Raw genomic sequence first — 60,948 nt, 5'->3', positions numbered from 1 at the left:
GCTGTGGTAAGAGCTAACATTGGCCAAAATAGACTGCGACGTACTCTCCAAGCATTCCCCCTGAAAGTTGCAAGCCTTCAACAGACCCCAGGGTTCAAAACATTTCCACCAGACAGATCCTGCCTATGCAGCTGTTGTCCGGGTGGGGAGACAGGTCTCTCCTCACAGGTCCTTCCTACTTGGCCACCTTCCCAGAATCTTCCTGCCTTTACATTTTGAGCCCACCCGGAACTGACGTTTGGAAGTGGCATCAAGCAGGGGCCTTATTTCGTGCCTGGCTAACTGTCTCCCACTGCGCCACTGTCACCCAGCACTCCGGTCTCTGTTTGGTTCACTGGACTCTCCGTCTGTCATTTAATGCAGACAATAGTTCTCACAGTCTTGGTTTCTACCTGAGCAAGGCTTCCCACTTTGTGTTTCTTTTACAAGAATGCCTTGACTCTTCTTAGCCTTTTGGACTTAGAATCAACTTCCCAAGTCTCACAAACCACAAAAAGCAGGACTTGTGGGGAAAGAGATCATGTCGAGGCAAACTGCCATGACAGAAACCAACATCTGCACATCCTGCTTCAATCCACGAATATTGTCCACCCCTCCACTTATTGTGGCCCCCACCCTCCACTCCACGGTGCTGCCTGAAATGCTCAGACTTGCTGGAAGCATCTCTCAGAGTTCCCCCTTTTCTTTCTCATATTTTCAAACATTTCAGAAAGAATTTTTAAACATATGTTATTAGCATTTGGGGGCTGTTTTCAATGGGGATATTCCCACTAGACCTAACTTGCTGTATTCCTGTAAGGAGCTGTTCCATCTCAAGAAGGGTCAGTCTGTCCTCTTCCCAAAGGGGCCACCGTGCTATGGCCTCATCTAAGAGCCAGTCTGTGAGCCACCGAGGGGCACGCCCCTGGAGGTCTGGGTCTGCTCAGGGAGGATGACCGTGCCAGACAGGACATCCCTGGCTCACAGCTGACTCCCTGATGGGCTCTCCTGGGAGCCAGCACCAGCACTGTGCCCCTGTGGAAAGGAATGACTGCTCTGCCAGGCAAAAGGAGGACACTTTCTCCTCGTGGCCACTCCGGAGCCGAGCGTCTGGATGTGCTCCACGTGGCCTTCCTCTCTGCCTGGGCAAGCAGCACTCCACCTTGCCCCAGTTCTCCCTGAGGTCAAGGAGAAGAATGTCTCCATAATCAGAGTTTCTGAGGGCTGAGAGATGGAGCATCTGCTGCTGGGTCCTGCCCACTGTGCCCACTGGGACCCATGGGTGCTGCCTCAGCCCCTGGACACTCTGTGCTCTCATCTTGCTCCGAGTCCCACTGCCAGTCCCCCAGTCCAGCCCTGAATGCAGGGACTACGTGCTTCCGTCCTGGGCCTGGGGAGCCCCTGACTCATCAGACATCCCCTGCTACCGTCACCACTTTGCCTGGCATCGCAGTCCCACCTGGATCCCTGGTAGGGTTCTACGGTGTGGCTGAGGCCCGCATCTGACTCCTGAGTGAACCTAGCTCTACTGCCAGGCTCACTGGAGGCCAGGGCCCAAGGCCAAGAGAAACCCCGAGGGCTTTCCATGGGACTCACAAAGGGCACTGGGGGAGGGGCGGTGGCTGGTCGCAGCCGTTTCTAGAACTCTGCTGGTGTGTGCATCACCCGACAACTTGTCCCAAGCCTCATTCTACAAGGCGTGCACCCATGAGAACTGAGTGACCCCCTTATCACAGTGACCTTCCTCAGAGTCTGAGTAACCTGGGGGCAACGTCCTCATTCTCCCCTGCAAGCTGCTTCTTCCGTGGATGGAAGCCACGTAGGTTCCACGACAGTCCAGCCTGTGCGGGGCCTGAGGTGGGGGACTATGGAAGCACAGGGCATGGAGCTTCGTGGTGGGTCAGCTTTGAGGGCAGAGCTCCCACCCCACAATCTCAGGGTGCCGCCCAGCTGCCAAGGGGTGGTCCATCCTCCAAGGGCAGGGCCCAAGCCTGACCTTCCTCCTCAACACCCCTCAGTCTGTGCTACACACATTCCGCCAGCCTGGGCGTGAATGCCACACACTCTGCTCATTCCTCGTCCTGGCGTTCACTCCCCAGTTAACGCGAATGTCTACAGGATAACTGCAAACCAGTGTCCCACGTCAAGGGGAAGACAAACAGAGGCATGCTGAGTGAGTCCTGCATCGTAACACCCCTTAGTTTTCACTTTTACACCTTCCTAAGTGAGGTTCGTTGCTTTAATTTTGGCGATCCCCTACAGTGACTAGCCATTGAAGGTAATTTTCTTAGCGACATTACAAGCGAGTAAACAGGATATTTTGCGTTCCGTCAGGGTTACTGTTTTCACAAGCATGCCGCCAGCCACGAGCTGATGTTCTGAGGACCCAGCTGTGCTCGGGGCACCACAGACGCACACACCCAGCTCCGCTGCACGCACTTCCTCGTCTCACAGTCTGTTCCACGTCTGCCAACCGCCGGCACACGTCCTCCCAGAGATGGCAGGGTGGGGCCAGCATTTTCTCCTGGGGGCTTTGCCCAGTGGGAGCAGCACAGCCCTCGAGGTGGTCCTTATATGTCTCCCGACCTGAGACCTTCAAGCCTCACATAAAAGCTGGCTGCGGCTTTTCTTCCACAAAAATTGCTCTTCAGAAACAAAGAGTTCAGAAGGTGTTTGGGGATTATTTTTGAAAGTGAAGATCGAAGTGGTCAGCGTAACAACTCAGCTCTCAGCACCAGGGAAGAGGCCCAGAAGGCCTGGGGTTTGTGCACCCACATGCTGGGTGCCCCATGTACTCGTGCACTGGAGGTGACCGGAGGGGCTTCCCGGTTACTCCAGGGCCGCAGCGGGCATGAGGCTGGGACCCGAGCCCTGCCTCCCTTTGTCCGCGTGCACACCAGGCACCTGCTGCAGGGGCATAGGGGAAATGAGCAGCAAAACCCGTTCTCCCGACTTCCCAAACAAGATAGCATCGGCGCAAGGATGGTGAGAAGGTAAAGGACAATGGGTATCAGTCCAGAGGATCTAGGAGGTGTAGGAAGCAGGGAGTTGCCAGGGTGGCCAGGGAAGCTGCCCAAGGAGGGGATATTTAGGAGAGGCTAGAGGGAGGCCAGCTAGCATCTGTGCAAAGGCCCTGGGGTCGGGCTCACCACCAGTGGCTGGAGCTGGGTGGGGAAGTGGGTGGAGGAGAGTGTGGGGGCCCTTGCAAGGGCTCCAGCCTTGACCCAAGCAGGACGGGACCGCTGGGCATTCTGAGCACCTGAAGGATGTGACCCACCTGCCTGAGCAGATGTGAGGCAGATGCAGGAGAGCGTGCAGAGGTGAGAGCAGGACTCCCAAGCCCCTGCGTCCTCGGTCCTGCCTCAGCACACATATCCCCACTCCTGTCCCAAACATCCTCTCCTGGCTGTTCCTCCAGCTGCACCTTCTCTGCCTGGAACCCTGAGCCCTCCGGGCTATGCCCAACTGCAATGCTTCTGGGGGGCTGTAATCACGTGCTCCGTGTCCATGCCCCAGCTCATCACCTGTGGCTGCTGGCGTTGTGTCAGAGCTGTCGCAGCCCCTGGAATGCTAGCGGAAGAGTCCTCCCACCGGCCCTGTGTCACTCTCTCCCCCTGCATCTCTGCCCCGGTCCTGCACGCACCTGCAGGGCCCCAGGGCATGGAGCAAGCAGCTCTACTGGGGGCACGGCCTCGTTCCCGGCCCTCTAGGCAGGAGGGCCTGTTTGTTTTCAGACCTCTTCTCTTTCACTTGTGTGGAGGCACAAGGGGCGCGAGGGGCCATGGCACAGGGAAGGAAGATGAGAAGCCATCCGCTTGGACTGAACGAGTCCCCCAAATTCGTATGTGTGACGGTGTCTGTAAGTGCGGCCGTTGGCAAGTGCAGTCCCCACAATGGGACGGGTGCCTTGTAGAGAGGCCCCAGGGAGCTGCCTCGCCCCTTCTGCCCTGTGAGGACACGGAGAGGACGTCAGCCTCTAGAGCTGGGAGGAGTCTGTTGTCTACACCCCTGGCCCGGGTGTTGTCACAGCAGCTGGGACGGACTTTCTGAGGATATAATCACGTATACGGAAAACCAAGAAGAACGGATGGAAAAGCCAGAGCAGAGAACTGAGAGGCGGCAGACGGCGGCACACGAGCCAGGAGCCCTCACCCACCCTGACGACCAGCAGCTACAACAGCGGACACCACGGCTCCAGAGTGGCCGGGGCCAGGCCTAGAGCTTGACTGCCTGCCACTGGCTCGCTCTGGGAAGTTGGGGGCCCACCCGAACAACCCCAGTGGGTGCTAAGGGACCGGAAAGCTCAGCCTGTGTTCCCCGCGGCGGCACGTGTGAGGAGGGCACCTGCACCGGGAACCTCGGAGTCGTGGACACTGTGACAAAACCAGCTCCCCAGAGAGCAGAGCCAAGGGTGGCAGGAACCTGCAGGGACAGGCTTTAGGCAAGGGGCTCCCGGGGCAAGCTGCAGGGGCCGCAGGCTCTCATGGAACAGCACACGGAACAGCCTCCTGGACGGAAGGCCAGTAGCCTCCCCCAGCGTCCAGACCTGAGCTGCCAGCAACACGGGGCGGTGACCCCAGCCCTTCCCAGAGATGCCCCGGGATCAGATGGGCCTCCAGGGCCCCATTAAAACTGGGGCTTACGGGGGCGCCTGAGTGGCTCAGTCAGCTGAGTGTCTGACGCATTTCGGCTCCGGTCTTGATCTCAGGGTCCTGGGATCGAGCCCCACGTTGGGCTCTGTGCTCATCAGGGGAGCCTGCTTGGGGATTCTCTCTCCCCCTCTGCCCCTCCCTCGCTCACACAGATGTGTGTGCACTCTCTCAAATAAATAAGCTTTAAAAAATAAAAATAAATGAAAAATAAAATCGGGGGTCATGTGGCCATGGACCTACCTGCTGTCCTGTCCCCAAGCCTGGAATGCATGATTGGGGTGGACAGGCTCACTGCCAGCAGAACCCACTAGGGATCCCCTCACTGTAACCACTAGTTCAGTCAGGTGGGGAGCCCTGAACCCCAGGCCAAACCGCCTGTCTGAACCATGGCTTCGGGGATGGGCTGGCAGGGCACAGGGCCGCCTGCAAGGACAGCCCCGTCTAGACCCTGCCCCGAGCCCGGGCTGCGTCCTGCACATCCCACACCAGGACCATGGGGCCACTAGGTTCATGGTAACAGGCAGCACGACTCACATGGAGCGAGCCGGCGTCTCGCACCCTTCACGTGACCGCCGTCCCCAAAACAGAACCCATGCACCCCGTGTCACACACTTGTCTCCCAGTCGGTACAGATGCGTGGCGCACAGGTGACGGGCACTTGGCACCGCGCCCCGTGGGGCTCACTGTGACTCCTGAACCGAGTCAAGCGTCTCCCCACTCCCCGCCAGGTGCTTCGCTCCCTGGGGCCACGGTCTCCTGGGCAGTGCCCAGTCTGCCACCGACCTGTCCGTTCAGAGGCCCGCTCCGTGGCTGCGTCTCCACTGCCAGAAGCTGTCGGGCTCCGTCCCATCTCTGCTCGCACTCTGTGTTTTGTCGTTTTCACATTGTAAGTTCCCGCGTGGCGCTCGGTGGAGTCCGACACCGCGGCCCCTGAGGTCTGGTTCTGTGGATGCTCCTGCTGAGCCTTGCTCGTGGCTGCTCCCTGCTTGCGTGGACGCCTGCCCCAAGCACGCCCGAGGCCGCGTGCGCGCGAGTCTTCAGAGGCCGAGCCAACACCCTGTCCCTCTAGGAAGAACGTGCCTTGGCTTCCACCAACCCGGGGCGGCTTTCTCCCCGCGGGGCTTCCTGGGCCACTGTGGCTTCCGGCCGTCTCCTGTCACGTCCTCTGCGACGGGCGCTTTCCCTCGAGCTCGCCCTTACAGCAAGCTGGATGCCAGCCCCTCGTCAGAAGACTTCAGAACAGCCGTCAGGCTGTTGGAACGGACCCAGGTTGGCTCACACCCGCACACCCCGGACCTTAGTACCTCCAAACACGACTGGGTGCCTGCCGCGTGCACGTTTGGGAACGTGCTGTCTGCTAAGCAGACAGATGACCGCCACCCCACCGTGCTGACGCTCCATGCAGCCCACTCACCTGCCTGGGGAACTCCTTGGAGCTCAGTGTGCCCACAGAGCTCAGGCTCCCCGGCAGTCTGGGTATTTTGTCTGCAGTTTCAGAACAGGAGCGCTCCTTGCTTCCTCACATTGGGCACGAGCACACACTCCTTCTTCTGCTGCTTTGGGTAAAACACATTCATGGTGAGGGTGCCTGGTGGCTCAGTCAGTTAGTGTCTGCCTTTGGCTCAGGTCATGATCTCCAGGGTCCTGGGATCAAGCCCCACGTCAGGGTCCCTGCTGGGCGGGAAGCCTGCTTCTCCCTCCACCTTTCCCCCTGCTTGTCCCCCCTCTCTCTCTCGCAAAAATAAATAAAACCTTATTAAAAAAAACAGACATTCACAGCGAGAGACAGCAAGCCGCGCGGAGACACTCTGCAGAACCCCACGGTGGGGGCACACCGCCGCCTCCCCTGTGGGCTGACTCCCCTCCCCTGCTGGCTCCGAGCCACGACACCCGTCCCCGCAGCCCTTGGGCACGCGTGTACAGCGGGAGCCCGGTACATCATGCAGGATGCTGCACTCCCTCCGTCCCCTGGCCCCGCGCTCCGGCCCCGCTCCCAGGCAGCAACGGCCTGAGAAGCGCTGCGAACGCACGGACAACGGAATCACGCCAGCGGCCCTGAGCCTTCTGTCGCTTCTTAAATTATTTTACTTACCTGAAAGACAGAGCAAGCGAGCGCACAGAGGGAGGAGGAGAGAGAGGGAGAAGCAGGATCCCCGCCCAGCAGGGAGCCCGATGCAGGACTCGATCCGGGACCCCGGGATGGTCCTGACCTCAGCCGAAGGCAGAGGAGTAACCGACTGAGCCACCCAGGCGCCTCTCTCCCCGTCATTTTAATTGAAAAACAAAACTTCACGCTTGGTATAAGTATTTCAGGTTAATGTTCCAAACCCAGCCATTAGATTTCACCTTCACTCGGACGACCATGCACCTAGTTTGCTGGCGAGTAAACGCATCCTGAGCTAAATTAAAAACCACTCGGGAACAAAAATGGTAAAGTTTCATTGGAGAAGTTTAATTCTCTACTTTTATAGATATCATGTATTAAATTAGAAGGCTGAAAAGCAAAAATATACTTTACAATCAAAGATAAATCCGGACACTGGACCCCGACAGAAGCATCAGAAACACAGAGCTCTGAGAATCATTCCCGCCAGCGCGCAGAGCTGCCGCCAGAGCCGGTCGGTGAGGGGAGGGGTGCCTCCGGGACGCTGAAGGGGAGGCGGGAGGAATCCCCGGCACACACCAACGTTCCGTCCTCGCTGACAGCGTGGGGGGGGCTGTATCTGGAGGAAAGGCCAACGACCAGCTCACGGAGGCCCCAGGGTCTGCCACCTGGCTGTGCACGGGGCCCCAGACACCAGCAGCCGCCCCGGCTCGCGGAGTCCGTAGTGGCCACACTGCAGCCATGTCATCGGCCTGTCCCAGGCCTGCTTCAGAGGAACTGCAATGTGTCCCCCCCGCCCCAACCGGAGCAGCAGGCTGCCACAGGCCACAATCCCGTAAGCAGGACGGCAGGGCGTGAAGAAGAAGAGCCTAACACAACCAGGGAAGGCCCTGCAGAGTGTGGGCTCTCTCTGATGTCACGGCGTTCATGAGGAAGGGGAGCACAAGTGACAGGGTTAGAGTCCCTCTCCTGCCAACCGAGGCCCCGCGAGTGAGCTCACCGCGGCTGCTTGCAGGGTTCTGTGCCTGTCCCAAGGAGCATGTCCCCCATGCAACCAGACGTCCCAGCAATGGGGAGGTGGGAAGCGGCACTGGGGCCTCTGGGACCTGGGGTCCTGCGCTGCGTGCCCGAGCAGGTCGCCCCCACAGGAGAGAGCTGCCTGCCCGACACTTTCACCGGTTTGGGAAGAAATGTGCTGCATGGCCACAAACTGTCTGAACCAGGAACTCACGCTCCACGAGAAAGCAGGGCTCATGCGTCCAAGCAAGCGGTCGGCGCCCACCGACTGGCAGCGAGTCCTCCCGAAGAAGCCTGGCCGGTGTGGTCACCGCGCCGCTGGCACGGCTCCTTCAGCCTCTTGTGCACAGCTCCCTGGCCGACCTGTGCCTGCCGGCAGCAGCACCCTCCAGCCGACGGGAACCCCCCCACCGTGCAGGGGGAAGGCAGAATGGGAGTCCACCCTCAAGCTGACCCCTCGCGGGGTCACGTCGTCAGGGCCCATCACCCCACAGCGGAAAGACCCCCTCCGCAAAGGCAAGTGGATCACGTGCGGGCTGCAAGCAGCACTCAAGACCTCTCACGTGGCTGATTTTCACGAGGTTTCCCCCCACTTGTTCCAGTCCAGTGGCCACGGCCGCCACGCAGCCCACAGTGCAGCACACACACCTCCTGCGTCCCGGGAAGACTTGGACGTTCACCGGACTGCTGCTGCTTTCACCACGGGACTGCCACAGCGTTCACTTAAATTAACGTCAGTAGTAAGTCAGCGGTTCCTAAATACCCTTTAATAAACAAACACAAAGTACTGGACCTGCCACCTCTTACCCCCGTTCTAAGGTGCTGTCCAAGCTGGTCAGAGAGAGGAGTGGCAACCCCTCGGAGTCACACCCCACGAAGCTGGCATGAGACACTGCGGGCAAAGGCATCACGGGGTCCCCGGGGCCCAGGATGGCCCTGACCAGAGACCGCGGCTGGGGACAGGCGGGCTGCCGGGCTCAGTGCACGCCGGATCCGGTGTGTGCTGCGTCCGTGTGGACCCTGCCGCTGGGCAGCAACACGGAAGTCCGCCCGCCCGGGACACTGGCGAGCAGCCCAGAACCACACACGAGGACATGAATTTTAATTTGATAGTTGTAAAAATAACCCCACATGAGCTGTTAATGTTCTATGTGCCTGAAATAATAGGTCTATCCCGGTTAAGTAAAATAACTGCATGCCATTAATCAAACCAGGAGGACGGCGACACTGTCTAAAGCGCTGGCAGAGGCAGGTGCTCGTAGAGAGCATTCTTGGGACAGCGTGCGGAGGACAAGCACACGGCACTTGAAGACACGTCCCCAAGCGGCGGGAGGGTGAGTGTGCGTACACGGGACACGGCCCACGTGCCCGCTCTGCTCCCAGCGAGGCCAGGAGGAGAGCCACCCACACCCACGCCTGAGTATGGTGGCGCTCAGTGGCCAGGGACCAACAACCCACATGCATCCCACACGAGGGTGAGGACTGGACTACAGACGTCCGAGAAAAGGCTACACGGGGCTCCTTCACGGGAATGAGGGGAGGGGCCGGGCTGGCAGGTCAGGACGGCCGAGGCCACGGGGTGGCCGGGGCTCTAGGACTCCTCGCCCATCTGGAGCAGGGAGTTGATGGCTGCGTCCCTGTCCCCTCGCTGGGCTTCCAGCACGGAGCGGATCACCTCCCGGTCCATGTTGGGGAACATGTCCTGGATGGCTCTCAGGTCCTCCTCGCTGCAGCGGGGCGGGGCGCTCACGGCTGCTGGGGGCAGGGCCACGGGCACCACGCCGGGGCTGCACACCGCCGGCACACCTGCAAGCACAGGACACAGTCTGGGGAACACGTGGCAGCACCAGCGCCTACGCTGAGCGCTGGCCCTGCGAGCAAAGACGTGCACCCCCTGCCCGCAGCCCCACGCACAAGTCCACTGCCTGCAGCCCCCCTCCCCAGCGGGTGCACACTCCACGCTGCCAGCTTAGAGCCCACACGAGCTGCTCGTGCTGTGGTCCCGTCAAACTCCCGGATGACACCACAGAGGCCAATGTTCACTGACCGAAGGCCATAAAACGATTCTCCGTCAGAGAAGGAACAGCACACGGGACGGGAGGCCCTAACCGTCTCACATGAGCTGGCGACTGCGGGGCAGGCCGTGTCCCAGATGAGTCCCTCCAATGCCAACAAGCACGTGAAACCCGATGAGGCGCGCACCCGGAGCACTTCCTATCACGGGCCAAGGTGGTGAGACGCCAAGAGCCCAACTCTCCAGCTGACCGTCTGCAGGGTGGGTGGAATCACGGGGCAGAACAGCAGCACGAAGGCTCTCCCGCACCAGGCGGCGCCTTTCGCCATCCGGTGGGCACGGCCTCCACACCGCCCACGCACTACTCAGCACAGACAGATCCCTCCGCACACTTCGCAAAGGCTCTCACGCCCACCCCAGGGTTAACTCCCCTGTGGGACACCCACCTGTTGGAGGGCAGCACCTGCTTGGCAGGCCCCCTCCACGGAAGCAGGGTCCGCAGACACACCCCCCACATCACACGTGTGTATGCGCATGACACACACACACACACACTCAGGCACGCACACACAGCCCGATACTGCAGATCACGTGCATGCCCACAGGACAGCACACACTGCAGGTCACACGCGTGCACACGCGCACGCACACACACACACGTCCGCACACCCCTCGACAAGATTAGGGACCTAAGCTACTCTCAGCGGAGAAGACTGAAGCACAAGCCCCGTGCAGACACAGGCAGCGGGCGCAAGTCCCTGTTCGTAGGAGCCGGCATGCGGCTCGGCCTCGAGGTCCAGGCAGAAGCTCCTTCCTCTCCTTGGTCACTTCCTACGAGTAGGTGACTGTCCCAAAGCTTACAAATGTCCATCAAAAGAGAAGTTCAAAATCTCCATTTATGCAGAAGTCTAGCCTTTCCCAGAACACACATTTTAGGACAAACTTTAAAGGCATTTACAAAAGAGCTAAGGAACCAGAAAAACACGTCTCCTGGGAGAGTGGACCTTCTGTTACCCCAACACATTCTGGTGCCGTGACGCTGTGGCTGCGGTGTGCCCCCGAAAGATGTGTGAGTGAGACCTCGTCTGGAAACCGGGGGAGAGCCAGGCCATCCGGAGCACGGTCCTGATGAAAGGGGTGCCTGGGCCACAGGCACACACCCCCCAGGAGAGCCTGGCCCTGGGGGCTGTGGGGGCCAAGGCTGGGCCATGCAGCAGAAGGGGCAGCTCTGCCTCAGCCTCTAGGGAGCGTGGCCCCACACACACCGATTCTGGACTTCAGCCTCCAGAAGGGACAGCAGACCTTCCTGCTGCTTTAAGCTGCCCCAGGGCACTCGCCCCTTCAGTGAACCCCGTAAGGCGCCTGTCCCTCCTCAAACCTCCAAGGTGGGTGGTCAGACCAGGGTCTCACACAGACCGTGCAATGGCTGCAGGGAAGGGGCAGGCAGGGGCCCCACGGAGAGCCCAGGAGGAGAGCCCCCCTGAGGCCAGGGAGGTGCCCAGCTGCTGGCCGGCTCCAGCAAGAGGGAGTGTCCTCCCCATTCGCTGTGCTTCCCGGGCGAAGAACGTCCCCTCGGTTTTCCCAAGTTTCCAGGTCTCTCCTGAGGTTCCCTCTTCCCACTTAGGAAGACGTTCTGTAATTCCGTGGGCGCATCCTGGCTGCTCTGGAGCTCCTGGGTCACCGGGGCCACCTCCTACTACTCATTGTCTGACCAGGGCTCACCCTTTCCCCCTTGTCTGCTGGACGGCACCCTGTGGAAACTGGAGTCCACGGCTCTCCCCTCAAGTCCTGAACACGTGTGGGCACCCTGGAGGCGGGTGCAGCCTCCCAGCCCCACCCCCTTCCTTGTGGGGCTGTGTCTAGGCTCCGGGGTAAAGGTCAGCCCAAGACGACACCCTGGCCTGGCACCAGCCGCAACTGCGCCATGAGGCAGCCTCTCTTCGCTGGCTGGGTGCAAACCCCATGGCATCCCATGTCACCCCAGCCCCGAGGCAGCAAATGGCCCCCGCCCCCCAGGCAGAGACCACAAGGCCCGGGGGCTCCTCCGCATCCCTTCTCTCGGGGATCACAGTCCTGCAGGGCCTGTCTACTGATGCCCAAACACAGTTCCCGCCTCCTCCACTCTGCACGGTGTCATGGCCGTTTGCGGCAGGGGCCGGTTGAGTCCAGTTACCGTCGCAGCCAGGGCAGAAGTAAACCAATGGCTGACGTTAATGTCTGAAAATTCAAAGGCACGAAACCAACCCAAGTGCTGCCACAAACGGCTACTTGACAAAGACGAATAAACATGACAGAACAGGGACGTCAAGGCACACAGCTCACTTCACCCCACAGGGCAGGACCTTTCCCGACGATAACTCACATGCTAGCTCATTCAGAGATTATGTTTCTGCACCTCCATAAAAGTTCAACTCGCCAACAGTCTGGTAGAAAAAATTCTATATCCTACAGACGTATAAAAAATTCAATGCTAAGACTGGACCCTCGTGTTTGGCAAGGTCCCTGTGAGTCACACGCAGACCAGACTTAGCCTCCACGCTGCTCTGCGAGCCCCTGAGGACCGCGCCGGGGAGGGGAGCGGCACACACCTGTGATGGGCACGTAGCCGACGCCCTGCTGGTACACGGTGGGCATCAGGACCACGGGCTGAGGTGGCACCATCACGGTGGCTGGCAGCGACTGGAACACACAGAAGACGATCACGGGGTCACAGGAGAACACAGCACACACGGTAATGGGCACCCCAACACTGCCCTGGTGGAAGGCCCTGTCACAGAGCCAAGGCCGACTGACACGGGATCAGAAGGGAACGTGGTCCCGGGAAGCAGATGAGTACTTTCAGGACCCACACCTGTAACGCTTCCCAACTAGAACACTACCCGCTCGGTTAACAGTCGGGGTTACGTGTCCACGTGAAAACACTGGTTACATAATGAAACACTTAGGAGTAAAATCACGCTGATGTTGGCACCTGCTTTCAAACAGTCCAGGACTAAAGAGGGGGAACAAAACTCCGTCGGGGTGGGACACCTGCAGGAAACTTCCTCCAGGCAGTTAAAATAGCAGGGACACTGCCACCACCTTGGTGACACAAAAGTCCCAGACTCCCACCGGCCCCAACAGCAGCAGGCTGCAGACCATGGACCTGGCATGAGCCAGGGGACCTGAGGGCCAGAGGGCTAGCAGCTGCTCCCTTAAACTCCGTGTGGTCCTGAGACCCCTCCCTACCATGCAGCTGCCGCTCAGCCCGCCCCCCCCACCCCGCCCTCACCGTGTAGGACATGACCAGGTTGATCATGCCCTCCTTGTCGTCGCCCTGCCGGCCACTCAGGCTGTACCACTCGTCCTCCACCTTGCCCTGCCTCAGGGACTCGGGAATGGTGACGTGTGTCCAGGCGATGCGGTCGTCCATGGAGAAGGCCCGCTGAGGGAGACACGGGGGGGGGGGGGGCACAGGTGCCGCGGCCACTCAAGGCCCCACCTCCTGCCCTGAGGCCCCACCCACCACTCCCACCCTGAGGAACCCTCCCCACCTCCTCCAAGAGTCCTCCCCCAACTCCCACCCTACGGTCTGGCCCTGCTCCCTGGTCTCCATGAAGCCAGGAGGGCCTCCATCGGCATCTGTACAGGCGTGGTCTGGCCTCTGCCCACCCTCTCAAGATCCCTTCCAAGTCCACGGCCTACTGGGCAGCATGGATAGAGGGCAGGAGGCCCACTCCCTGCTAAGCAGGCCCTCCCTTCTACACCCCTGTGCTGAGCAAAGGGAGAGGAGGTGTAGGAGAGAGGAACCTGGAAGGAAAGAGAGTGCGGGGGCCGCCTCCAGGCCCTGCTGCCCAAGCGCCAGCCTTCTGGCCTCTCATCCTGCCAACCAAGACCCTGAAGCTCCCTGGCTGGGCCGCCCCACACAGGTGCTCAAAGGACCAGGCTCAGAGGACCAGGCTCAAAGGACCAGTGTCACCTAGCTGACACTCCCAGGGACACTTGGGGGGCTGGCAACTCCCCCAAGAACCCCATTCCATCCAGCGTGGGGTCGGACCCACTTTACTTCCAGCCTGGTTGTGAGAGCCGGCCTCTGTTGTGCCTTTCGTTTGGGGATATGTTTGGGGCCTGGGGAAGGGGGTACAGTCCACACTGTCTCCTGAGAGTGCACGTTGTCCCTGTTCCTGGTGATGCTGTTTCTGAATGTAACTAATGAGGGGATGTGCATGGGACTGTGTACTTTTCACTGCCGCTGGGGACACCAGCACAGGACACCTGTCATGAAGCAATGACATGCTCTGTGTCTGGGCACGCCTGCAGCTCCGAGACAGCCTCAGCGGCAGGGCAGCTGTCGTTGTGGTGCGGCCACGCGGCCTGCACCCACGGGGCCCGTGACGGGTGGGCGGCCCTCTCACCTCGTCGAAGATCTCCAGGTAGAAGGAGTCCACGCCCGGGGGCACCGTGCACTGGATGACTTTATTCCAGCGAGGATTCTTGGCGCCGTTGTGGGCGGTGGGCGTCTCGTACACCGCGTAGCCCAGGCGCAGTCGGCAGTATGGGTCCATGCGGGTCATGCCGTAGTTCTTCGCCAACTTGGCCTGAAATACAGCCAACGTTACCGAATGAGCAGCCGCTGTCAGAGGGAAAGACACAGGCTCACCTGAGCTGTCCTCCCCCTTCAACTCATCAATCCTGGCGTTTGCCAGGGAACAGGATGTGGCCACAACGGTGATCCTGGGCACCAGGTGCAGAAGGTCACTGTTCAGGTCGAGGGAGCCACTGCACCACACGGGGTGGGTCTTCTCCAGTGTCACCTCAGAAAAGGCTGCGGGGGGGGTCACAGGCAGGCTGTCCTGGGCCAGACCCAAGAGCTACACAGAACATGGGGCTCGAGAGCCAGCCTGGACCAACGGGCTCACGAGTTCAGGGCACCTAGTCCAGCCACCGCCTGGCTCCCCTTTCTGTTCTGTCTGCCGCCGTGGGTCACGAGTCCCAAGGAGCCTAACCTTCAGCCAGACAGGCTGCCTTCACAGGGGAAGAAAGCATGGGGACTGATGAAGAGGGAAGGCTCTGGCTGCCCAGGGTGTCCACTAGCAAACATCCTTCCAAGCGGATCACACACCGGAATATGAGACTGAAAACCACACAGACACCTGGGTATGACAGCGCCACCACAGCCCAGGACAGGAGGAGCGCAGCGCACTGCTGCCCACTGGCACCGGCAACGCCAGGCCTGCGCGCATCCACCAAGAGGGGCGCATGGGCAGGCGCGGGTGTGACGGAGCGCCACGCCCAACGGAGGAGCCTCTCAAAGCTCAGTGACGAGAACACAGCCCAGTGGAACGTGGGCGAAGACCCACAGGAGAAACATGATGGCTCCACGCCGTCAGCCGTCACGGAGACGCAAGGTAAAACCCCAATGAGGCCAAACCAAACCAACCCTGTTCGGACCACGTGAATCACTGGCACCCCACACACAAAGAAGCAGACGATACACCTACTGGAAACCCAGAAAGAGGCCCCATGGGCCGTGGCGTGGACGCTTCCATCTGCAGCTGAGCGGAGGGCTGGCCTGGGTGTGGAGGCAGGGAGGGGAGAGGCAAGCCAGGGGCACAACCATGGGGTGCTCCATGGGCGGGAACCACCAGGGACACACCCGGCGAGGGAGGCTAAGAAGCATGGTGGGGCCCCTGCAGACTGCGGTGGAAAGGCTTATCACAAAGGAAGTGGGAAGCCACGGGCCACTCCCAGGGGCCAGGCAGGCAAAATGGAGCTGGGAGGACGGTGTGGAGGGTGCAGACCAGCTGCTCGTGTGGGCACATGAAGGGCGGACTTTCGGAAACATGTGAGCATCTGAGGTGACCTCATAAGCCCCGAGAGTGTGGCCAGGTGTCTGGGATGCAGTCCCCTTAAAACCCACAGGATTTGAGAGGCCCGACTGTGACTCTGTCTGCCTCCCAGTGACTCCCCTTTCCTCTTGGTTTTACAGAAAGCTGTGGTGACCAAAACCACTTTAGATCCTAACCGTGCCTTTGGATTTCTTTGGGGTCCGTTCAGCTGCCGGGGCTTCCCTTCAGGCCCCCACCTTCCCCGCAGCCGTGGGGGCTGGGAGAGGCGTCCGCGTGAAGGAGCAGTGTCCGGCACCCACACAAACACAGGCATCGCTCACGAGTTATTTTTGCTATTTCTGGTAGAAGCCAGGGTAATCAGTATCTTTCACTTACATCGTTTTTCGTGTTTCAAGAAAAATTAATCAGAAAAAGTACCTGTCCACACAAAATGTGGAAGCAGCCGCAGCCCACACACCAGCTCGCACGCGGGGCCGCCCCCTTCCCCCAGCAGACCCCGGGGGGGCCGACACCCACCTGTACCACGGTGATGCTCAGGCGGCCCACTGTGCCCACCGCCCCTCCGTACTGCAGCTGCTGGGCCGCCTGTGCGTCCAGCTGCACCTGCTGCTGCGCGGCCGTGGGTGTGATGCGGAGGAAGTCCTGCGGGAGCTCGCCGACGTACACCTTCGGGGAGAGCACATGCGTTAGTGGGGCGGGAGCTCAACCACTCCATCTACAAAGCGAGGGGCCCACGGGATCGAGGGTCTCCAGCCCGAGTGCCTTGAACCACCAGGCTGCCCCCCGGCAAGGAGCCCTCTCTCTTAGCACACACGAAAACGCACCCCGGGCCCACGCTCCGGCCACTGACAGCAGGTTCTCATGCTCAAAGTGGCTCCTTGACAGTCTCTCGGGCCGTGTTCAGGTGTCACACGCCCTGTGCCTACGTGTCCGCGACTGGCTTTCCCTGCAGCTGCTGGGACAAGCTAGGCCTGTGAGCTGCAAGGCCCTGGTCAAACCGAGCAGTGAGATGACATCGGAAGCTTGGATTTCTGGCTGTACAGAAAACGCCCAACAGCCCAGAAGATACCATGAAGCCCCAAACACCTCCCCCTTCTGCCTCTTGCCGAACCCCTTGTCCGCATGGCTGCCTGGCCTCACAGAGATGGGGCTGGGGACACGTCGAGTGGTGGACTGCGCAGAGACCCCATGGGTTCCCAGAAGCCAGTCTTCCAGGAAGAGGCAGCGGCTAATGCAGGAGTTGGCCGCCACACGTGGCAGTGGCCCCGGCCGAGGCTTCGCCTGCAGAGATGAGCAGAGCAAGACCCCGCCGGGTGTTCGACATCCGGACAGCCTGCACTCTGCTCTCTCCCAGGCAGGGTGGTTCAAGGTGTAGAGGGTCACAGTGTAAGGACTGCCCAGATAAACAGACAGCTGGCGCAGCCCCAGGGCCACAGATCCCCAGGGGAGGGAGCAGCAGAGCTACAGTGCAGGGCCCGGTGCTGCCTGCAGGGGTCCCAGGTCCTCCTTGGCCACTCCAAGGAAGGAAAACCCCCAGGCCTCTCAGTGAGTTGTGGCAAACTGCATTTACCGACAGCGGCCACTAGGGACCACTTCAGATGTCCATGCGCCAAATATCCTAAGGCCTCTATTGCTGGGGTTCTGGACTTCCAGATGACACGGATCCCGCAGGATTCCAGAAGGTTCCGCACCCGCTGAGCTCACAGTCACCACTGGGAAAGCATTTCTCCCCAGGCGCCTTGTGCTGTTTCATTTCAAACAGCCCTCGTAAGGTCTAGGTTTCTGTCCTCTGTGTCCCCACCTCAGGCCTGGAGATCATCCAAACCAGGCGCCAAAACCGATGGAAACCCACTCAAGACCCTGGGCTCGGGAGCTCTCCCCGGCCACTCCCACTTCGGTCGGCACTTGTCAACCTGGCGCTCCAACTGCTTCTCTCTGCAAAGTAAGAGCACCCTCCTCCTGGCCGTACCCCACACCAGGCCCTCTCAGGCGCCTAGTGAGGATAGCATCTCACAGCTCACATCAGGAGCGAACAGGCCCGGTGGGCCCGCAGGGGCCCCGAGTACTCATTACAGATGGAGGGAAGCAGCAGCACCCGGGAGGCCCAGGGTTGCCAGGTGAGGAGGGCACTGCCTCCCAAGGGGTCTCGCAGGCACCCTTCCCCAGGAGTGCCACACAGCTCACCAGCAGGGCCCAGGGCTTGCCCTGGAAAGAAGGCTGTGCGCCCTCCTGGACAGCGGAGATGCTGCAGCTGGCCTGGTGGCTATCAGACCAAGGTCAATTGCCAGTTGCTGCGGGCAAACGGGAACCACACTCCCAGCCAGAGCTCTTCCCAGCAGACACGGGGCCGGATGCTGCCTTGCCAACCAGCCACGGGCCTCCCAGCGTCTGCCTGCAGGGGCCATGGCAAGCCCTGCCTGCTCCCGCGATTGCAATCTGGCAGACACAGACTCATGCTAACCACATTCAAAAGAAGAGTGCACACAGACCAAATTCTCATTTATTCTGAAAAATAACCGCACACCCCATACCACATACTACAGTTCTGAGAATCCAGCAGGGAACGGGCCATGCCCTTGGGGGGCACACCGGGGTGGGGATGGCCATGCACGTGTCTGCAGTGACAGTGGTGACATGGAGTGCTCAGGCAAGGGGACCATTATTTCTATTTCCCATCATCCCATCACCAGAATGGAACTTGCGGAACCACATTTCCTTTCTACTATACTCATCTGGGTTTCTTTAAGGAGAATACACTCCTTTTTAATGGAGGGGGAGGAATAAAACTGTATCAAAAGGTGAGAGATCAGGGCACCTGGGTGGTTCATTTGGTTGAAAGTATGACTCTTGATTTCGGCTCAGGTCATGATCTCAGGGTCCTGGGATTGAGCCCCGTGATGGGCTCCTTGCTCAGCGGGGAGTCTGCTTGAGATTGTCTCTCTCCCTCTGCCCTTCCCCCTGCTCTTGCGTGTGCAGTCTCCTATAAGTAAATCTTGAAAAAAAAAATAGGTCAAGCATCTAGTGTTCTTTTTCAAGTAGGTTTTAACTATAAACCCATAAACATGAAACGAGGATTTTTATGACATAAATTAACAGTGCAAACAGAGCACGGGAAGGGACAGAAGTCGAGTCCCCTGGCCAGCGCCAGCACTGACACGTCGGTGGATGCGAGGTTCCTGAAAAGCCGTGAGGAGGACACCATGCCCTGGGGGCTTCTTGCCACTTGAGGGACAGGCTACAGAATCCCTGACTGGCAGTCCTCAGATGGCCAAGGTCCTTGGTCCCAGACAGCAGGCCACTGAGGGTCTGTGGCAGCTCCATGCCACGTGGGGTCTGGGCAGGAACCTGAGGACAGAGGGACAGTGAGGCAAACAAGGGGAATCCAAATAAAGCCTGGACCGAGCAGTCACGCACCATAGATAGGTCTCTGATTGTGACAGACGCACCCTGAGGACCTCACACAAGGTGCAAATACGCTGGGGCTCTCTGTGCCGTTTACAGCCGTCCTGGAACGCTAACGTGAAGTCTGTCAGAAAAAATGTCAACTTAACTAAAAAATAAAGGAGGAAACAGCGCTTCGCTTCTTACGAAATACTAAGCTCTTGGTTATGCAAGCAGCACCCCGCTGGCCCAGGAGCCACCAGACAGGTCTGCCCGCTGCTCCAACCGTGGGAGAGCCCGTCCGCGTGAGCAGAGTCCCACACCTGAGGTCAGCACTGCTGACAAAACCAGTCCACGCGTCGGACGGTACAGACGGGTCCGGGCGCCGACACGAACCCAACCGCTTCACAGACCAGCCGGGGCAGGTGGTCGTGAGCACTTGCATTACTGACGCAGACAAGTTCAGGGCTAACCCTGAACTATGCTTTTCCCATATGATGACGAAGGAAACGTCTGAACGGTCACATCAAAATGCAAGCTTTATCCTGGCTCAAAGACCGGAGAGTAGAGAGAATGATTAATCTTGATCATAGATAAATAATGGACATCTTAAACTGTCATTTGGCTCATGCTTACAACATGGATATACTGAGTCCAGAACGGACTGTCAGCCGCGCACCAGCCGGGGCAGGTGGCCCTCTGGGCCTGTTGTCACTGTCCCTGCAAGCAGCGTCTTCCCCATCTCTCCTCGCTGCCCTGCACAGTCTGCAGACAGTGTCTGTCAGTCCGCGGCCTGTACCGACCCGTGCTCTGCATACAAACAGCACTTTTCAGCTAACGCAGGGCTACACTCAAGCTTTTAGGGGCGCCTGGGTGGCTCAGTCGGTGAAGCGCCTGCCTGTGGCTCAGGTCACAATCTCGGGGTCCTGGGGTCGAGCCCCACATCGGGCTCCCTGCGTCTCCCTCTGCCCTCCAAACTGTGCGGGTCTGCACGCACGCACTCTCTAATAAATAAAATCTTTAAAAGAAAAAGTAATAAAGTTTTTAAGTTAAAAGTTAGGTTAAAAACTGAAGACCAATTAACGCTTTGTATCTGTATTTCTTGAGCAACCTTCAATGTATTTACCTATAAATTACAATGTGTCAAATTATGCACACGAATCAGCAATTTATATAAATACAGTACCAACGTAATCAAGAATTTAAAAATTCATTCAGCTGTTATTTTTCCAGTAAAACACCTTGAAAATTTTCTTAGAAAATATTTTTAGCGAACTTTTAACTTTTGTTTGATACGTGAAAATACTTTTAACCTCCTGTTCTTTTCGGCGCCCTGACATAGTGATGGGGTGGAGCCCTCCTGTGGCACACAAACTAACAAGAGAACGGCGGCCACAAGGCAGAGCTCTCGTGTCCGTGTCCCCCACCAAATCAAAGGCCACGTGACGCCCAACGAAACGCTGCCGTGAGGAGCAGGAGCCCAGGGCAGACCGCTAGCTACCGTGATGCCTTCCGGTCGCTCTGCCTCGTCTGGGGACCTGCCCTGCCTTCTGGGGCCGGCGTCACCCGTGAGAGCGCAGGTGCTCAGGGCTCCGGAGCCCCCACCCCGGTCCCAACACAAGTGCCTCCTTGGTCCACAGCTAATCACTCGGCTCTCGGTCCACATCGCTCGCACTGGAACCACAGCCAAAAGGGACAAGAGACACACAGAAGCCCACGTGGCCACGAGCTGTAGAGGGCCTGAGGGCCAGGCGGTGAAGTCAGCAGCTCACAGCACAAGGAGCGTCAACCCTGGGGATGGTATCTGGTGGGCCACGAGCCCCGAAGCTCCCTGGCGTCACAGGGGCCCGCCCTGCTGAAGGCCCTGCAAGGGCACACCTGCCCCTAGAGTGACCGGGGCCACAGCTCAGCGGGCTCACCATCTGCCCAGGAGAAATGGCCTGTTCCCCAAGGGACTGCGTGAGGGGCGGCTCTGATCTCCAGCCTGGCTGCCGACAGAATCCTTGCTGTACAAGCCAAGGAGCCGGGCGCGCGGGGCCTCCCGTCTGGCTCCCCTGGCCCCTGACTGCAGGCTGTGACAGCCGGTGGGCCAGTCCGGCAAGAGAGGCGGTGTGGGGGCGGGGCACAGGCTGTGAACCAGACACGACTGCTGAGGGGAGCACCCTGGCACTCTGGCCGGAGCGCCCGCAGGGTGCGGCCACTTCAAATGGGATGGAGGCAAAGGCCGTGGAGGGGTCTGAGGGAAGGAAGGGCCTGCTCCGTCTGTGACATCTGGAGCAGCCCAGGGCAAAGAGCAGCAGAACACATGGATCTGCTGTTCAGGGAGCAGGCTGGCAGGAGGCAGGGAGTCACTGTCGTGTTGGGGACCAGAAGCCAGGGTCCCTGAGAGAGAGAGGACACACAGAAAAGAGGAGGAGGAGCTGGTGGAAGGAGGTCCAAGTGGAGACAGGGCCTCAGAGCAAGGAGAGGCTGCTGTCACCTGGCCCACGGGGAGTGGCCGTTTCCAGAGGGCCCGAGAACTCACCCGGGGGAGCTTCCGAACACCTGAGAAGAGCTGCTGCCGTGCCCTGCTCGAGCGCCCTCCGCCGCGGCGCATCACCGCCTGCAGTCCCCAGAGCCTCCAGGGGCCTTGCTGCCATCAACCGACCCAGCCGCCCTTCTGGGGGCTACAGCCCCGAGCTACCAGCCCCCCAGCTCCCACTGCCCCGCGGGTGTTGAAGCAGAACGGGAGAGGGCATGCGGAACAGCAAATGGTACGCGCGGAACTGCAGGCAAAGACGGCCACGAGGAAGAGCCTGGTTTCTGGAGAAATGAAAACTAAGTCCTCGGCCCAGCAGTTCACCTGTTCAGGTACTTCCCACAGGCCACTGGGACAAGCGCTCCACACACACGGACTCAGTCCAACCTCGTACAAACGTGAGAGAGGTTTACACGCGAGGCCGCCGAGGCTCAGCAGCCGGCCCACGAGGGAGCTGTCAGTCAGGGACAGCAGTGGTGACCCAGAAGGGGGGCGACGAGGGCGTGGGTAATGCAAGAGACGCGGAGCTGGGAAGGGGCAGGAGTGTCAACCGCAGGACAAACACGGCGCAGTAAGATCCTCGCGTGCAGGGCGGGGACGGCGGTCACACGAGCACCACGCGAGCAAAAAGGAGTTGGAGAGGGGCGCTCCCGGACAGAGAGACTGGGAGAGTCTGACACCAAAGCAAACTCGAAAAGACAAACTGAAAGCAAAAGCACACTGGTCCCCCGGTGTGAGGGGCAGGGAAGGGTGTAGCGCCCGGGCTGGGAAGGGCCCCCAAGACCACACAGCCGTCAGGAGGAGTGCAAACACAGCGGCTGACCTGACACTGAGTCCGCACGGCACAGTCGCTACCACAACCACCAAGAGAATGGAAGTCCGTGCATTTTCCAGACCAGGACAGAACGAAGAGCTGAATTTGAGAAACTATTTAATCGCCCCAAAGAATGCAGGGAAAGACTCGGAAACAGAAAGGGGCAAATACGAGCACAGAAGACAACGGCGGAAGGAAACGTGTGTGCGTGACTACATACAATTACTTAACGTGTTCCAGCTAAGAGACAAAGATGCTTCTTAGATCTGACTTTTTAAAGATCTAACAACATGCTGCTGACGATAAACCAACCTTAGACAGAAAGACGTGTCGTCAAAGAACGAAGACACAAACACAAAGCAGATATTCCCACACTAGCGTCAGACCAAGTAAAAAAGGCTCCGTGCACCGGAGAGGCCACCGCACCCCGAAAGGATCTGACGGACAGAACGTGCAGCAGTGCCAACCCTGGAAATACCCGCACTCAGCTCGGAGAGGCCCGAGGGAGAGGCTGGGGCTCTCTGCCAGTGGGGCAGACCCGGGCCAGCCAGCAGGGCGAGCGGGCAGGCCACGGCGGGCAGGGTGTGTGCGTGAAGCCCACGGGCTCACTGCAGGGCCTGAGAAAGGAAACACTGCCACACGCAAGCCTAAAGAGAAAGCCAAGTCTTCCCTCCCAGTACTGGAAATCGACGGGCAAGAGCTGAGCACTTCCTGACCTCTCCTGCACAGCTGCCTTTCTGGACAAGCAGACAGCAGGCTAACTGCAAAGCCATCTTTGCAAACAGTCCCAGTTAAGAAACACAGAACAAGCCATAAAATACAAATATCACCCTTTGCCGTCCCTAAAGAAGTCACTGATCGAGTAATAATTACCAATACCTGGACGTTATTATTTACGTTTACCACTTATTCGTATTTATCTATATATTTATACATCCATCTGTATTTATACACAAAAAGAAGGTTCTTACTACGTCATCTGTCAAAAACAGTCATCGTCAACAAGGCTGACGAGGACCTGGACGGCCTCAGGTCACCCGAGTGTCGCCCAGCAGACCAGGTGGGGTCAGGAGGCTCTGAAAAGGCACCATGAGGAGGAGGGCTCTGCACTCGTCCTGAACCCACTGACCACCAGCATGTCCAAGAGGAGGATGGAGCGGTCTTGGTCAGCCTGAGCTCGGGGGGCCCACCCACACATCTGTGAGGGAGGCTGGAAAGGCTCCCGCTGCCTCTGACTGAGCCTCGACTGCCATCCCCACAGGCTGACAAGCACCACGTGGTTTAAAGCAGCGTGTCCTACAAACTCCCTGAGTTCTAACAAGGAAGGCAGAGGCCCATCAGGTGCTTCTGAACGGTCTGTGGACTGGACAGAAAAAGGATGTTGTCACAAGAATACTAGCAACGTGCAAAGTGGGGGCAACAGCACAGGCCTGGGGCACGGCTCAGTGGCGATTCAGGAAAGGAACTAGCCTGAAGACACAGATGCCTGAGAGCCATCTGAGCCCCACCGAGGGGAGCAGCCAGCACTGCCCCACCCTCGGCCCACCTCCCCCAGTGCCTCAGGCTTCTGAGCACAAGGACACAGGAAACAGCCCGTCTCCCCTACCAGGCAGACTCCCCTTCCTCCTTCACACCCCAAGGACGCTGCCTGCCACTCTTCTGTGTCGAGTGGGAGGCGGTGGTCAGACTTCAGAGTACAGCCCACACGCATATAAGTCCAGGTTCTGGGCTCCCTGGAGCCCCGGTGGAGACGTGTGCCCTGCAAAGGGATGCGGCCCACAGGCTCCAGGCTAATGCTCAAGAGAGCTGCCCAGCCACCCACCACCCAGCACCTGAGCCCCGCCCAATGCCCCTTCACCACCACCTGCTGGGATGGCTGAGCACCCCGCCTCGTCCTGTGCCCACACAGCACCCAGCGCCCAGTTGAGTCGGGGCACCCTGGCTATAGGAGGAGGCCCACCAAACTTGAACAACTGCAACACAGTCCTTACCAGGACTGCTGAGCCCAGAGGGGAGCAGGGGGCACTGAAGAGGCTGTGTGCCAGGCAAAAAGCTTTCTAAAAAAATTAACACTGTAGTGACCAGATAAAACTCAAGCACCCAATCCTGCCTGCAGGCCTTTCATCTGGAAAAGCACCCTGGCCATGCCTGCTGCTCGCACTGGCACAGGCACCCACCCTCTCTGGCCTTGCAGCAGCCCGCCCACCCTCTCTTCCTCCAGGCCCACCTGCGCTCCAGCCCTAGCCCCTCCCCACAGGCCAACCCCAGCCACACCCGCTCCTCCTTCAAGTGTCAGGTTAGGCGCCACCTCCCCCCAAGAACCTTACCCACCTCAACCACAGCCCGTGACAGGCCACCTTCACATCTAAGTCTTGAGTTAAGACCCACAGCTCTGGGGCACCTGGCAGGCTCAGTCGGTTGAGCATCTGACTCTTGGTTTCAGCTCAGGTCATGATCCCGGGGTCATGGGATCAAGCCCCTCAGACCTGGTGCTCAGTACAGAGTCTGCTTGTCTCTCTCCCTCTGCTCCTCCCCTGCTTGCATGCTCTTCTCTTTCTCAAATAAATAAAATCTTAAAAAAAAAAAAAAAAAAAAGAAAGAAAAGAAAGAAAGCCCACACCTCTGAGCACGCAGCTCACCAGCTCACGGGCTGTCTCCCATGCTGCACTGTAAGATCCTGACAGCGGGCACCACACCTGGGTGTTCACCATAATGTGCTGACCCAGATACCATGACCAATAACACTGGCTGAGGAAGAAGTCACATGTCCGGCGCTGGCACTCAAGACCCCAGCCACAGACAACACCTTCCTGGAGCCCCCAGCAGCTCCGGCCCAGACCTGACATTACTACGTGTCTACGGGTCATGGAGGGCACCCCTAAAACACGCCTGCCGCGCAGGTACTGCACACCCACCCACACATGTAAGGCCGCAGCACTGTCACCCGTGCCAGGAAACACCATACGGAGTGAGACAGACTGGCAGCACTGGGACAGCACGGGGCCCACGTGGGTGAACACTCTTGGACGCTTCCGCTCCCTCGCTCCCGAGTGTAGGGGCTTTAGCTTTATGCTGTCACAGAACTGAGTGTTCCCCTGGTAACGGAATGAGCTGAGCTCTGTGGAGTGCTCCCTTCACACCAGACACTGCACCCAGCACTGTGCGTGTTTACTCTCAGTCCCACACCACCAGGGAAGTCCCGCACAAGGGCACTGGGTTCCCAGGAGGCTGAGGACACATGACAGGCCAGGGAGGGGGCTGTCCTGCCGGACCATTAAGCCCACTGCTCCTGGGCGGGGGTGTGGGAGGACAAACAGGAGCCGCTAGTCTGGTTCCCTTACTCTCCGATCCGGCCAGTTGCATAAACGTAAGAAACCGCTGGCAGCAAACCCGCTGTAATTCGCTGCGAAGACGGAGCGATGGAAGCCACAGTTGTTGTCCAGAACGCTCCCCACTGGCTCTGGGACCTCCCCACACCCCAGTCCGACAGGAACTGTGGGTCAGGTCCCCTTCAAAGCTCTCAGAAAGAGCACCTGTGCCCAAAGGGGAGTTCTGACAAAACCTGGGTCTTCCTTGCCACCTCAGAGAAAGCATTCTGTGAAAAGATCTTCCTCCAGTGTGCTCACAAGGTCCCTGCACTTCCAGCGTGAAGGCTGAGAAGCCCTGGGAACTGGGAGCTCCCCGTCAGCAGCGGACTTGGAGATCACAGCAGAGGAACCTTTTTTCCTGCTCAAAAGGACCAAAACGCTCCCCTGCTGTGCATCTCGAGCCGCTGTCGATAAAAACTTCAGGTTTGTTGACTTCAGTGTTGCCCCTGAAGCAGTATGAATGGGCTGCTGGGGGGCCACCTTACCCCCGCGCCACCCTGAGCCGGTCTACACTCGCTCTCCAGTGCTGGGGACCACACAGGAGCCCTCCGAGAGAAAACTGGGAAGGGCACTCCCAGGTCCTCGGTTCCTGCCCTCTCATTTGCAAATGAAAAAACTGACGGTGTGACAGGTGGCCCCTAACTGGGGACGCAGCTGGGCTAATGCGCCTTACTCTGCCGGGAGAAGTACGGACCATCTGGGGTTCAGGGTCCTCCGCTATACAGAGACACTCGGGGGGGCTGCTCCATGTGAGGACCATCCCGGGCACATGGGACCCTCCTCGATCCGGGGAACCCACCCGGGGTGCGGGGCCTCCTCCGTCCGGGGCCCCGCCGCGCCGCCGCCCCGCCCGGAGCCAGCCGTCGGGCCCTCCCCGGAGGCTCCGGAGCCCACGCCCGCCGCCCGCCCGCAACCTTACCGGCCCGCGCTGCGTGCTGACGGTGGTCGCCATGGTGTTACGCGGCCCCCGCCTCGACCACCGGGAGCGGACGCGCTCACGACTCTCGGCGCCGGAGCCTGCAACGCCGACTACTGTCCCAGGAAGGCCGCCGCCGCCACCGCCTCGGTCAGCTGACGTCTGGCCCCGCCCCCGCGCCGCTCACTGCGCAGGCGCCCCGCCCGCCCCGCCCCTTCCGACGCCGCACGCACGCGCGCTCCCGGCGGGCGCCTGCGCAGTCACTCTCCCCGGGCCGCGGCCCCGCGAAATGGCTCCCGAGCTGGCCGTACGCGCATGCTCGCCAGCGGACGGCCAGCGCCGGTCACGTGGCCGGCAGACACTTCCCCCGCTCCCGCTCCCCTCCCCCCGCCGTGCGGGGCGTGGTGCTGCGGCCGCGGAGCAGAGGGGCGGCGGGGGCCTGGGGCGGGCGACCCCGGGGTTCCCATCTCGGAGGCAAAGCGATGGCGTAGCCCTGCAGCTGCTCCAGGTCCTTGGGGCGCGGGAGCCTTTGCACACAGATGTGTGAGCGCGGGAGTCGGGCCGTCGCAGGTCCGTCGGCGGGGCCCCCTGTCGCGCGAGGGCTGGTCCACGGGCCGCGAAGGTCGCACGGCCACTCGCGACCCCCAGGCGCGGCCCGGCATCCCTGAGGCCCCTGCAGTGTCCTGCGAGCGCACACACGAAACGCCCCCGGGGCCAGGACGGTCGCTTCTGTTCCGGCGCCCCAGCCGCCGCGGCCCCCGCTCCTCCCCGCGTGCGGCACCCGCCCCACCCCCGCCACGACGGGCGGCCCCCCCATCCCCCGGGCCCCCCACGCCCCGGCCACGACGGGCGGCCCCCCTGCCTCCCCCACCCCCCGGCCACCACGGTTGGCAGCTCCCCCGCGCCCCCGGGCCGGAGTCTGCTGCAGGGCTCCTAGGCTGCAGCTCTTAGCCTCCCCTGACCTCTCCATCCAGACGAGAATAATTAGGGAGCCTCATCTTAGAACTGTGTGGGCCCCCCCCAACAGCATCCGATCAGAAGAGAACCCCGCTTCCTTAAACCTGCATGATCACCTACAGAACCCAGTCTCCCGTGGTGCGTCATCTCTTGGCGGCAATCACTCATAATCCCAACTTGCTGGGGGTGGCGGCCCCACACGCAAGACCCGCGTCCTTTCCCTCTGTGCACACTCCCCAGGCTGTCACAAATGGCCAGCCCGCTGCTGTCTGTGTAGTCACCATCATTGCCAGAGCACTTGGGAGTCCGGCCGCTTGACTACCCATCTATTTGCCCCCTGCTTGCCTATGTCCCATGGCAGCACTGGTGATAACCTGAAGAATTGGGATGCCGGCGCATGACTCGCATCCCTAGTGCTCAACTTCCCCCTGGCAAGGATTTAACCACGTGCTCCTCAAAGAGATGAGCAGCTCAATCCTGGAGTCCTATTTTGAGAGTCTGTTTTCTGGGGGCACTTGTGGTGGCAATTACTGTATCAGTCAGGGTCCCAGCAAGAAACAGATGGCACGCTCACAAAGGTAATTGGAGGAATTCTAATAAATGGACGAATTACAAGGAAGGGCAGAGTTAAGTGGAGCAGTGAGCAGGGAAAGAGGCTCACTCAGCAGAAGGCGTAGCCTACCCAGAGGAATGAAGCCCCTGCTGAACCCGAGGCCTGGGAGAGGGGCCTGGGGAAATAAATACTCCAACCCCCCCACACACACACACAAACACACTCTGGTTTCCAGGTGTCTCCATTAACCCAGCCAGGTGACCAGTTTGTAGACGTCCCCTCACCGGAGCACAAAAAAAGTCAGAGGAAGGTGGAGGGTGAATCTGGCGCAGGTGGAGACGGTCTTACACACTCATCTAAATATCAGCGCTTGTCGGAAGGTACGGTTCTATAGAACAAAACAGAAATGAAACTTTCTAAAGATCGTTAAGGAAAAGTTATAAAACTTCATTGAAAGACATTAAAGAGGACCTGAATGCATTGAGAACGACATACCATATTCATGGATGGGAATGCTCAATATCAGAAATAGGTCAATCCTTCCCCAAATGGCCCTACAAAAGAAATTCTCATTAAAATCCCAGAAGTGCTTTTTAAAAGAAATTTAGCAAACTGATTCTAAATGTGTATGGAAGAACACAGACTGACTAATAGCTGGAACATTCTAGAAGAAGGAAGAGAAGGAGGCAGAGATGGAGAGGAACTGTCCTGGGAGATGTCACCATAGTATAAACCTAGCAATCGAGGTTATGGTGTGTTGGTATGGGGACAGACAGATTCACCAGTGGGACAGAGTATGGAAGTGATTTACAAGTGTGCCGGCCTGTCTGAGCAGTTGGGAAAGGAAAATTTTTTCCAAAAAGTACTAAAACAATTGGCTGTACTTGGGGGAAAATTTAAATTGGACCCCTACTTTACACCAAACGAAAGAGCAATTCCTGGCTGGGATGGAATTGATCCAATAGATACTTGATGGATCCTACACCTACGTTATGTTTGGAAAGGATAAAATGAACATGAACTGTCACCTCCGCTCTGATCCATCTGGAAAGACGTGAGTAGGAGTCCAGGACTTGGGAGGTGGCCCTTATAATGGGAGGGGAGCTACTTGGTAAACCCAGTGTGAGGGCAAGGTGTTCAGCAGCCTGAATCGGGGCATGGACCAAATGTCCCTGAGAAGGGCACAGGGATCCAGCCGGTGGAAAAAAGAGAGTGAGGCGGGCCAGAGAGGGGGTTTTCAAACCTAGAGTGGGGCGTTAGATGGAATAATGAGCCGTCATCACAGGGCTTTCATGAGCAGAGCAGGGCGGTCAGGGGGCACGGAGCGGCGCCGAGAACACGCCTTTGGCAGAATTAGAGGCCAACTGTATTTCCGTGGTGAGCACAGGCTGTAAAGGGAGCTGTAACACAAACACTGGTTCCCCCGACTGATGGCTCACAGTGCCTCGGCCTCGTGCATCACCTGAGTGGTGTCACTGCCCATGGGATCACTGCTCCCAGGCCATTTCCATGTTGTCACAGGAGTCCCACCCTCCCTGGCCTTTCTGTGTCCGGCTTTCAATGGTACACATGGGTCTCAGTATTCGTGGGGCACCCAATGTGCCCAGGAGCCCCAGATGGGCTTTCTGGGTGTCTTGGGTGGGATTCTTGAGAAATAATAACCACACTTTGAGTGTTTAGTCTGTGCAGGGTACTGTTCTGCACACCTGATGTGTACCATCTCACGAGTCCGCACAATGGTCCTACGGAGGGCACACCTTTCTTATCTGCGTTACAGATGGGGTAAGAAGTCAAGGGTGCAGGTGTTTACAATGTCTACCTCCAACAAGTAACTCGTACCTACGATGTACAGATACTTTCCGCAAGTCACAAAATCCTGTAAAACGGAAAAGGAGACCAGACAGGTAAAGGAACAGGCTTGAGCTGGCGAGTCAAAGCTCTGCCAGGTGTATGGAGGGGCCCAAACTCGCCAATAATGAGGGACATAACATGACCATGAGACACCACTTGACGTTCATCAGAAGAGTAAAACAGGGAGGTCCAGGCGAGGACTGTGATGGGAAGCTCTTGTGGCACGGGTTGGAGGACAGACTGCTGGACGCTCTCTGAGAACGTAGTGCAGCCGTGCTTAGTAAGCGGAGCCGGCGAGCCATCTCTTGGGGATACTTCTGGAAACGGGCACGCTGATCCACAAGGGAATGCGTCCAGGCTGTTTGCTGCATGGCTGTTTGTGTGGCAGAAGTGGGCAGCCTCATCCTCCACCTTTAGAGGAACGAACAAACCCAATGAGACAGATACACGCCGCAGAACGCTGTGCGATAGCGAGAAACAATGACGTGGATGTCCGCGGAACAACGCAGGTGCATTTTTAAAATCCACACGAGTATTTTAGGCAGCAGTTTTCAGGACTCTGCTACCATCAGGGCGCCAAGGCAGCATTCCCGTGAGACAGGAAACAAGGGGCGAGCCCAAGGACCACCCCTGCTCGCCGCCTGCAGAGGGTTTGGAGGCTGCTGGGCAGGGAGGGTGACCAAGGAGAGGAGACTTGGCACCGGCAGGGTCAGGTGCAGAGAGGGGAGCCACACAGAGAAAGAGCAATGGTGTCTGTGGCTCATCTGGTGGGGTCTTCGGCTGAGGATGGGTCAGCAAACACGTGGGATAAGAGTGTCCAAGCCTGGGGCAAAACTGCGTGTCAGAACTACAGAGTAATACCACTAGCCCACCCAGGGTCTGGACTGGATCCTATCCGCACCAGTCAGAGCAAAAATTCACATGACCGACAGGACGCTGAGTGGACCACCGGGCAGGGTCTGCCTTATACCACCAGGGATAAAGTGGGTCGCCTTAAAATGAGAAAGGGGTAAACATGTCAAGGGGACGTAAGAACCCTAAGAGTTCACACGTCCAGTTAAAGAGCTTAGAACAATTGGAACAGAACATGACGGACCTCAACCCTCCCTTCGACGCTCAGAAGGACACACAGGAGCTCAGGGAGGGCACACGTGACCCCAACAACGCTGCCAAACTTCATCTGATCAGCACTTCCAGAAAGCTCCAACAACAGTAAAATACATATTTTTAAGGGCACACTGAACATCTTCCAACATAGACAATATTTTGGGCCAGAAAATGGTCTAAAAGATTCAAATCATACAAATTATATTCTCTGGACAAAATAGAATTGCATTAGAAATCAATAAAAACATATCTAGAAAATGCCCCTATTATTTGGAAATGCAATAACTAGCCCATGTAATCAAAGAAGAAATTAAAAGGAAAATTAGTATTTTGATCTCAGTGAAGATGAAAAACTTGGCACAGGGGCGCCTGGGTGGCACAGCGGTTAAGCATCTGCCTTCGGCTCAGGGCGTGATCCCGGCGTTATGGGATCGAGCCCCACATCAGGCTCTTCTGCTATGAGCCTGGTTCTTCCTCTCCCACTCCCCCTGCTTGTGTTCCCTCTCTCGCTGGCTGTCTCTATCCCTGTCGAATAAATAAATAAAATCTTTAAAAAAAAAAAAACTCGGCACAGTACGTTTTGTGGGTGCAGCTAACGTGGCAGATGGGGAAATTCATGTCTGCATTAGAAAAGAAGGAAGGTCTGAAGTCACTGACCTCAGCATTCACCTTCAGACGTGAGAAAAAGAAGAGCAAAATAAGTAAATTCTAAGTAAGCAGAAAACAAGGGGAAAAAATCAACGTCATTAAATAAATCAATGATATAGAAAATAGAAAGACCGCAGAGAAAATCAGTAAGAACAAAAGTTCATATTTTTTTTTTTTGGAAGACCAATAACATTGATAAACCTCCAGTCAGACTATTAGGAAAAAGAGAGAGAAGACACACCTTGCCAATACCAGGAATGAGAAAGTTGGCACCACTACAAAGTCTACAGACGGTAAAGGAGTAACAAGGGGCCAAAGCAATCTTGAGAAAGAACAAAGCCGGAGGCACCGAGCTCCTGGGTCTCAGGCTACAGTGCAAACCTACAGTCGTCAGCACAGTGTGAGGCTGGCACAGGACCAGACACAATTACACTCCAACTTAGAGAGAGGATAGCCAGGGAGTGCTGCGAGTGACATCACTTAAGTTAAATGGAAGAGAATGTAATAGAAAAAGTCCTTAAAAGACAAGTCACCAGAGCTCACTCGAAAAGAAATAACACAAATAGTGCTTTAAAAAAAAAAGGTTTTATTTATTTATTTGAGAGAGAGAGAGAGAGAGAGAGAGAGAGGGAGGGAGAGAGAATCCCAGGCAGACTCCCAGCTGAGTGTGGAGCCTGACCCAGGGCTTGATCTCATGCCCCTGAGACCATGACCTGAGCCGAAACCAAGAGTCAGACGCTTAACTGACTGAGCCCCCCAGGCGCCCCCCACGTAGTTCTTTAGTAAAGAAGTTAAAAGCCTTTCCACGAAGAAAGCTCCAGACTCCGATGGCTTCACTGGTGAATTCTACAAATATCTGAGAAGGAAATAACCTCATTTCTGCACAGACTCCTCTGGAAAAGAGAAGAAGAAACACTCCCCAACTTGTGTGAGGCCAGCACCATGATCCCACCAACCCAGACACCGACCTTGCAGGAAAACTCCAAACCAGCATTGCTCGTGACCAAGATGCAAAATTCTTAACAGTTTTTAGCAAACCGAGCCTGTCCGCATGGAGAAGAGGGCGTGACGGCACGGCGGCCATCTCAGGAACGCCAGTGGTTTAACACCCGGAGACCGTCCCGTACCGTAACTTACCGCAGCACATAGACTGAAGATGATCGCTTGGAGTCGGAGACAGCGACGGACAAAACCCCAAATCCATCCTAGATGTTAACTTTCTGCAAGACAGGAGTAGAAGGGGCATACAGCGGGCATCACGCCAGCCCAGGAGCCAGGCGAGGGTGCCCACTCTCGCCCCTTCTATCCCACCTTGTGTGGAGGCTGAAGCCAGGCCAGTCAGTGAAGGAAAGGGAGCAAACGGCATCCCAAATAAAAGAACCCATGTTTACTCACAGACGGGATGGGTGTCCCCTTGACGCACGAGCTAGTTGTGCCACGGTCCTTGGCCATTCTGCTGAGTTTCTTTCGGTGTCTGAACGCGGGCCGTCCGCTGGGTCTCGTTGGGTCCCTGAGGAGGTGGGCCGTCTGCTTTCCCATTTGGGAGGTTTCTCTTCAGCTGACGTCAGGCTCCGAGATTCTTCTGTCAGCCGCGTCCACGCTATGGATGACCCCATTGAAGACGTTCTTCATTTCCGTCCCAGTGTCGTCGATCTCTGGCGTCTCCTTCCTGTTTTCTTAGGACTTCTGTCTGCTCACCTTGCCCGTCCGTTCTTGCCCGCCGTCGGCCTGATGCAGTGTGGCCCCGAGCGGGCTCATCCTGGTTGTTCCAGACCCCTGGGCTGAGAGCCGCGGGGTCCCTGCCGCGTCTGGCTCTGCCGCTGCTCTGCGCCTTCCAGGAGCAGCTGTGACTGGGCAGGGGGGGTGAGGTGGAGGCCCCGGGGTGGCCTGGGGCGGCCCTGTTCTAAGTGCAGTGAGGAGGTCAGTCTCGAGTGAGCTGGCCCCCTGGGCCGTGACGTCCGCAGGTGCCTCTCCACCTCCCCACATCTGCCGGGGCAGGAGTTGGGTGCACCCCTTCCTGCCGGTGGGTTAGGCTCCGGTTAGCCAGCTTCCCTGAGGGTGGCCTTGGGAGCAGGCCCGGCAGGCCCTGGTTATTCTGGCCCTGACTGTGCCTTCTCCCCAGACTCTAGAGGATGCGGCCCCGTAGCTCCGCGGCCCAGTTGTTCCCGATGCCTCTTCTCCCGCGGATCAACGGGAAAGCCTGCGTGGAGCTCGGGCTTCTCTCCCTGACCGCGGAAGCAACGCTATGGTGCCTTATGCTCAGGATTTTTTACGTTTTAGCCCTCGCTGCATGGACACTCTGCCCTGCAGGGTCTGTCCTCACGTCGGTGGATGGGTCTCATTCCGCGGCTCCCACAGCCTGGCCTCCCCAGGATCACAAGTCACAGACAGGGCCCCACGCCAGCACGTGTGTCTTCTTTATGGAGAAAAGTGACCCACATCACCCCAGGAAAAGGACGAAGTCCCGGCCGCGCTCAGGCAAACCCCCAGTGGGCACACAGGGGCGGGCCCCCCCCGCCAGCGTGTCCCGAGTGAAGGATGCGTGAGCGGGTGAGTGGGGCCACAAACAGCCAAGTGACAGTGTGTGGAACATAGGGGTTAACGAAAGAAGCCAATTTGCTTGCGCTGGACCGCAGGACGAGCTGCGGGAAGCACGGTGTGTCCCGGCATTAGTCACGGGAGGGAAGGTACGTGCTGGGCCAAATTACAGATCGGGAAAGGCCGGCAATGTGAGAAATTACAAATACGACCTTTAAAACAAGCACAATAAAGATTTTCTGCGGAGAAAGCTGCCAGGCCCAGAAGAAGCACGACTTAGCGGGAGCGGGCCTGGTGCGCCCTCCCGGCTCTGCGGTCCCGGAGCACGGTAGGAGGTGGCCGCCATCGCCGGGGAGGTCGCCCAGGCTGGGGAGGCAGGGGGAAGTGGCCGCACACCCGACCCTCTGAGCGGCAGGAACCTGCTGTCTTGTCTCCGAGCCTCTGCCCATGTGCAGACCAGGGCTCAGGCTCGCCTCCGCAGGTGGGGCCCCGGAGCGCAGCCGTCAGACTCCACCCAGCCTTAGCGCTCCAGGGCGAGCCTGCACCAGCCCGCAGGCCAGGCCGCGCCACTGCCTGTCTGGCCCTGGGCCCTGTGGCCTGTTCCCGCTTCTGCCCCGGGAGAGGAGCCTGGGCTGCCTTCTGAGGACGCAGGACGTGACCCGCGCGTGGTGCAGAACCCAGGGGCTGGGAAATGTGGTCCCAGACAGTGGGCTGTGGTCTTGGTGTCGGAAGGTGGCAAGACAGATTCTGGGGGTCCATTCGCAGTTCCCTCTGTTCTGCGTCCTCCCCGTCCACCGCCCCCACCTGCCGCGTCCTGCTCTGGGTCATCCCAGCCCTGCCTGCTCCCCAGGGGCCTGCGCACCCTGGGCTGCTTCCCTGCCCCTCCCCCTCCCCAGATCACACACCCTACAAGCCACCCTATCACCCTGTGCAAGTTGATGGCGGTTAGGGCGTCCACAGTTGTGCACCCATCACCACACCCGTTTTATAACACTCCCAACCCCCCCAAAGGCCCTGCACCCCTTCACTGTCACCGATCACCCCTCAACCCAGCCCCTGGCAACCACAAATCCTTTCAGATTTGCCTCATCCGGACATTTTCTTTCACATAATATCATGTCCTCCAGGTCCATCCACGCTGCAGCCAGTGTCAGCGTGTCCCTCCTTGTTTAGGCCGAGTGACAGTCAGGTGTGTGGATGGACCACGGCGATGGACACTGGGCTGCTTCCACCTTTTCCCTGCCATGAGCAATGCTGCTGTGAACAGGGATGAGCCAGGGGCTCGGAGCTCCTGCTTCCATTCCCACCTCATTTCTTCCTGCTGCCAAACAACACTCCACGGATGGAGACAGCATCTTGCTTTCCCGTTGTTCCCACATGTTGCCTTTATGAGTGACGTCACTACGGACATTGCAAGTTTTAACGTGGACGTGTTTTCATTCTCCTTGGTATCACACACGTGGTTTTCCCCACAGCCCTGCCCAATTCCCTGGTACAAGCTGGGTGTCCTGCAGATTTAATTCAGTTCCGACCTGTGTCTCTGAAGACAGCGTCAGGCCCCGCGGGTAAGGCCCGGGTCCCACAAGACGACCCCCACTGCAGACACCGGTCCAGGCTGTCACCATGCTTCTGACCCACCGGCTACAAATCGGAGGCTCCCACGACTCTCCTTGGATTCGGTTAGCGTGCTGGAGCGGCTCACAGGATCCGGAAACCAGCTGCCTTACTAGACTGCTGGTGTCTTACGAAGGGCGTTAGAGGGTGTGGACGAAAGCCAGATGAGATCCACGGGTGAGGTCTTTCATGCCTCGTGCGCCACCAGCGGAATCTCCTCACGTTTGTCCACCGGATTCCTCCGCCTGCAAGTCCCTCTCCACCACCAGCTGCGTGGAAAACTCCTCTTCAGCCATCAACACCTGCTCTGTGTCACCTCCCGTGTTAAGGCCCCGCTCTCCCTCCCGGGCGGCTTGAACCGCTCCCTCAGACCCCGGCTCAGGCAAATGGGGAAACTGAGGTCAGGGAAGCTGAGCACCTTGTCCAAGACCACACACAAAGAGCGAGGGGGCGAGTGGGTGAGTTTGTGCAGGAGTGGAGTCCTGCGTGACGAGATGACCCCAGGCCGGGGTGCCCAGGCGGACGCAGGAAGTCAGCCATCCAGGAGGGAGACAGAGTCATCGGGTAAAGAGTGGCCTTGCCAGAGAATCGGCTAAATCCCAAATTCCTCTAAGTAGCTGCTCTTGCCAAGCATCGGGTGTTAATTTCCCAAGCGTTAACTACTTCAGAGATGTTTGGAGGGCAAGTTTCAACCAACACAATCTCTGGGAACAAAACTCCGTTGTAACCAAGCCCAGGTCTTCATTGTTTTGTTTCGAGTTTTTATTTATTTATTTATCTGAGTGATCTCTACCCCCAGCGTCAACGTGGGGCTCTCACGCAGAACGGCGAGATCACGGGTCACATGCTCTCGGACTGAGCCAGCCGGACGCCCCGTGGTTTTTAATTCCCGTTCTCACAGGTCGTCCAGATGGAGTGGAACCTCTGGCTGCCTCTGTCCTCCCGTCTGCTGCGTGTCTGTCTGGTTGGCCCCAGCTCCCACAGGCTTGCAGAGCTGACCTCTAACTTCCCAGGGAATAGCAAGCCCGGAATAAGCTCCCCACTGCTAGAAAGTACTGTGTGCAAACTTCTGATTAAATAAGTTACAGCAAAGACAAAGGCAGCAAATACCCAACACCCCCACCTCCTAATCACTGGGCAGCATCCATATGCGGGGAGGGCTGCCTGGGTCGGGCACGCACGTGGGGGACCAGCCCCAGATGCAGGGGTGAGTGCACCCTCCCCCTCCTCCTGCAGCCGAGGGCCGAGGGCCGGGGCAGGGTTCAGGCCGGGGCTTCACTGATTGCAGCGGCTGCAGAATGAGCTAGAGAACGTGTTAATAACACGGATTAAACGCAACCTGGTCGCATGGAGGAGACGCTCTTCCAGAAAGTCTCTTCCTCCAGCTGAGGAGCGCCCACGGACGCAGGCAAGGCGGGGAGGAAGGGGTCCCCTGCAGGCGTGAAGCCCGGCTGCACGGGGCCCACTGGGACCTCCAGCTCCCTCTCTGCGGCCCCGGGGACGCCACTGCCTGTGGCTCCCTGCGGGGTGGGGCCCCTGCCTCCGGGAGCTCGGGGGCTCCCAGGGCCCCGCCTGCCGCGCCGCTCCCGCCCCCAGCACGGCTTCTCTCCACCCCACCCTCGGGAGAGGTGCGGTTTTGAGAAGGCGGGGTGGGATATAAGTGAAATCAGTCAAGCAGAGAAAGACAATTGTCATATGGTTTCACTCATTTATGGAACATAAGAACTAGCAGGAAGATCAGTAGGAGAAGGAAGGGAAGAGTGAAGGGGGGTAAACAGAAGGGGGAAACCAGGAGAGACTGTGGACTCTGGGAAACACACTGAGGGCGTCAGAGGGGAGGGGTGGGGGGATGGGCTAGCCTGGCGAAGGGTACTAAGGAGGGCACGTATTGCATGGAGCACTGGGTGTTATACGCAAGCAATGAATCATGGAACTTTACATCAAAAACCAGGGATGGGGGCGCCTGGGTAGCGCAGTCGTTAAAGCGTCTGCCTTCGGCTCAGGGCGTGATCCCAGCGTACCGGGATCGAGCCCCACATCGGGCTCCTCCGCTATGAGCCTGCTTCTTCCTCTCCCACTCCCCTGCTGTGTTCCCTCTCTCACTGGCTGTCTATCTCTGTCAAATAAATAAATAAAATCTTTAAAAGAAAAACCAGGGATGTACTGTACGGTGAATAACATAACATAATAAAAATTATTTAAAAAAAAAAGAGAAGGCAGTGTGTGGGGGAGACTCCCCAGGCCTACAGCCTTCGCGTCCTGCCCACCCCGACCCAGTCCCGAGAGCTCGGCGGCGCCCTCTAGCGGCGACCTGCGGGGACACGTGGCGTCGGTGCCTTGCAGAGAGGTGACCTGCGGGGACCTGGGGGACCTGGGGGACACGCGGCTCCAGTGCGGAGAGGCCATCGGTGGGGACACGCGGCCTCCGTGCATGGAGGCACCGTGTGCAGGATTCGGCAGCTGCGGCTCCAGAGGTGCCCCCGACATACCGCCATTGGTCCAGTTCACTGGGCAAACAAGATGCCCCTGGATTCCATGACCCCTCCTGGACAGAGTCCACCAGCCCTTCCGAACCGCAGGATCCAGCTCCGGGGGTCCCCTGAGGCAGCCCTGTCTGTCCCTGTCTCTGTCTCTTTCTCCTTTTATCTCTGTCTCCGTTTCTCCCTGTCTCTGTGTCTCACTCCCCCCGGGGTTCTCTTTCGTGTCCGGGTGTGCTTTCCCCACTGGCCGTGGTGGATCTTCCTCTGCATCTCCTTCTGAGCCGGGGGTCTCCGTGCTCCCGAGCCCACCCACGGCCGAGGCTCCCGCCTTCCCGGCACCTGTCCTCGCCCTCCGTCTGTCCCTGTCCCCCTGAGGCCCCATTTTCAGAGCGTGGCTGGGGCTGGCAGCTGGGAGCTGTCCCTGCACTGAGGGCCCTCGGTGACCGCGGGCTCCTGGGCTGCCACCAGCTGCCTGGCCACCAACAGGAAGTTGTGTCCTGCCTGCGCGGCTGAGCACCTGGACACTCAGTTCCTGCAGGGCCACGCCAAGCCCGTGAGTGTTCCACATTCACCAGCACGGTTTCTGCCTCTCAGGCCCCGTTCCTGCGTGTATCTGCAGCCCCTGCTCCTGGCATCCCAGCCCTTCACCCGTGGGGCCCGCGTGACGGTGCACACTCCTGAGTGTGCACAGGGACGCCTGGGTGTGTGGTGTATCTGCACACACGTGTGTGTGTGTGTGCACACCCATGTGTAGGGGGTTTGATGTGAGCCTTTCAAATCCAGTGTAGCAGGGCTTCTCCGTTTCCCGGGAGAGCAGAGCAGCCCACCACGCCCGTGAGGGTGAAGGCCGCCGTGGCCCAGGGGCACGGGGCTCCCAACACCGTGATGACCAGCAGGGCAGATGTCCACGTGTCCCTCAGCGTGCTCTGACCCGGCTCACCGGCATCCGCGGCACAACGGTGCTCCCCTCGCACGGCTCCTCTGGACCCCCAATGGGAGGTGGAGTCCCGCAGAATTCAAGTAGGGCGCAAACCGCCAAGCGCCTGCACGGGCCAGGCGAAGTCAGGGAAGCAGTGAGACATTGGAGGGGCGTCGGCAAGACCCGCCAGCAAGAGGTGCACGAGACAAGAGAAAACGCAAAGCCCTCCACGGTCCCAGAGAAGTGTGGCGGGCTTCCCTTCCCAGGAGGCCTCCAGCTCTGAGGTGGCCGCGCAGGGGACAGACGCCATCAGGACCCGCGCGGAGAGGGGGCTCTCGACAGAAGGGAAAGGACGGATCACAGCCCCACGCAGATAATATGGACAGTTGTGTAGCCCAAATGTCCACTTCGGGGGGCTTGAGATTGAAAAGGCAGGACTTCTGTATTGACTGAAGGGGTAACCCTCCAAGCGCTCACCCCTGCAGGGCAGAAAGCAAACCTGGGGCGTGGAACAGATCGGCCGTCGCCGTGAGCCCCTCTGAGACCCTCGGAAAGTGAGGATGGAGGAGACAAGCAGGTGCCCGGGACCGGGTTCTCTCGCTGCCGAGTTAGACCAAGCGTGTGCATGACCTCGAGAAGGGGAGAAGCTAACAGAACCCCATTTCTCAGGTGCACGGGCACAGGGGAAGTCAGCGGCCTTGACAGGGCTGCTCCAGATTCTGAGAGACCCGTTCCAGGGCAGATGGGACCTCCTGAGACCTCTCTCCTTGTGTGTGCATGGCCGTCCTCTCCCTCCATGAGTGTCTGTGTCCTGATATTCCCCCCACCTTTTTTTTAAGATTTCATTTATTTATTTGAGAGAGAGAGAGAGAGAATGAGCCAGGGGAACAGCAGAGGGAGAAGCAGGCTCCCCGCTGAGCAGGACTCCAGATGTGGGACTTGATCCCAGGACTCTGAGATCGTGGCCTGAGCCGAAGGCAGACGCTTCACCGACAGAGCCACCTAGGTGTTGATGTTTCCTTCTTACAAGGAAACAGGTCCTATTGGATTGGGGCCCCAACCCACTGACCTCACTGAACATGTTTACCTCCGAAAAGACCTTGTCTCTAAACGCAGCCATGTTCTGAGGTTCTGGGGGTCAGGACTCCAACACACAACTTTGGGGGGACACAACTGTTCCCATAACACTGGCTCTTTTGGATTTTCCCTTTCTTTTTCTTTTTCTTTTTCTTTCTTTCTTTCTTTCTTTCTTTCTTTCTTTCTTTCTTTCTTTCTTTTTCTTCTTCTTCTTCTTCTTCTTCTTCTTCTTCTTCTTCTTCTTCTTCTTCTTTTTTTTTGCAGTTACCCCATCCTTCCACCACCCTCCCCTCCAGCAACCTTCAGTTTGTTTCCTAGAGTTAAGACTCTCTTATGGTTTGTCCCCCTCTCTGGTTTCATCTTGTTTTATTTTTCCCTCCCTTCCCCTATGCTCCTCTGTTTTGTTTCTTAAATTCCACATATCAGTGGAATCATATGATCATTGATCATATGATCATTGTCTTTCTCTGACTGATGTATTTCACTGAGCATAATACCCTCTAGTTCCATCCACATCGTTGCAAATGGCAAGATTTCATTTTTTGATGGCTGCATAATATTCCATTGTATATACACCACATCTTCTCTGTCCACTCATCTCTCGATGGACATCTGGGCTCTTTCCATAGTTTGGCTATTGTGGACATTGCTGCTGTGAACATTGGGGTGCAGGGGCACTTTCGGATCACTACATATGTATCTTTGGGGTCAATACCCAGTAGTGCAATTGCTGGGTCATAGGGTAGCTCTATTTTCAACTTTTCGAGGACCCTCCATACTGTTTTCCAGAGTGGCTGCACCAGCTTGCATTCCCACCAAGAGCGTAGGAGGGATCCCCTTTCTCCACTTCCTCACCAACATCTGTCATTTCCTGACTTGTTCATTTTAGCCATTCTGACCAGTGTGAGGTGGTGTCTCATTGTGGTTTTGATTTGCATTTTCCCTGATGCCAAGTGATGTGGAGCACTTGTGTCTGTTGGCCATTTGTATATCTTTGAAGAAATGTCTGTTCATGTCTTCTGCCCATTTGTTGATTGGATTATTTGTTCTTTGGGTGTTGATTTTGGTAAGTTCTTTATAGATGTTGGATACTAGCCCTTTATCTGATAGGACACTTGCAAATATCTTCTCCCACTCTGTCAGTTGTCTTTTGGTTTTGTAGACTGTTTGCTTTGCTCTGCAGAAGCTTTTTACCTTGATGAAGTCCCAATAGTTCATTTTCACCTTTGTTTCCCTTGCTTTTGGAGATGTGTCTAGCAAGAAGTTGCTGTGGCCGAGGTCAAAGAGGTTGCTGCCTGTGTTCTCCTCTAGGATTTTGATGGATTCCTGCCACACATATAGGTCTTTCATCCATTTTGAGTCTATTTTTGTGTATAGTGTAAGAAAATGGTCCCATTTCATTCTTCTGTGTGTGGCTGTCCAATTTTCCCAATACCATTTACTAAAGAGACTCTTTTTTCTATTGGATATTCTTTTTTGCTTTGTCCAAGATTAGTTGACCATAGAGCTGAGGGTCCATTTCTGGGCTCTCTATTCTGTTCCATTGGCCTATGTGTCTGTTTTTGTGCCAGTACCATGCTGTCTTGGTGATCACAGCTTTGTAATAGTGCTTGAAATCAGGCAACGTGATGCCCCCAGCTTTGGTTTTCTTTTTCAACATCCCTTTGGCTATTCGGGGTCTTTTCTGGTTCCATAAAAATTTCAGGATGATTTTTCCAGCTCTGTGAAAAATACTGATGGTATTTTGATCAGGATCGCATTGACTGTGTAGATTGCTTTGGGTAGCATAGACATTTTAACAGTATTTGTCTTTCCAATCCATGAGCATAGAATGTATTTCCGTTTCTTCGTGTCTTCCTCAATTTCTTTCATGAGTGTTCCATAGTTTTCAGAGTACAGATCCTTCACCTCTTTGGTTAGGTTTATTCCTAGGCATCTTATGGTTTTTGGTACAATTGTAAATGGGGTCAACTCCTTAATTTCTCTTTCTTCAGTCATATTGTTAGTGTGTAGAAATGCAACTGGTTTCTCTGCATTGATTTTATATCCTGCCACGTTGCTGAATTTCTGTATGAGTTCTAGTAATTTGGGGTGGAGTCTTTGGGTTTTCCACATACAGTGTCTTGTCATCTGCAAAGAGTGAGAGTTTGACTTCTTCTTTGCCGATTCAGGTGCCTTTTATTTCTTTTTGTTGTCTGATTGCTGAGGCTAGGACTTGTAGTACTCTGTTGAACAGCTGTGGTGATGGTGGGCACCCCTGTCATGTTCCTGATCTTAGGGCAAAAGCTCAGTTTTTCCCCGTTGAGAACGATATTCTCTGTGGGCCTTTATGATACTGAGGTATGTTCCCTCTATCCCTACACTGCAGAGAGTTTTAATCAAGAAAGGATGCTGCACTTTGTCAAATGCTTTCTCTGTATCTGTTGAGAGGATCATATGGTTCCTGTCCTTTCTTTTATTAATGTCGTGTATCACATTGATTCGCAGATATTGAACCACCCTTGCAGCCCAGGAATAAATCCCACTTGGTCATAGTGAATAGTCCTTTTAATGTACTGTTGGATCCGACTGGCTAGTATTTTAGTAAGAATTTTTGCATCCATGTTCGTCAGGAATATTGGTCTGTAATTCTCCTTTTTGGTGGGGACTTTGGTTTGGGGATCAAGGTAATGCTGGCCTCATAGAGAGTTTGGAGGTTTTCCTTCCATTTCTATTTTTTGAAACATCTTCAAAAGAATAGGTATTTTTTGTTTTGTTTTGTTTTTTAAGATTTTATTTATTTATTTGACAGAGAGAGAGACAGCCAGCGAGAGAGGGAACACAAGCAGGGGGAGTGGGAGAGGAAGAAGCAGGCTCCCAGCGGAGGAGCCTGATGTGGGGCTCGATTCCAGAACACCGGGATCATGCCCTGAGCTGAAGGCAGATGCTTAATGACTGAGCCACCCAGGCGCCCCCAAAAGAATAGGTATTAATTCTTCTTTACACGTTTGGTAGAATCCCCCTGGGAAGCCATCTGGCCCTGAACTCTTGTTTCTTGGGAGATTTTTGATGACTGCTTCAATTTCCTTGGTGGTTATGGTTCTGTTCAGGTTTTCTATTTCTTCCTGTTTCCGTTTTGGTAGTTTATACGTCTCTAAGAATGCATCCATTTCTTCCAGATTTTCTAATTTTTTAGCATATAGTTGCTCATAGTATGTTCTCGTAATTGTTTGTATTTCTTTGGTGTTAGTTGTGATCTCTCCTCTTCCATTCATGATTTTATTTATTTGGATTCTTTCTCTTTTCTTTTTGATAAGTCTGGCCAAGGGTTTATCAATCTCATAAATTCCTTCAAAGAACCAGCTCCTAGTTTCGTTGATCTGTTCTACTATTCTTTTGTTTTCTGTTTCATTGATTTCTGCTGTAATCTTTACTAATTCTCTTCTCCTGCTGGGTTTAGTCTTTATTTGCTGTTCTTTCTCCAGCTGCTTTAGGTGGAAGAGTAGGTTGTGTATTTGAGACCTTTCTTGTTTCTTGAGAAAGGCTTGTATTGCTATCTACTTCCCTCTTAGGACCGCCTTTGCTTGTCCCAAAGATTTTGAACAGTTGTGTTTTCATTTTCATTTGTTTCCATGTATTTTTCAAATTCTTCAATTTCCTGGTTGACCCATTCATTCTTTAGTAGGATGCTCTTTAGCCTCCACGTATTTGAGTTCTTTCCAATTTTTTCCTTGTGATTGAGTTCTAGTTTCAAAGCGTTGTGGTCTGAGAATGACGCTGAGAATGATCCCAGTCTTTTGGTGCCGGTTGAGACCTGATTTGTGACCCAGGATGTGACCCATTCTGGCGAATGTTCTGTGTGACCTCGAGGAGATCTTTTGGATTTCCTACGTACCCAGTTCCAGCATGTGTGCCAAAGTCATTTTATTTTCCCTTGAATTTCTCTTTCTTACAGCACTGGTCGGGACGCCAGCCCTGAACGTGGAGGGACAGGCTCCGAGCTTTCTATGGCTTGCCGGCGAGTCGGGCTGAGGAAGTTCCATTCAGTTTGCTAGTTATTTTCTACGTCACGAGTGAACACTGGATTTTAGCAAAATCTTGCTCAGCATCTGTTGGGACGATGGGATTTTCTCCTGTCGTTTGTGAACAGAGTGAGACACCCTGGTGGGGCCTCCAGCCCGCACGCACTCCTGACGCGCCGCAGTGGGCAGACTCCTGGGCTCTTGCTTGCCTTCACCATCTGTGGAGTCACGGCGAGGGCTGCAGATCACACGGTCTCGTCGTTGCTGTTGCCCGGGGAAGATCGTGACATGACGTATGGTCACCACCCGCACGTGGGACAACCTAGGGACCCGGCTGGACAATTGCATCTGCTCTGCGCCTGTCACAGGAAAAGCCACAGAAAGACCCTCTGGAAAGAGGATGAATCCGGACTGTTGTCTGAAGACTGGCTTTGCACCTTGCAGTCGGATTTCAAGCGCTAGCCTCCGAAGTTGCAAAACTGGTGTCAGCCAGTTAGAAGGGCCCCCGGGGGCCGCAGTGGTCCGGTGTTTCCAGGAACGCCGCAGTGAAGCCTGGGCGGGAGTGTCCACGCCTCCCAGGAGGCCCAGGGCCTGCTCGCACACATGGGAGGTGCCCGGCCTTGGACAGAGCTCCCTGATTGCTAAACGAGCCCACAGATTCAGAGGGACCCCACAGAGACACCAAGACACTGTTCCATGCCGTCCGATAAGCTGGTAGTAAAGTTCTCATGGAAAAGAAACATGGAGCGGTGACTGGGGCAGCTGGTGTGAGGACGTCCCGACAGCCTCCCCAAACCGTCCGGAAGCAGCGGTGCTGGTGTGGCTCAGAGGCGGGTGCAGACCGGGGGTGGGGTGCCACAGGAAGCCCGTCTGGGACAGAGGCGGCCTTGGGAACGATGGGGTTCTCAGTAAATGGCGCTGGGGGGAGCCAATGGCCCTGTGGACAGAGATGAGCTTGGATCCGCTCCCAAACAGATTAGACAGGAAACAAGAACCGAAGCGGTAGGAACACGAGAAAACTCGATGGGGCCTCTTCACCCTCTGGGCGGGGAAAGGTGTTCCAGCCTGAGGCAAACTCCAGAGGCGGCGAAGGAAAATGACAGATAAATTTGACTATGTTAAAAAATGCTTTAATTGCTGGGCAAAACCCATAAACAAAGCAGCAGCCCGTGGCCCAGGTGGGGGAGAATTCTTGCCGGCAACGCTGGCCGGGGACACAGGCTAACGTCCCGAGAGTGTGGAGGACCCTTGCGAGTTCAAACTCTGCAAAGACGGGGGAGACACAGACAGTTCCCACGCAAAGGTGTAAAAGTGGCCCCCAAACATAGTAAGTACCTAAGTCACTTATACTTGGAGAAATACAAGTTGAAGTAAGTTGAGATCCCACTCCCCCCACCAGACTGGCCATAATGGGAGTGGCAGCCGCGGGGAAGCCTAGGCTCGTGGCGCGGGGTCTTCTGGCGGCTGCTGGAGGGCGGGCGGCACCAATGTCCACCCCAGGGCACAGGACAGCTGGAAGCAGGGCACTGTTCCTCGGGCACGGTGGGAGGGAAGCCCTGGTGCTTCCAGGCTGAACCCCAAGAGAAGGAAGCCGCCTGGTCCAGGGCCGGCTGGTGGGCCACGTGTTTCTGAGGGCGGTGGGCGGGCGAAGGGGAGGGGTCCGCAGCCTCGCCTAACCCCTCCCTCAGCCAGAATCAGCCCCACGAAGAGGCGGTGGCACAAGCTGTGAACCGAAGCGTGGAACCACAATCTGTACCCGCGAGGTCAGAAAGGACGAGCGTGATTTTCTCAGAAACAGGCCTTCGCCACTTCTGCAGGGGGCTCCCCGGCGAGCACTTGTGCCAAATTCTGGAAACAAATTTTTTAAAACTTTATTTATTTATTTATTTGAGTGAGAGAGAGAGAGAGCGCGCACGAGCCAGGGAGGGGCAGGCAGAGGGAGCAGCAGACTCCCCGCGGAGCAGGGAGCCTGATGTGGGGCTCTATCCCAGGACCCTGGAATCGTGGCAGACACCACCCAGGTGATCCTGAAAAAAACTTTTTTAAAAGGTGACTCTCCCCCAAAGTGGATTGAAGGGGCCACAGAACACTGACTCCCACAGAACACAGACTGGCCCGCAGGGCTCTCGCCCAGTCCCTCCATCTCACCTTGGAGCACCTGCTGTTGCAGGCCTACTGACCCGTGGGGGTCACTGGGCACTGGGGCCATGGGGCAGGGCCCGGGGTGAGCACCAGAGTAAAGAGGGGCCCCAGGATCCTATCCCCAGGCAGATGGCCCCCTGTGCACAGTGGGCGGGGCCCTTGGATCCCAGGTTCCAGAGAAGCTGTGAGAGAGCCCTCCTTCCTCCTTTCTCTGCCGCCCCTGCCGCGGGTGCCTGTGCCCCATGCACCTGCCCTGGGGCTGCCATGGTCCACTTTCCTGCCTCCCCTTGTCTGCCCACGTCACTCCTTCCCGGGACACCCAGCTGCTGCCGGGACATCCGTCTGGGAGGAAGGACTTGGGGCTCGCTGCCTAATGGCCTCTGTGGCTGACAGACGGCAGGGTGTGAAAGGCAAAGACAACGTGTCGGGAGGGCCCAGCCTGAGCGTCCGCACGCCTTTCCGAACACGTCTGCTCGTGACGCACTGTTCCCTAGCTTGGTCTTCAGGAAAGGGGGTTTCCTGATAGGTCTGAATACAGGCTGTCATCGAATGGGTTTCTTTCAATTACTCTGATTTGGACACTGAAGTCCCCCCTGATCGGAGCCCACGTGAGCCGCAGACGCTGGTCGGCGACAGCTCCCCGGAGACAGGCTCTGCCGGTGTCCTCACAATTGCACGAGCTGGAGGCCCGGGGAGGCACAGCCCTTGCAGACCACATGGCGCCGGCTGCGGGGGGGTGAGATGCTGGCCCTCAGGCAAGACCCCGGGGAGGCTCCCACGGCTTAATAACAAGGCGCGGCCTCCTGGACCCACGGGCAGCATGACCAGGCGCCCCAAAACTATGCAACCGCGTCAACAGCTCCGGGGCAACGAAGACCCGTGTACAGTCGGGGGCAGACTCTCCTGTGAAATGGAAACGGGGAGAAAAATCAGCATTTCTAAGTGAACACGTTGCACAGTGAGACGGCGGGTGAGCAAACGATCAAAGGTCATACTTGGTCGTGCGTCGCCCCAGTGCATCCCTGAAGGTTGTCTGTCCAAGTTGGCCAAACCTAAAACAAACCTTTGTGTTGAGACAATGGGGGCTCATCTTCCCCGCCTTACGGGGCCCTAATCTCTGAGTTTCTATCCCTTTATCTCTAGAATGTGGGTGGGAATAGTTCGCCCATCACAGAAGCACAATCGGGATTCATACAAATGCATTTAAACACGGAGAAGAGTACAGCGTGTGCTGCTATGTCCGACACGTTGGCCTTTACCGGTTTTACTACAGTTCTCACAAGCGTCAGTAACACCAGAGCTGGTGTCTGCAGCCCCAACTTCTCCCCAGGGCCCCGGACTCCCCTCCACATCCCTGTCAACCAGCCAGCTGTGTCGGCAGAAAGAAAGCTGAGCGTCGTCTGCGACTTTCCCATCACCCTCACCCCCACTTCCAGTCTATGGCGGGGGTCCCGCAGGAGGGTCACGTGATCTGGCTAGCAATTAGCTGGATATTCCTTCAGAATAAAATTCCAAGACCTTGCCGTGCCCGCCGGAACCCGCTCTGCAGACCCTTGAACCTCGGTCCATGCCACCTTCCCCCGTGTGCGGCAGCCTCTGGGCCCTCCCCACTCATCGGACGTGCTGTGGGGGTTCACTGGCACCCCCTCCGCTGCCCACATTCTGGACACGAGGCGGGGGGCTGGACGTCCGGGTGGCTGGCCGGGGACAGGCGCCCACAGCTGCAGCCCGGCGTGGGGCGCTGGAGGGTGAGCTGCGTCCTGGCACCAGGGGAACGGGCATCTGTGGCTCGTGCAAACAAGGTGCCAGCTGGACTAACAGCTTTTGCAAAAATCCAGCCACTCACGGGACACACGTGTGTCCACGCCGGAGCTCAGAGTCCCACCCCCAGTGTCGGGGGAGGGGCGGTTCTGCAAGCTGACTGGGCCACTTTGCCGTTCTTCCTGCGGCAGGTGGCATGATTCAAGGGGGTCCCTGGGAAAGCCTCCACGTGCATGCGTCCTGAGTTTCCAGAGAAGAGCCCCCCACTTCTGTGTGCCTCGCCTTGTGGAGGCTTGCGACCCTGGTGGGGACAACTCCCGGCTTGCGGGCAGCCAGCAGGGGAGGCAGGGAAGGCAGCCCCAGGGAAGCCCCCTGCCTCCTGGCCCCTTTCCTATTAGAATTTAAATGAGGGTCCTTCAGTTTGATGGATGGCTTGTAGCTGTCACTGGACCAAGAGCACAAAGGCCCTGAGTCCCCAAGGCCCCAGCTGCTCCATCTGGCCTGACTCTGGGGGGTGGGGGGCAAGGCTGGCCGTGTGGGGACAGGCTCAGCACTCCAGCTGCTGTCTTTGTTGCCTTTGTCCTCCTCCAAGACCCAGGCTGTGGGCTCTCGCCCCACGAGCTGACAGTGACTGTGGGGGCGGGCCAGGTGCTGGGCTGGATGGCCTTTCAGGTAGAGAAACACCTGCCCAGAGTGCCCATGGCCTGCTGTTGAGGAACCTCAGGGTCCCTTGGGCGTGGGCTTTGCAGCTGTGGGTGGCCCAGGCTCAGACCCAAACACAGGCTGCTGTCCCTGGAGCAAGCTTCCACGTGTCCTTCTGGCCTTCTAGAACCTTCCAGTGGCCTCTCTTTCTGCCGTCCTGGTGCTTCACCCTGGGTTGTCTTGGCTGACTCCCCTGCCTGTCACAACACCCAGCCCTCTCCTACCCACAAGCCATCTGCAGTGCCCATCCCATCAGATTTGCTTCCTGCCCTTGGGCTCAAGGGCTCCATAGTCCTACCCTAGGCTGTTAGTGCAAGACTCGCTCCATCACTGTTCCCAGCTGTCCCCCCAGCCATACATCGCTGCACGGGCTGCCCCTGCTGTCCGGCCAGCCCTTGCTTATATTCTCCCACTTTCTGGGTCCCCCTCTTCTCTCCCTAGGAATGTATATCCCCCTCTGTTTCCAGGTTCACCTGGAGGCTGGCCTTCTCCAGAAGCACCTCTGGCTGTCTGGTCAATGAAGTCAACCTGTCCCCAGTGGTGACTGGCTTGTCCCTCTGGGAAAGGGTCTATTCTGGGGGCTCGGCTTTGGCCTCTGGTCTGGCCCTCAGCAGTGGTGGTGACCACACGAGGCCATGGGTAGCATCCAGCCCGCCACTATGACGGCTCTGCTCATGAGCCCAGGAAGCAAGCACCAGCAGCTGATTTGTGACATCCCCCAGACACGTCCTGTCACCCACCTGGCTGTTAAGAGCTTCCTCTCGTACTCCCACAGGGTTAGGGCATTCGTTACTGCCCGCCAGCAGCTCCCATCGCCATTATGCCATCAGCATGGTTAACTGGCCTTTTGTTCTATGGGAAGACAGGGGGTCCTAAGGTCTGCATTTTGACCAACATGGGGAAGTAACACAATCCTGAGGCCAGCAGATGGCCGCGTACTGCTATGCCTGCCAGGTGGAGGCGGCCGGCCACTTCCCCATCCGTCCCTTCCTCCCCCCGCTGGCCCCCGCGATGGGCTCCTGTGCACGGAGAACAGCGTTTATGAGACAAGAGGTTCTGCACTGGGGACACCGGTGGCTCAGTCAGTGACACGTCTGCCTTCAGCTCAGGTCATGATCCTAGGGTCCTGGGATCGAGCCCCGCGTCGGGCTCTCTGCTCAGCGGAGAGTCTGCTTCTCCCTCTGCCTCTCTCTGCCCCTCCCGCTCTTGCTCTCGCACTCTCTCTCTCAAATACATAAATAAATAAATAATCTTTGAGAAGAGTTTCCAGTGTTGCATGACGGAGACCACGTCTGGCAGACTGTTTCCTTCACAGGCCAAGTAGATGTGGCAGACGGAAACGTGAGAGAGGGCTGCGGTGTTGGCGCAAATTCATACAGAAATGCTCCTCCCAGGCATCCCCAGGACAGTCCTGGGTGAGACGCGGGAGCATTTAGACCAGGGGCTATGTGACGCCCGCTCTGTCCTCACGGACCCTCAGCGGGACATGTGGACTCCTTTCATCCTGGGGCTCCGAGTGCGCGTGCGGCTCGGTTCTGGGACCTGGGGCAGGGTCGTGAGTCTCCACCGCACTGACCGAAGTCACTTCTCTGGTCATCAGAGCTGCAGGTGTTCATGTGCGCTCACGGGGTTGGTGACAACTCGGGCAGGCTACCTGTCTTCCAGTCCTGCGGACACCACGAACTATCAGCCGCTGCCCACGGTCCTGTAGGGAAACTGTGTTGGCTCTGCTCTGGCGGTTCCTCCTTGAAGCAATGACAGTCACCTTGTGGCTGGGGTGCCGCCTGGCTTCTGACACTCAGGGTCCCATCATGGCATTGATGCAGGGAGTCAGCCACGGTGGGGACATCCCCCACCGTCATCCTCGTTCCTGGTCCTCCCCTGTCAATGTGTCTCCAGATGTCTGCTTCCTGCAACAAGACACCCTGGGGCAGACGGACGAGCCCATGCAGTGACCCTCTCTAGCAATGCTGCGTCGGTACTCTTGCCTTCTTCCCTGCCCGCTACACCGAGGCAGCCCTGACATCTCACTTCGTCTCTGTTGAGCTTCAGTCAGTCAACGGACAACTAAAGCCACCACCAGCTCTTCTGGAGCAAACTCGCTGAATCCAGGCTCCTCGGCAAGTGAGCCCATCGTGATCAATCGAAACTGACCCAGGGCTGCGTTGCCCCCTCTGTGGTCTCACCCTCTCAGAGCCCATTACTGCACATGTCCCCTGGCTCCCACTGCCATACGTTGGCAAAAATTTGCATTCAGTGGATGTGGTCTCCTCCTTGTCCACGTGACTGTGTGCTCATTTCCTGCACCTGCTTCCAGTCACAGATCTGGAGATAGTGAGAGTTGGTGGAGGTGAGGCTTGAGATGGGTCACCTCCTCCCCTCGTTGTCTCCCAGGCGAGGTCCTCGCAGGGTCCTCGGGCACAGGGGGTGGGAAAGGGCTACTTCTGCTGGCGAGGGAGGTTCACGGCCCTTGGTGCTCAGATTTAATAAAATCCACTCCAATTCTCATGGTCTCACTCTTTCCAAATAAATGCCCTTTTACAGAGGGGACTCGGGAAACACTGACTTCTACTTCAGCTGTGACTGTCTAGCCTGCAAGGTTAAATCTGAGGTCCTCTTGTTATGTATTTATTTTTCTTATACTTGCTAAAGTTTAAGAAGCACTTTTTTAAAAATCTAAATTCTAGTTAGTTAGCATACAGCGCAATATTGGTTTCTGGAGTAGAATTCAGTGATTCATCACTTTACACAGCACCCCGTGCTCGTCACAGCAGGTGCCCTCCTTAATCCCCATCCCCCATGCAGCCCATCCCCCACCTCCTTCCATCCACCCTCCGTCTGTCATTAACAGTCTCTTATGGTCCACTTCCTTCTCTGTCTCTCTCTCCTTTTTCCTTCCCCTATGCTCATCTGTTTTGTTTCTTACACTCCACATAGGAGTGAGATCATATGATCATTGTCTTTCTCTGACGTATTTCATTGAGCATAATATCCATTAGTTCCATCAAGCCCCGATTCGGGCTCCGTGTTCACCTTGGAGTCTGCTTGTCCCTCTCCCTCTGCTTCTCCCCCAGCTGGTAGGTGCGTACTTTCTCCCTCAAATAAATAAACAAATAAATAAATAAAATCTTTTAAAAAAAAAGACCTCTTTAGCTCCATCCACATCATTGCAAATGGCAGGATATCATTCTTTCTGATGGCTGAGTAACATTCTATTGTGTGCGTGTATGTACACTGCATCTTCTTTACCCAGTTGAGATCCTCTTTTAAAAAAAAAATTGCCCTGAAAGCTACAAGAGATAATTTTTTTGTCAAAGGAGCCATAGAAGCCCTCTGGTTCTCGGGCCATACCTTGAGCTGAGAATGAGGCCATAGCGTGTCACTTCCTCGCCGTCAGTCCCCCAGTGTCCTGAACACTGTCTCACCACTTCCACCGCAACGTTCTGCTGCCAGAGCCCCTTCATCACAAGCAATCAGAGGTGATAATTTTATTAGTAACTATATTCATGCACTCTCTGTATCCTGCTTTTTAAAAAATATTTATTTATTTATTTGTTTATTTATTTATTTATTTATTTATTTATTTATTTAAGGAGGGTGGGGTCGAGGCAGAGGGAGAGGGAGAATCTCAAGCAGGATCCCTGCTGAGCACGGAGCCTGACATCAAGTTTGATCTCATGACCCTGACATCATGACCTGAGTCAAAACCAAGAGTTGGACGCCCAACCAACTGAGCCACCCAGGCACCCCCTGTATCTTGCTTTATACTGGTCGTTAAGGTCATTACCGACATCAAACTTAGCCCGATTGGATAACTAATCCCGTATTACTATTTTTAACGTTCTACATTCCTGGAAACACTGCTGGTACGTGGGAAGGTCAGAAGGGGGTAGTTGGTCAAACTGAAATCATGTTAGGTGTTTTGGGTAGAAAGAGATTTATTGCAGAGAATTCCAGGCTTACACAAACACTGAGAAATTTGGAAATTGCAGGGGAGGAAGGTCACTTTCAGGAGATCAGAAGTTCAGAAAGAGCAAGGGGATCGTATCAGGGACCCCAGGTGACTGTAGTCCTGAAGTAGCTAGAGTCTGTCCGGTGACCTCAGCCACCTGCAGCACCCGGGGAGAGTCTCAGGCTGACTCTGGAAGCCAAGGGAAGCTACCACTGCCAACTGCAATGGCCCCCCGTAGCTGCCATGGAGAGGAATGGCTGTTCCTTCCCTATGCCTTCCAAATCTTGCTCAAGTGTCTCTCACTGTCAGAATGTACAGTTAAGGGACCCTGGGAGCCCTGGTACTAGCTTTCTCTACTGGGACACAGAAGAGATTGCAGAGAGAAGAGGGATTACTGAATTAGCGACAATCTGGCATTAAATGCTTGTCTTCATTTCTAAATATATGAGTATTTTCCGCTTATCTTTTCTCTATTGGATTCTAGTATAATTCCACTGTGGTCAGAGAACACACCCTACACACTTTCAATGCTTTCCAATTTTTTAAATACTTGCTTTATGGGCCAGGACAGGATTAGTTTTTGTAAATGATCCACGTGCTTTAAAAAAATGGTGCTATGCAGTTGTTAGGTGTAGTGTTCTATACACACTCACTGGGCCAAGGTTACTGTTTGCTTTGTTCATATAATCGATGTGCTAATTGATATCTTCTCTACTTGTTGTATCAATTACTGACAGTTTTATGTTAAAAAGTCCCACTATGATTGGGATTATCCCCCTGTCTTTGAAGTACTGTGAATTTCTGTTTTACGTATTTTGAGGCCATGTTATTAGGTGCATAAAATTTTGAATTCATACCTTCCTAGTGAAACAGTCCTGTTTTCATTATGAAGTGACGTCCTTATCTCTAGTAACGCTTTTTGCCTTCTAGTTTACTTCTTTCTGATATTGATATAGTGATCCCTTCTTTCTTCTGATTAACATTTACATGGTATTTGCTTTCCCATCATTTATTTTCAGTCTTTCACATCTTTATGATTTAGATATATTTCCTGTACATATCATGGAGTTGGGTTTTATTTATTTTTATCCAGTCTGACAATCTTTGTCTTTCAGGTGGAACATTCAGTCCATTTATATCTAATATAGTTACAGATATACTGGGGCTAAATCACCACCTTATTACATGAGTTCTATTTATCCTGACTGTTCCATGTTTCTTTTTCTACCCAATATTGCTTTCTGTTGAATTGATTGAATCTTTCCTGTTATTCTGTGGTTTCCCTTCTGTTAGTCTGTAATGTGTATAGAATGTGGCAATGACTTATCAAAGTTTCAGTCATGATACCAGATCAGAGGGAAACACTTCACAAGGCTGGGTACTCTCCCAGAATGCCACCTGCCCAACATTGATATGTGATGCTGTTCCTAGTGGTGGCAGCTTCCTAATTGGAGCAGAGGCAGAAGCCCCTTTGGTAGCTAAGACTCTACCGGGATTGGGGATTGTTTCTAGAACAGTGATTCCTGAGGAATTTTTGTTTTTTTAGCAAGTGCTTCTCTACTTATATTACCAGGAGTGGATTTTCTTGTCTGCACTTAAAGAACCCTGATCAACACAGACTTCAATCCTTCATTTGTATGTTTGAGCATTCTAAGTGCCCTTTGTCAGACTACTCTACAAAGTTAATTTTATATGATCATATAACTGATAAATAATTAATATTTGGAATATATAAATAACTTACAATTCAACAACAAACAAACAATTTTTAAATGGGCAGAGGACTTGAATAGACATTTCTACAAAGATATATGAATGGCTCATAAGCACATGGAAAGATGCTCAATGTCACTCATGACCAGGGAAATGCAGATGAGACATCACCTCACACCAGTTATAACACCCAACAGATGACGGCTATCAGAAAAACCCAAAGCTAACAATTGGTGGTGAGGATGGGGAAAAACTGGAATGCTGTGCACTGTCGGTGGGAATGTAAGTTGGTGCAGCTGCTGCGGAAAAGTTTGGTGCTTTCAGAACGACCACGTGATCTGAACCCCACCACTGGGTATTTATGCCAAAGACCCGAAAGCAGGGAGTCGAGTGGACGCTTGCACACACACGTTCACAGCAGCTGACACATGGAAACAGCCCAAGTGTCCATCGACGGATGAGGGGATAAAGGTGGCCTATCCACACACCCGACTGTCACTCGGCCTGAACACAGAGGGACACGCTGACACCAGCCACAGCGTGGATGGACCTGGGAGACGTGATGCTGAGTGAAACAGGCCAGACACAAAGGGACAAATCCTGCAGGATTCACCCGCATGAGGTCCCTAGGGTTTCCAGATTCACAGGGACAGAGAGTGGACGGTGGACGCCAGGGGAGGGACAGGGGTCAGTGTCTCAGTGGGACAGAGAGTGGACAGTGGGCATGGGGGCCGGGGGAGAGATGGGCGTGAATGTCTCAGGGGGACCGAGAGTGGACGGTGGGCACCGGGGCTGAGGGAGGGCCGGGGGTTGGTGTCTCAGGGGGATGGAGAGTGGACAGTGGGTGCCAAGGTCGGGGGAGGGGTTGGGGTCCATGTCTCAGGGGGAAAGAAGATGGGGAAGTCCTGGAGTCAGGTGGTGGGGATGGCTGCCCAACATGAATGTGCTTAGTGCCCGAGCTGTGGGCTCAGAGACGGTGAAGATGTTACATTTTACACTATGTGTATTTGACCACAATTTTAAAAAATTAATTTATCTGGAGTGCATTTGTGCTGTGACTCCTGGCTCTGTTTCCATCACTCGTATTTTGGTTATACTTCTATCAAGCTGTGAAATCCTCTTAAAAATAAAGAATTTTAAAGCATGATTACATGTGAAAGAAGCCAGACACAAAAGAGTGCACCCAGTTGGGTTTCATTTACGTGAACTTCGAGAACAGGTGCGGCGGGCATGGGGCGCCAGGTGTCGGAGCCGTGCTCGCCAGCGGTGCGCGAGGGTCTCTGTCAGGGGCCCGTGGGAGCGTCCGGACTGACAGCACCCAAGGTGGAGTGTTGGTCACACACGTGTGTGTGTTCATCAAAACTCATTAAATCGTGTTTGCTGAAAATCTTTGCATTTCAGATATATGTTTTTTTTCTCTCAATCTAAGAAAAACGGGTGATCTAAATGGAGAAGTACACAGATCCCTATTTGTTATTGGAAATCTTAGCTCACTTCCCTTGGTAAAGAATAAAACAAGGGGGAAAAGACAGTAACTCTACAGGAGATCTGAATCCCACAGTGAAACACACTAGTGCCCAGAAACGACACCGTCGGGACACCCCCTTTCCAGGTGTAAATACAACATCCAGAAAAACACACGGTGTGCTGGTCCATGAAGCAAATGTCAACGCCGAGCGTGTGTGTGCTTGAGACCATCTCTAGGGAACACTGCGTCTTTGGAAATGGGGAAATGTGCTCAGCACCGGGGGCGTGCTGTGAGGCCGGCTCATCCCCACCCCTCGGCCTCTCCGGGGGCTGCGTGGTCCCTGCTCGCCTGCCTGCCCCCGTCCCATCCCCCTGCGGTCCTCCACCCACCCCCACCCCCACCCCCCGCCTTCCACCACATGTCTTCCAGTCTAACTGCAGAGGACTGCCCACCCAGGGACCTCCCTCCCTGCCTGCAGGGATCTCGGCATCCCCCAGGTCCGCATATGGCCGCTCGCCATCTCGGGTCTCTCCTCGAGCTGCGATGGGCTCCTCTCGCTGGGGACGGCTCTGCCCACCTCACAGGGCTGCTTGAAGAGTGAAATGATGTGCGCAAATGTGTTTTATGAAGTTTAGAGCTCTGCTCACATACAAGTCATTGTCCTTAGACCCCGAAAACAGCGATGTAAGGAGGTCATGTGTCCCCAGTGTCTCGGGGTTTGCACTGGAGTTGGGAGAGCAGCAGGGACCGACCTAAAATCAATTTGATGGAAAGACGTAATTGCAAAATAAATCCCACAGATGCATGGAGGAGAAGCATTTGGCAGAGGAACGGCAGAGTCACCAAGGAAGGCTTTACGTGACCCACTCACTTTCCTGCACACCCACATCTTCGGGTCCCATCAGCTGGGACTCCCACACCCACTCAGGCTCAGCTGTGCCCAGGCCCCAGGGCTGGTCCTCCTGGGGGGGGCTGGCAGCGAGGGGTCCCAGACCACAGCACAATGACCTGGACTCATGTCACGCTAGCTGCTGATCCCAGGACCCCACTGGATACACGCACACGGTGCACCATGTGGCCCAGCAGGGGTATCTGGGAGGGCTTCCAGGAGGAGAGGACCTGACACCTCCTTGCAAGCCCAGTGAAAGTCTCCGAGCAACGTCGGCCAGCGGAGTGAGGGGCCCAGAGTGGAGGGTTAGCAGCAGGCGCAGCAAAGGGGCTGCCGCGGTAGAAGGCTTAGAGGCCGGTCTGCTGCTGCTCCCTCTGGGCCTAGAGGGAAGGAGGCAGGGTGAGGCTGGGCCGAGGCTTTGGGGTGCTGGTGCCTGGCGCCTGTGAGCTCTCAGCCTCGAGGGGAAGGGGGCAGCAGGTCAAGGCTGGCTGGAGATCCATGCGGGCTGGCACGTCGTGAATCTGGCCCCCGTGCCCCCCTGAGCCCTGCAGGCTGCATTGAGGGGTGGGGTCTATCCAACCCCCTTGGGTCTGCATGGACTTCTGAGTGACCTCTGAGGCCAGGGCATAAAAGGCAAAATAGTTCCTCTGTCTCTTTCCTCCAAGTGCCAGGGAGGCCCAGAGCGTGGAGAAGCAGGAGCCGATGGCCCCAGATAAGCCCTCAGCTGGAAACGGGCAGTCGGCACCAGTCAGGAGGGTGATGATGAGCCTTTGGGAGGTTCTGGATGATTCCAGCCTAGCCCTGTAGCCTCCCAGCGGAGACCCCAGGCAGGATACCAGCCATGCTCACGGCGCCCTAGCTCCTAACTCACGGGATTCATGAGCGTAACAGTGCGTGTTGATGCCACTAAGCTTTGGGGAGGTTTGTTACATGGCCGTAGAGCAGCGGGTGTGGAGAACACAACCAGCATGGCTGAAGGTGGGGCCTGGCCAGGTCGGGGTCCCTCTGGATGCCTGAGCACGTGGCACCCACCTGGCAGGCCCGGCAGCGTTGGGGTTGAGTGCGGCTCCTATGTGACCGCGGTGATGGGGGACGGAGCAGGGCTGCCTTGTGCACCTGCCCCGAGGGTGAGGGCACTGTGAACCCGGAGGGAGAGGCATCTCTGGGGACACGCCCGTCCCCCAGAGCGAAGACAAAGCAGAATCCCCAAGACATGAGCAGACGTCAGGGTCCCAAAAACAGACAAGCGATGCTCTTCTGCTGTGGATTGAATTTCCTCCCAAAATTCACAGGACAGAGCCCCAGGCCTACAGTGTGACTGTATTTGGAGACGGAGCCTTGAGAGGTGATCCCAGTTAAATAAGGTCATGAGGGTGGGGCCCTGGTCCCCCCATCCTGCAGTGGGAGGGCCCCAGATCCTGGTGCACCTGCCCCCCGGGCCTCACACCCCAGCCTCCAGGACCGGCTGCTGTTTGCACCCCATCTATGGTGCTTTGTTACTTGCCACCTCCCGTGAGGCCCACGTCCTGGGGACACTTCCCTGCTCCTGGCCCGCTCCTCCCCATTGTAGACCGCAGAGCCCCAGGACCACCGCTGTGCCCGCTGTCACTCCTGCCACGGACGAGAAAGGCAGTGATTCTCGCCCAGCAAAGCCCGTGCCTACAAGGGAACCAGAGCCTGCCCTGGAGGCCGCTGTGCGGGGTCCAGCCAAGGGTCCTGGACTAGCCGTGCTGGCCTCTCTTGTGTGGCCAGACCAGTGGGCACTGTCCATGGGGCAGGCCCAAGAAGGGGGCGCCACCAGGACCCTGACGCAATCCTGCCTGGGCACCTTCCCAAGCAGTCCCTGCAGCCCTGCACCTGGGGTCACGAGCACCAGCCTCCCTTGCGGACAGGGGAGGCTAGGAGAGGGAAGGGGCCCTGCCGTTGCTGGGTGGGGAGGCAGGATTTGAACCCGGAGGGTGGAACCCTGACCTGGGGCATCTAACCACTGGACCGTCCTGCCCAGACCGTCACACGGAGCCTGCTGTCCTCCCGAAAGCCAGCGAGCCAGGGGTATGCCTGCATGTCAGGAGTCCCCAGGAGCTCAGAGCCTCAGCCAACGAGGAGGCCCCCATAGGCAGCAGCCGCCACCTGCAGCCGGATTTCATGCCACGAGCGGCCTGTCCTGCCTGGTCTCTCCTCGCTCTAATCCGCTCAGAGGGACTTGGAAGCTCAGGTCTGCTAAACCCCAGCCGCTTCGTTTCCTTCTTACCTGCGGCCTGTGCTCTCCTCATCTAAAAGCAAGCAGGGCACGCACCATCTCGGTACGCACGGCCCTGCTGTGGGGGTGGGGGGGCGGCTAGGGGGGGGTCTTGGGTGGTGGCGGCCTGTTCCTCTCCTGCTCCCACAGCTGCTACTCTTCTATGCATGCTGCTCTGTCCTGAGCCCCAGGACAGGCCTGCAGACGGGGAGCTTGGAGCCCAGGAGGCCGGGGAGCCTGTGTGGCTGGAAGCAGTTTCCGTGTGTGAACGCAGGGCTCACGCAGCCCCTGATCTTGGGCAGACCACGGCTGCAGGGCTGGGAGCGGGCAGGCTGCAGGCACCGGGGGACCCCAGCAGAAGTGGGGGGACGGCCCCACTGGCTGGGCCTCGTTCCTCCGCTGGACCTGAGGAGTGGGAGTGGGGGCATCTCTGGAGCTCTGTCCCTCTCCCCCACCTGCCTCAGTGTCCCTCCAGGCACCAGGGCCCCAGGGCACACACTGAAGGCCCCACAAAGCTACAGCCCTGGCATCCTGGCTGCTCCCCCAACTCACGCCGCCCACCCGGCCCCACCTGCACACACCTCTTACTTGCGGGGGCTCCCCCACCTGCTCACAGAGGCACTTGGCAGGACACATTAGAATTTCAGGTAAACAATGAATATTTTTTCAGCGTAAATATGCCTACATATTACATAGGACACACTTACACTAAACAAATTATTCACTGCTTCTCTGAAATTCAAATTTAACTGCGCATTCCCTGTTTCTGTTCACTAAATCCAGCCACCCTGCTTATGACACTAATGTTGGCAATGGGCAAACTTGCCCCATATGCCACCTTGTCTGCCCCCAGCCTCCTCTGGGACAGGGTGAGCCCAGCACTGTGCCCTGAGCCCCTCCCCTGGAGTGGCCGCCCCTGCCAGCCTCCGCCCTCCCTCTGCTTCAGGGCCCTGGGTGCCATCCTGACTCGGGTCTGGACAGATTCCAGGGCCGCGCAGAGGTCAATGCCAGCATCCCAGCCTGGGATGCACCTTCATGATGTAATCGTTCCTCCCGGCCACCCTGTGCTTAGCGCTCAGACTGCGGGCCCGCTCCCTTCCCCACCCACTGGACAGGTCGTCCCTGTGTCCTCCTGGGGCCCAGGTAGAGAGAACAGAGGACCTTCTGGAAACAAGCAGAAAGCTCCAAGTTGACTTGAAAAGAAGGGACAAGCTCCTCTGCGGACAGAAGGCTTCTCTGGGCACCGCTGGGGAGGGCCATGGTGGTGGCGAGAGTGGGGGGTACGCGGGGTCCCGGGCTAGCCCACACCCCCACAGCCCACCCCCAAGCATGGGCTCGCCCACGACACCAGCTCCCAGCGGCTCTGGCTGGTGGGGGCCCACGGGCCACAGAGCCCAGCAGGCCTGGGCCCCCCCAGAGGCCTCCCGTGAGCAAACAAAGACTGACCGTCCGTCCCTCCCCAGAGACCTCCACTGTGGCAGGTGTGTGCCGTGTCATCAGTCTCACATTTTGGGTGGGGGTCACCTGCCTCCCTCCCTCCCGCCAGCAGCTCAGTCATCTGTAGGACCACCTGGGCTTCACGCGGCAGGGCACTCATGGTCTTCCATCTGCACATTGTCATGGACGTGTTCTCGTTTCCTTGTCGTGGGTCAGGCCCCCTGCGCTCCTGGTAGATGCTCGGGCCTGGGGTCCTGGCAGAGCACCTGGCGCTGTGACCAGACACAAGTGACAAGGACTGGAAGCCCA

At 56.7% G+C, this 60,948-nt stretch overlaps 1 protein-coding gene across 2 annotated transcripts; it reads right to left on the bottom strand.

The window, feature by feature from the left end:
• Positions 1 to 7,062: 7,062 nt before the first annotated feature.
• Positions 7,063 to 26,753, bottom strand: TOLLIP (toll interacting protein). 2 transcript variants are annotated; one of them, XM_087855150.1, is made up of 7 exons: positions 26,595 to 26,753; positions 16,111 to 16,260; positions 14,161 to 14,343; positions 13,038 to 13,190; positions 12,355 to 12,445; positions 9,870 to 10,020; positions 7,063 to 9,558 (listed from the first exon to the last, which is right to left on the bottom strand). In XM_087855150.1, exons 1-7 carry the CDS (start codon positions 26,625 to 26,627, stop codon positions 9,276 to 9,278), a joined length of 1,044 nt encoding a protein of 347 aa, XP_087711276.1. In that variant the 5' UTR covers positions 26,628 to 26,753; the 3' UTR covers positions 7,063 to 9,275. The 2 variants fall into 2 exon arrangements, with proteins under 2 accessions (XP_087711276.1, XP_045626663.1); XM_045770707.2 differs by lacking the exon at positions 9,870 to 10,020.
• Between the last annotated feature and the right edge of the window lie 34,195 nt (positions 26,754 to 60,948).

The sequence above is a fragment of the Ursus americanus genome, chromosome 24, assembly GCF_024610735.1.
Source record: "Ursus americanus isolate L20-20 chromosome 24, mUrsAme1.1.p, whole genome shotgun sequence".
NCBI classification, from domain to species: domain Eukaryota; kingdom Metazoa; phylum Chordata; class Mammalia; order Carnivora; family Ursidae; genus Ursus; species Ursus americanus.
Note: the sequence above shows the minus strand (reverse complement) of the source record. Positions and strands in the feature narration are given on the sequence as shown.

What these genes read in the sequence shown, in the direction of transcription:
- TOLLIP (XM_087855150.1), bottom strand. Translation starts at nt 26,627, where the DNA reads ATGGCGACCACCGTCAGCACGCAGCGCGGGCCG. An exon ending in ACCTGGTCATGTCCTACACG is followed by an intron (nt 12,446 to 13,037) that starts GTGAGGGCGGGG and finishes TGTGTGTTCCAG; the next exon opens with TCGCTGCCAGCCACCGTGAT. An exon ending in CGGCTACGTGCCCATCACAG is followed by an intron (nt 10,021 to 12,354) that starts GTGTGTGCCGCT and finishes CCCACCCTGCAG; the next exon opens with ACGGTCAGCTGGAGAGTTGG.